Source organism: Furipterus horrens, unplaced genomic scaffold, assembly GCF_987537825.1.
Source record: "Furipterus horrens unplaced genomic scaffold, mFurHor1.1.pri manual_scaffold_8, whole genome shotgun sequence".
NCBI classification, from domain to species: domain Eukaryota; kingdom Metazoa; phylum Chordata; class Mammalia; order Chiroptera; family Furipteridae; genus Furipterus; species Furipterus horrens.
This window is the reverse complement of record NW_028327178.1, coordinates 58879726-58943886: the sequence shown is the minus strand read 5'-3', so window position 1 is coordinate 58943886 and position 64161 is coordinate 58879726. Positions and strand designations below refer to the sequence as shown.

The window sequence follows — 64161 nt, the reverse complement described above, 5'->3', positions numbered from 1 at the left end:
CAAAGACAAAAGAAGGACCCTTGGGGCTTAGAAGAAACAAATAGGCAAGGAAAACATGCCTGGGGAAAGGCCTGGGTGTGCTCCATAGAGAGGGCTGCTAAGGCAGTGTCTCTGACTTTTGTTAAGTATTTTGTCCCTGTGACAACTAAAGTTCATTCATGTGCCACGCACCACTGTAGTGAACAAAACAGTTACACCTCCATCCTCATAGTTTAGTGAAAAAGAAAAAAAAATCAACACCACACATCTGATCACACAATTACAACTGTAGTGAGGTCCGTCAAGAAGAAGAAGGGGCACCCTGGCTGGTGCGGCTCAGTGGATTGAGCTCAGTCCTCTGAACCAAAGGGTCACTGGTTCGGTTCCCAATCAGGGCACATGACTGGGTTGCGGGCAAAGTCCCCAGTTGCGGGTGCATGAGAGGCAACCATACATTGATGTTTCTCTCCCTCTCTCCCTTTCTCTGTCTCTAAAAGTAAATAAATAAAATATTTTTAAAAAGTAAAAAATAAATTAAAATGCTTTTTTAAAAAAAGCAGAAGGGGCAATGAGACAGAATAGAACAGAAGCTTTACACTTGCCTTCCTGGAGACACATTTAAGCAAGCTTTACACTTGCCTTCCTGAAGACACATTTAAGCGGGCACCTGGAAGAGTGAATGGGTAGAATGTTGGGCTGGAGAGAGAACATTACAGGCAGAAAGAAAAGTGCGTGTTTAATTCCTGAGTTAGAAAGGCGCTCAACCTCTTTGAGAAACAGAAAAATTCCAACCATTTTGAAATTACTGCCATTTGAATGTGTCCAGCAGTCAGAATGTTGTGGCATTTTACTTTATATATAGTGTATTCAGGAAACACTTCTTTAAAATAAATTATTACAGTGAGTCTGTTTTTTCAAATGCAGTCTTCACCCCTCTATCACTAGACATTGGATATCAAAGAACTCTTCTAGGACTAAATATTTAGGAGAAATAGGTGTTAGGGTGGAGGGTGTGTTAGAGTAAACAGGGAGCACTCAGGAGTCTCCCCCATTGGCCAAGATGATGCAGGAGGGGAGGTTCTTACACTGAATGGGCCAAAAACTAGAAAGATAAATGTGTAAGGCTCCAAAGTGCCAAAAGCTAGAAAGATGACTGGGCAGGACCCAAGAGCTCCAATATCTAGCAAGATAATTGGACAGAAAATAAAAAGCCCTCCCCTCTACCCCTATAAGAACTGAAGGCTTGAACAGGAAGGGCAGGATGGTCTTTGAAATAATGGTCCACCATTCTCCCAAGTCATGGCACCTGAATAAACTTCTTTCTTTTTTTACCAGCACCTGTCTCATGAGTTTGGCTTTTGTTGAAGCAGGCAGCCAAATCCACATTTCAGTTATAGGTAATAAGTGGAAATGAGTCCTAATCAAAGGAAAGAACATGAGCAAAATGTAGCTTAGTATGATATAAATTGCCATATCAAATTTAGGAGATGATAGTTTCATGATTAGGATGGGGCAGAAGACAAGGTTAAAAGATAGATGACTTTCTAGCTAAATACCTTACTGAATTTTTAGTTAATTCATACAAAGTAGTAGGCCCTTGTATTATAAACAAGTCAGTGAGACCTGACTGGTGTGGCTCAGTGGGTTGGGCATCATCCTGTAAACAGAAGGGTCACCAGTTTCATTCGCAGTCAGGGCACATGCCTGGGTTACGGTCTGGGTCCCCGGTTGGGGGCATGTGAGAGGCATCCAATGGATGTTTCTCTCACACATCAATGTTTCTCTTCCTTTCTTTCTTCCTCCTGTCTCCTCTCTCTAAGAAATAAATAAAATCTTTTTTTTTTTTAATGAGGCAGTAAAACACAAGGGAAAAGTGACAAGTCTAAGAATATAATGAAAAGTAGTACAGAAAATTAGAATTTTTAGGTAAAGCTATTATTAATTGATAGAACTATATCATTTCATTTAACCTGTGGTCAGATTAAACTCCACAGCCCATTTTATTTAATGGACATTGTGGGTTCTAGAAGGTAGGTGAGGATCTGGTGATGAACAGTTTTGACTTTATTCTCCAGAAATCCATTTTTTATATAAGAATCATGTCATGGTTAGGTCTTTATTTTAGACAGACAATTCTGAGGGCAACAGGAAGGCAGGACTAGAGGTAGAAAAAACAGCAAAATGGCCAGTGGCAGATGGTAGAAGTCTGACCGAGGGCTAGCACAGCAGACTTGAGAAGACACCCCAGAGACAGCACTAATATGACTCAAAGAATGACTGAATTGAGTCCTGTTGGCTGTCGTTTTTACTGTTATTCTCTGTGCAACTACAAATTAGACAAGACCTAGTTTATAACAGTTTACACAAAAAGCCCACAAATAAGAAATGACTACAAAGTATAAAGCAATTTTGGACTTAAAATGAGTACAGTGTCTAGAACAAGGAAGTTAATGGTCCTGCTATTCTGAACTGTTTGAACTTTGTCAAAATTATGTGTTTATAGTAAACATTTTTGTTTGTTTAATGAAGGACCATGTAACAGAGGAGAAATCCAGGAAGATATCAGAAAAAGTAACTGTTAAAGCTGGCAGTAATCTGGCTTGAAAAAGAGAAAACTGGTGTGCATCTAGAGCCATCATCTATCTCCTTCCTTCCTCTGTTGCAATGAAATAAGTGTCCTTTATTACAAGCCAGTTTCCTCCACTTGGACTGATCATTGCATTATTTGTCTCCTTTTCAAGGACTTCCATTTAAAAGTATCTCTCTTCTGACAGTGTCAGTTTCTCTCTCTTCTGGACCATTCTTATTAGGTATAAACATGCTCCAGAATCTCTTATCTTAAAAAATATACTGGGAAGGATGAGATCATGCTGCCTGTACAGTGAGTACAAGTGCCTGCTTTCATCTCCTGCTCTTGACCCTAGAAATCATAGGAAACAAACATGCATACACCTCAGTCCAAAACAGCACTGGAATACAAAATGGGATCAATTGGTGGGTCTAAAATGATGAGGAAGCACTTGAAAAATAAAAAGCAAATGATATTAAATTGATGGAGAAAACCACAGTGCAAAATGCATGCCCCTCGGCGCAGGCATGTAGGCAGGGAGGCGAGCGAAGGCTGTGGCTCGGGAGTGGAGATGGTTTGGGGGCAGGTAGAAGGGCCCACGGAAAGGCCACTGCGGAGCTCCAGACTAGAGGAGAGCTCCTGGGCAGGAGAGCGTTGCTGGGCCCGGCACATTGACCAATCACGCTAGAGTCCTGCAGGACAAAGGGAGGGTGTTGGGGTTGATGCTGGAAATCAAGACTTCTGATTTGAGGTATGTTTACATGCCTCTCGGTCCAGGTGTTTAATGATCTGAGTAGCGAGCTGGACTCCCTGGTGCCGACAGTCTCTTGACTGCTCAGGCCTCAGGATCTTAAAGACATCCTGTGACTTAAAAAGAATCTTGCTGAGTACTCCATCTTCCCTGATGTTGATAAGGAAATCAAACAAAACTAAGCACAATTGGTGTTTAACCTTGATTGCTTTCTGTTAGTGTTTAAGGAACAGTGCATCTATTCCATAGTCTTAAAAAAATAGATGATTGGATTTCTGTTTTTCTGTTTTTGAATCTATAGATGCTATATAGACTTGTTTATCAGGAAGAGGTTCTCTTCAGTTAATCCTTTAAGCTTCCTCTGTTGTAAGTTTCAAGTACATTGTAATCATTCCTGGAATGTGCCTGTGAACTCATTCCTGGACCCTCCCTGTTGGTTAGCATATCTTCAAAATCCAATAAAAGGAAGGTGCTTGCCCTGCTTAGTGATGACCTGCCTGAGCGTGTGGCAGCCCTCCGTCCATCCCATTCTGTCTGCTGGAATTACTTGCGTGCCCTCGACCACAAAGTACTACAACATGGGGTGGGAAGGGAGGTAGCACACGCAGTCATATAGATGGGGAAGTGAGCGCAAGCTGTAGCTCGGGAATAGAGACAGTTTTGGGGCAAGGAGAAAAGCCCACGCGGGAAAGCTGCTGCAGAGGTTCAGACTGGGGGAGAGCTCCTGGGCAGGAGAGCACCGCTGGACCCAGCGCTTTGACCAGTCACACCAGAGTCCTGTAGAACAAAGGGACAGTCTTGGGGCAGGGAGAGAGGTAGCGTGCGCAGGCATATAGACAGCGAAGCGAGCAGAAGCAGAAGCTGTAGCTCGGGAATAGAGACACAACTGGAGGCAGGGCGGAGATTGCTGGCAGGCGCAGGCTGGCCCAAAGGTGGGAAGGCGTAGCTGGAAAAGCCTGAGGAGGGCGGAGGGTGCTGCAGGAGGGGACAACTAAATGCAGCTCACAGCAGAGCGGCAGCAGGCCCACGAATAAAAGACTAGCAACCCCAGAATCAAGCAGGATCTTCCCACAGCCAGCTAACCAACCAGAAAAGATTTGAAACCCATGGAATATTGAATAGGGGCAGACCCAGGAAGGAAGGAAAAACAAAAAACAAAAAAACAGAGACTGTGCCTAAAAGTTGAATTGAGTTAAAATCCTTTCATTCTTTTATTTCTTACTCATTCTTACTGCCCCTCCCTTCCTTTCTTATTCTCTCTTCTTTTCTCCCCTCCTCTTCCCTCCTTTCTCTCTCTTTAGCATCTCTCCTTCATCCTATTCTTTGTTAATTTTTCCCTTTCCTTCCTATTCTTTTCTTCTTATTTCCTTCCCTTCCCCTAATCCTCGTCCTCCCTCCCTTTCCTTTCTCTCTCTTTCCTTCTTTTGAGCTAAGTACTTTCAATTTTATTAAATTTCTTTCTTTATTTCGTCCCCCTTCGCTCTCCATTCGTTTTTTTCTTCCCTTTCCCTTCTCTCTCTCTCTATTCTCAATTTCTTTCTTTCTCTCTATTCTACTTTATTTTCTAATCTTTTAATTTTTAAATTTTAATTTTAATCTATTCCCCTCCTTCTCCCTCCCCTTCTTGCCCTTTTTCTCTTCCCTCCCCATCCCTTCTCTTCTTTCTCTCTCTCTTGCATTTCTCTCCTTCATCCTCTCTTTTGTCAATTCTTTAATTTCAATTTTTCTCCCTCTCTACTCTCTCCTCTTCCTTGCTATTTCCTTCCCCCTTATTCTCTTCCTCCCTCCCTCCTCTTCTCTTTCCTTCTTTCCTTCTAAGTACTTTTAATTTTATGAATTTTTTTCTTTATTTTTCCCTGCTCTCCCTCTCCATTCATTTCTTTTTTCTTCCCTTTTCCATCTCTTATTCCTCTCTCTATTCTCTCTTAATTTCTATCTCTCTATTTTATATAATTTTTTAATCTTTTAATTTTTTTATTTTAATTTCAATTTATTCCCCTCTCTCTCCTCCCTCCCCATCTTTCTTTCTCTTTCCTACCTTCCTCTTCTCTACGTTCTCTCTCTCTTTCCTCTCTCCCTTCCTTTCTTGCTATTTTCTATTCTGTATTTTATTCTTGAAAAATTCTTTCTCTAATCTGTTTCCTACATTCTAACCCCCATATCCCTCTGCTTCAATTTTTGGCCGTCTGCTGCATGGATATCTGTTGTGTCTATCCTTCCTTCCACACTAAATATATAGCATATACCTACTATATAAACCTAATACTATACACTTCCACTTTCTCACTCCATACTGCAACCCTCCCCTCCTTTTCAAACATACAGTGTAAATGTTAATTGCTGTCTTGCATAGCCTTGACCCCAATTGCTAATATTATTACTCTATCACCTTCCCTCTCAAAAATCACCCTTCCTTCATTTAAAACAACTCCTATCTGCTAATCCTATGAAATAAGAGTCATAATATCTCTACAAGTATATTAATACTGGCTCATTTGCAGCTGATTGTGAGATTGCAGCTGGGGGAGATATTGGAGGGTGCGGGTTTCTTACCTGGGTTGTGTGATTACGTTTTAACAGCACCTCCACAAAAGAACTCAAGACAAGGTGGGTAGAGTGACTCTCAATCAACTAACCAGAGGAAAAGACCCACCAAAGAGTAGCTGAAACACAACGAGACAGATTAAACAAACAACATAAAGGACAACACAAGAGCATCAGGCTCAGAAGATCAAAGAAAGTGCACCACTGACTCCCCCAGATCTCCTATAAAGAATCTCATACCACGAAAGTGAGAAACCAAAGCAGACAAATCTAATAAACAAAAACAAACAAGAATTCAAGACGGGGAGATGCAGAAACAACCTTCCAATGAAAGGAAAAGAGGAATCCCCAGAAAGAGAGATAGAACAGACATAAGCCAACTATCAGACACGGAATTAAAATAAATAACCATTTTATTTCATAATAAATGGTTATTATGAAACTTAATGACCTTGACAACCTCAAAGAAAACTACAACAAACTTCAGGAAAATTACCAACAACTCCAAGGAAACTACAAAGACCTACAGGGAAACTACAAGGAACTTACAGAGAACTACACCAGCATAGAAAAGGAAATAGAAAATATTAATAAGAACCAGGAAGAAATGAAAAATGCAATCTCTGAATTAAAGAAGATAGTAGAATCAACAAAAACCAGGCTAAATGAAGCAGAAGATCGGATCAGTGAATTAGAGGACAATGTAGAAAAAAATTCCCAGACAATACAACAAAACGATAAAGATTAAAAAAGAAAGAGTTTAAGAGAACTGCAGGACAACATGAGACAAAACAACATTAGAATCATAGGGATACAAGAGGGAGAAGAGGAAGAAAAAGGGATAGAAAACCTGATTGAAAAAAGTAATGATAGAAAATTTTCCTAACTTGATGAGAGAAAAAGTCATGCAAATCCAGGAAGCACAGAGGGTCCCAAGGAAGATAAACCCAAACAGGCCCACCACAAGACACATCATAATTAAAATGGCAACATTCAAAAACAAAGTGAGAATCCTAAAAGCAGCAAGAGAAAAACAGCAAATAACATACAACAGAGCTCCGAAAAGGATAGCAACTGACTTCTCAACAGAAACACTAAAAGCCAGACAGGAATGGCAAAAAATATTTCAAGCAATGAAAAACAAAGGCCTACAACCAAGAACACTATATCCAGCAAGGCTCTCATTTAAAATGGAAGGTGAAATAAGGAGTTTCTCAGAAAAAGGAAGACTAAAACAATACATCTCCACCAAACCAGCACTGCAAGAGACGCTAAAGGGAATGCTGTAAGAAAAAGAAGAAAACAAGAGAAGGAGAGGAACACAAGTACAAAGGGAAATGAATAAATACCTGTCAATAATAACCTTAAATGTATATGGATTAAATGCTCCAATTAAAAGACATAGGGTAGCAGAATGGATACGAAAACAGGACCCACATATCTGCTGTCTACAGGAGACACACCTCAAAACAAAAGATTTACACAGACTGAAAGTGAAGGGATGGAAAAAAGTTTATCAAGCAAATGGACATGAAAAAAAAGCTGGGGAAGCAATACTTGTAGCAGACAAAACAGACTTCAAACCAAAGGCCATAAAAAGAGACAAAGAAGGACATTACATAATACTTAAAGGAAATATCAATCAACAAGATATAATACTTATAAACATATATGCACCCATCATAGGAGCACCCAAATATGTAAAGACAATTTTGAAAACTTCAGGAAGGATATAGACAACAACACATTCATAGTAGGAGACGTTAACACACCATATTCAACAAGACAGATCTTCGAAGTAAAGAAACACCAAAGATATTGAGGCATTAAACAACACCCTGGACCAAATGGACTTAGTAGATATATACAGAACATTTCACCCCAAGGAAGCAAAATATACATTCTTTTCAAGCGCACATGGAACACTTTCAAAGATAGACCACATTATAGGACACAAAACAAGCCTCAAAAAAATCAAGAAAATCGAAATTATATCAAGCATCTTTTTAGACCACAACGGCTTAAAATTGGAAATCAACTTTAAGGAAAAAACTGAAAAACATTCAAACTCATGGAGAATGAATAACATGCTATTAAATAATGAGTGGGTTAACAACGACATCAAGGAAAAAATCAAAAAGTTTCTGGAAACAAATGATAACGAACACACAACAACCCCAAAACCTATGGGATACAGAGAAAGCAGTCATGAGAGGAAAGTTCATAGCAATACAGGCCTACCTAAAAAGGATAGAAAAATCTCTAATAAAATATCTAACCCTACGGCTTCGAGAGCTAGAGAAAGAACAACAAGCAAAGCCCAGAGCAAATAGAAGGAAGGAAATCATCAAGATTAGAGAAGAATTAAATGACATAGAGACTAAACAAACAATTCAAAAGATCAATAAAACTAGAAGCTGGTTCTTTGAAAAGATAAAATTGACAAGCCTTTAACCAGGCTCATCAAGAAAAAAAGAGAGAGGACTCAAATAAAATTAGAAACAAAAGAGGAGAAATCACAACTGATACCATAGAAATACAAACAATTGTAAGAAACTATTATGAACAACTGTACCACAAGAAATATGACAACCTAGATGAAATGGACAAATATCTGGAAACATAATCTGCCAAAACTGAACCAAAAAGAAGCAGAAAGCCTGAATAGACAAAAAACAACCAGCGAAATTGAAACAGTAATCAAAAAACACCCGGCACACAAAAACCCTGGACCAGATGGCTTCACAGGTGAATTTTACAAAACATTTAGGAAAGAAATAACTCCTATCCTTCTCAGACTATTCCATAAAATCCAAAAAGAGGGAAAACTCCCAAACTCTTTCTATGAAGCCAGTATTACCCTAATTCCAAAACCAGGTCAAGACACAACAAAGAAAGAAAACTACCAGCCAATATCGCTGATGAACATAGATGCTAAAAATTCTCAACAAAATATTGGCAAACCAGACCCAACAACACATTAAAAAGATTATATACCACGATCAAGTGGGATTCATCCCAGAGATGCAAGGATGGTTTAATATTTGCAAATCAATAAATGTAATACACCACATAAACAAAATTAAAGAAAAAAACCACATGGTAATATCAATAGATGCAGAAAAAGCATTTGACAAAGTACAACACCCATTTATGATAAAAAAAATTCAGCAAAATGGGAATAGAGGGAGCACACCTCAACATAATGAAGGCCATATATGAGAAACCCGAAGGCAACATCATACTCAATGGCCAAAAACTGAAAGCATTCCCCCTGAGATCAGGAACAAGACAAGGATGTCCACTCTCTCCACTCCTATTCAACATAGTCTTAGAAGTTCTAGCCACAGCAATCAGACAAGAAAGAGAAATAAAAGGCATCCAAATTGGAAAAGAGGAAGTAAAACTGTCATTATTTTCAGACGACATGATAGTATACATAGAAAACCCTATAGACTCCACAAAATAACTACTCGACCTAATAAGTGAATTGGGCAAAATAGCAGGGTTCATTCGTTCGGCAGCCGTCCGTCTCGAGAGACGGTGGTGTAGCTTCTTAAGAGTCTATCTGCACCGCCGAGAATGGCTGTGCAATCCGACTCGGGAGTGACACGGTATCTGTCTCCTCCCGTGTTGAATCGACATCTGGAGTGTCCTCTCCAGTGAAGCTGAAGCTACAGAGCCTGGGCAGGGTGATATGGAGGGTCTGCTGTTGCACATGCAGCAGACCCCCCCCTCTCTTCGCAGCTGAAGGGTCCAAGGGAAAGACGGAGTCAATACAGCTTGGCTTCAGGTGCGCCGCAGGAGTTGCCGGTGTTGACTACAATGTCAAACCGCCTTAGGGACTCCGGCTCTGGATTTTCTGTCGGGGTTTACTCCCTTAGCCTTTCCCCTGAAGAGGTATGCCGCAAGGCAGCGGAGGTTTTTTGGAGTCAGAGTTTTTCTTCTCTGATGTGCCCTGACTGGAAGATCGAACCGGCGACACTTAGCTCGCAGGCCGACACTCAATCCACTGAGCCAAACCAGCCAGGGTTAAAATAGCAGGGTATAAAGTCAATATTCAGAAATCAAAGGCATTTCTGTACACCAACAATAAAATATCAGAGAGAGAAATTAAAAGAAAAATCCCATTTACCACAGCAACAAGAAAAATAAAGTACCTAGGAATAAACTTAACCAAGGAGGTAAAAGACCTTTACCCACAAAACTACATAACACTGAAGAAAGGTATAAATAAATGGAAACATATACCATGTTCATGGATGGGAAGAATCAACATCATTAAAATGTCCATACTACCCTATTTATAGATTCAATGCAATCCCTATTAAAATACCAATGACATATTTCTCAGACCTAGAACAAATACTTCAAAAATTTATTTGGAACCAAAAAAGAGCCTGAATAGCCACAGCAATCTTGAGGAAGAAGAACACAGTAGGAGGAATCACAATACCTGATATTAAACTATACTACAAGGCCAGGGTAATCAAAACAGTGTGGTACTGGCATAAGAACAGATATATATATCAATGGAACAGGAGAGAGAGCCCAGAAATAAACTCAGGTCTATATGGTCAACTAATATTCGACAAAGGGGGTAGGAACATAAAATGGAATGAGAAGAGCCTCTTCAACAAATGCTGTTGGGAAAACTGGACAGGGACATGCAAAAAAAATGAAACTAGACCACCAACTTACACCGTATACCAGAATAAACTCAAGATGGATCAAAGACTTAAATGTAAGTCGTGGCACCATAAAAGTCCTAGAAGAAAACATAGGAAGGAAAATTTCAGATATCCCATGTAGCAACATTTTCACTGAAATATCTCCTAAGGCAAGGGAAATAAAGGAAAGAATAAACTAATGGGACTACATCAAACTAAAAAGTTTCTGGTCAGCTAAATAAAACATCAGCAAGATGAAAAGGGAACCAACCATATGGGAAAATATATTTGCCAATGATACCTCAGAGAAGGGATTGATCTCCAAAATATATAAAGAACTTATATGACTCAATGCCAAGAAGACAGACAACCCAGTAAAAAAATATGGTCAAAGGACCTGAACAAACAATTCTCCAAAGAGGACATACAAAAGGTTCATAGACATATGAAAGAATGCTCAACATCACTAGCCATCAGAGAGATGCAAATAAAAACCACAATGAGATACCACCTCACACCAGTCAGAATGGCTATCATCAACAAATCAACAATGTGTGCTGATGAGGATGCGGAGAGAAGGGAACCCTGGTGCACTGCTGGTGGGAATGTAGACTGGTGCAGCCACTATGGAAAACAGTTTGGAACTTCCTCAAAAAACTGAAAATGGAACTGCCTTTCGAACCAACAATTCCATGGCTAGCACTATATTTGAAAAATCCTGAAACACCAATCCAAAAGAGTCTATGCACTCCTATGTTCATAGCAGCACAATTCACAATAGCCAAGTGCTGGAAGCAACCTAAGTGCCCATCTGGAGATGAGTGGATCAAAAAACTGTGGTACATTTACATAATGGAGTACTATGTAGCAGAAAGAAAGAAGGAACTTCTACCATTTGCAACAACATGAATGGAACTGGAGAGAATTATGCTTAGCAAAATAAACCAGGCAACGAAAGAAATATAACTTATGCTGTCACCTATCACAGGACACTAATGAACAACACGAACAAATGAGCAAAATTGAACCAGAGGTATGTGAACAAGGTATAGACTAACAGTGACAAGGGGGAAGAGGGGAGGGAGAGAAGGGAAAAGAAGGGGAAGGGTCTAGTCAAAGAACAGGTATGTGTGACCCATGGATATGGACAACTGGGTAGGGACTGACTGTGGGGGAAAGGGTGGGCAGGGAGTGGGGAAGCAATAGGGAAAAAAAATGTGGGACAAATGTAATAGATAAGCAAACAAACAATTCTTTTTCTTTTTTCTCTTTCCCTCTCTAGTGGGGGAAAGAGAGAAAATATATATATATAAAGAATGGAAACGCAATTCCAGTGAATATTAGAAGGACAAAAATTTTCCTTCACGCTGTATATTTTTCTCCCTACCTGATCCCTCCAGAAATTGGCACCCTGAAGAAATAAGTAATGACATAAGGTTCTTTGCATGAAAATAATAAGACAAGTTGTTAATAGAGGTCTTGTTGACCAAGACTTTGACTGGAATGTCATGCCTAAAAAAGACATGCTTGGGCTCTGGTTGCTACCAAAAACCCTAAGAAACCAAGGGTGACCTTAGACTGTAATAAAAGCCCACGAGGAAAAAGGCCTGGTACCTAGGTTGGATGTGCAGTCCATGGCAATCTTTCCAGGGAAGGAATGAAGGTTGCTTTCCTTAGAGATGGCTAAAAGGGACCTTAAAGCACAACGAAAAACCTGAAGGACTTGGAAAAGACAGGTGTCTACAGAGAAGGCTGAATGGCAGGTACGTGGCTGCTGAAGGGCAGACTGAAGGTCACCCTAAATGTTCCGTGTGTAATTTCCAGCAAAGCAGACTTAAAGATTAGAAGTGATCATTGGCTGCTCTTGTTGAATTCATGCAAAGGAACAGGATAAATTAAAAATGGACCTAATTCAGTCCTTTCAATGACGGGGGTGGTAAACTTAGGGAGAAAAATTGTGACCCAAGGAAAATCACAATGCCCATTGGTAGACTATAAAGTAATACAGCTAACTGTTGTTAAAGTCTCTTCATTTTAAGTTACCTTGTATTTGTAAATTAAACTAGATCTGTGACATCATCAAAGATGCTTAATTTACAGGCAAGAAGAATGTCAAATGCCTTGCAACTGGATGTCTTCCCATTAAGACAGGCTTACAGAACTAGAGAATGGTTTGTGGGTTATACTACATAAATTAACATGTGTTTTCTGTTTTCAAATGGTATAAGCCTAGGATCTCACTACCTGAGTGATTGTCTGTACATATAGGCCCCACTTAATCCTGTCTGCATCGCTGCCTCCTGAGACTGAATGGTTTGGCTGTACCAAGTAGCTGGGTTGGTGAAGAATGGGGTGGTCTGTGGGCTTCACCTTAAAACAAGTTTCTCTTTTCTATTCTAAAGGCTTGGACAGAAAAGACCCAGAGGTCTAAGAGGGGGGAAACCTAAAATATTTCCCTCAGCCCAAGCTAAATATGGTGGACAAAAGGGTTCTGGACTGATATGATGTGCCTGGCACACCTAACTCCGAAGAAGCCCCTCTTCCTTTCCCTAATTGGGGACATTGAAAAATTAATACCTGCCTTTTGTCATTTAGTGGTTATGGATTGAATGATGCCTTCTAACCCTGTTGCCAAATCTGTTGCCCCCAGAATACAACAAGGATGCCAGCCTGTTAAACCAAGCACGCCATTATCTGGGGACAGCCAGCTGACCTGGAGTCTGCAAGATCCTTCCCCATGTGGGAAGGACACCCATCCCTCCACACCCCCACTCTTATTAGGGATTTCTGGACCCAAGGATAGGTAGGACAACAACCACGCCCAGCTTGAAGCAGCTAGAAGAGCAGGAGACCATCGCCCACTGTCCTCTATAAGATTACAAAGGGTCTAAAGTCTGGGGGGGTGGGGGCGGGGAATGTTACTTTTTTATTGTTATAAAAAATCAATTAATGAAGTAATTCTAAAATAATGGTAACATAGGAAAGGGAGAAACTGGAGAGATTGCATGCAGGAACCATGGACATGGACTGGGGAAGGGAGGGATTGCTGGGGGAGGGGGTGCTGGGCGGGGGTGAGCAAAGGGGAAAAAAATGGAAGTATTGTGACAATATAATCTATAAAATTAATAAAAACAAAAAAATTTTAAAAATTGCATGCCCTTCTTAGGTTAAAGAGTAAATCACAATATAAATTTTAATCTGTTTAGAAATTAATGACAACATGAGAGCATTGAATATCAAAATCCATGGAATGTAGCCAACAATTCACAGAGGATATTTTATAGCCACAAATACATTTACCAAGGAAAAAAGACATAAAAAGTAAATGAACCAAGCATTCAATTCAAGAAGTTTTAAAACACACATACACAAAGCCCAATAAATTTCTATTGCTGTTAAAATAACAATAAAATCCAGTGAAACTAATTGCTAAAAGCCTATTATTTGAAAAGCTGAATAAAGCCATCAAACCTTTAGTATCAAGATAAAAAAGAGAAGACATAAGAAAATACCATTAGGAATGAAAATGGGAACAAAACTACAAATAAGATTTTTAAATTATGAGCAAAACTTGACACATGATTTACTAACACAATTTAAATTCTAATTGAAATAAAAACTTTTAAAGAAAGCACAAAATACTGAAATTGACTCAAGCAGAAGAAAAGCTAAATAAACCAATAATAATGGGGAAAATAAAAAAGGCATTAAAAAAAGTTACCCTTTGGAATGAGTGTATTCTATCAAACCTTGAACATAAAAACTTTCAGAAAAAAAAGTTAGAAAGTGTCCCAATTTACATTATGAGGCTAGAATAACCCTGATACAAAACAAATAACAAAAACAAAACAAAACAAAAAAATCCCTGAGGGTAATATAAATAGAAAAACCCTAAGTCAACCTTACTGAACACAGAGACAACTTTTACAGAGAAAATTTGAGCAAGTTGATTGCAGCAATCTGTTAAGTAGGGTTTATCCTAGGGATTCAAGATTGGTTCAGAGTTAGAAGAAGCCATTCATTTAGTTATCTGCATTAACCAGTCAATTAAAAAAAAAAAAAAAACTTTTGAAGGAAATATCCACCCCCTGCCTTTCCCCGAAGGAATGTGGTTCCCTAAAGAGACATAGTGATACAGAGAGATCTGATTAAGATCACTGGGGAGAAGTAGGAAAGGCCATAGGAGGAGTGTCCTGAGGCAATGGAAAGAAGTTTCAGATGGGATTGGCTGAGAAGCTGAATGCTTCCAGAGCCAATGGAAATAAAAAGAGTTATTCTGGCTCCTGAGCTGGCTGTCTCTCAGGCTCTGGCTTGGAATCTGTCTGGCTCTCGGTCTCTTCTTCCTTAAGGGTGTTTGCATTTCCCAACAGAGAGTATTTTGGATGGGAAGGAACTCCAGGCACAGCCTAGGATTAGGCTGGCCTGACAGAGTGGCAGGTTTCTCTGGCTGTTGTAGAGGGAACAGATGCTGAGGCAGAAGACCGCCATTCTTCCAAAATTGTGTTGCTTTTGTATCTTATGTTGTTTTGGTTTGTAAATTAACCTTATAGAAATAAAAGAACTGAAAACTAACAGGGGAAAAGCTAGGAGACTCCAGGTGTTAGAGTTTAGTATTAATTGATATACTTAAGTAGTTAAAGCTGTGACTTGGTAGGCTTAAGTGACTGCTTTGGAATAAAGACTCCTTTCCTTTGTCACTAAACCTTTGCCTCTGGAATTTTGCCTAGAGGGTAGTGGCGGGCAATAGACTCCAACTTGCTGTTCGGTAACAATGGCACTGAAGGCTCAGGTTCTTTTCCCTCTGCCATTAAAACCTATTTCCCAAATTGGGGCTGTTCCTACAGCCTGGGTACTAGAATGGAAAAATACATGGAGCAGAGCTGAAGCAGCTGGCCTGTGGCCACTCATTGTAACATGAATGACAGATAAGTGTTTGTTGTAGAAAAAAAAAATTAGCCCTGGCCTGTGTGGCTCAGTTGTGAGTCCATCAGTAAATCAAAAGGTCACAGTTTAATTCCAAATCAGGGCACATGCCTTGGTTGCAGTTTGGTCCCAGTCGGAGCATGTGGGAGAGGCAACCAATGGATGTTTTCCTCTCTTACATCGATATTTCTGTCCCCCTGTCTTTTCCTCCCTCCCTCCCCCTCTCAGTAAGCTCTCCCTTCCTCTCTCTAAAAAAAAGAAATGAAAAAAAAAAAAGTCCTCAGGTGAGGATTAAAAAAATTTTTAAACTTTTGTGCTTTGAAGTGTTACCAGAGGGAACCAAGTTTAATTACTCAGTAGTTGCCAGCCAAAAGAAAACTCCAAGATGATTGAATGAGAAGGAATGAATTTTACTGCTGAGCCAGGAAGCAAGAATACATCAGAGGTCACTTTCCAAAAACTGTGTACTTGAACAAAAGATCGAATTCATCTTCCTTCAGGGAAATCATGCATAAACATCATGGTGAGCTATGTCATCATGTATTGGTGGGAATATTCCTAAGCATGCACAGTTAGAAAACAAGCAATATATCTGGAAAAAGTCCAGCCATTGTTAATATAACAAGAATGGTTTGCACGACACTGATGTAACCCAGCAGCCAAGGGAAGTGGACTGGAATGCGCATGTATGAACAATGGCAACTTCACTGCACTGGTCAGTGGGGGCGGTAGACACCATTGAGTGAGGTTGTGTACTGTGTGGCCAACCCATTAAAAATGGCTGAGTGAGTAGAGCAACAAATCTGCATTAAATTTTGCATTAAACTTGAACATTACTATGTGAAAACTATTCAGATGCTTCGGAAGGCTTTCTGGTACAATGCAATGAGTGCAGCAAAAATAAAAGTGTGGCACAAACACTTCAAAGTTAAAGCAAGGTCAAGACTATGTTAATTGTGTTCTTTGATTGGGAAGGTGTTGTCCATAACGAATACTCCCTTCTAGGTCAAACAATTAATAAGGAGTACTGCCTCAACATTCTCCATTGGTGAGAGATGCAATATGATGAAAATGGCCATAGATATGGGCAACTGGTGATTGGCAGCTTCATCACAACAATGCACCCACCATGCATCACTTCTCATGCAGAGTTTTTTGGCAAGACATCAAATCACCCAGGTGACTCAGCCCCCCTACAGCCCAGATTTGGGACCCTGCAACTTCTGGCTTTTCCTAAAACTAAACTCACCTTTGAAAGGGAAGAGATTTCAGAGCATCACTGAGATTCAGGAAAATACGATGGGGCAGCTGATGACGATTCCAGCAAAGGATTTTTTTCCACTCTATTGTTTATTTACTGCATTTTCTTTCTGTTTCTTGCTGTTCATTTTTGTATTATTTATTCTATTACAGTTGTCCCAATTATTTTTCCTTTTTGCCTCGCTCCACGAAGTCCACCCCTCTGACCCACGATCACCAACAAGTGATTTTGCAGTGTTTTGAACAGTGAAAGAGAGACACTGGGAGAACTGTGTGAAGTCCCAACGTGCCTACTTTTAAGGGGATGTACAATGTTTCTTGTATCATGTGTTTTCTTCAATAAATGTCTCTATTTTCCATACACGGCCAGATATATTCTGGACAGGCCTCGTATATTGCGTGTTCAAAAATAGTGGAAAACCTCTGTCCCTGGCAGGAGAGTTTAGTATTATATTAAGAGTATAATAAGAAAAATTTGAGGAGGTCACTAGAGGGTCTTCCAAGTCACTTAATCTGGCTTCAGACGATTTCAGCCAGATCAGTCCTTGGCCCTGTAAAACATCCCGGACTTGTTTCTGAAAAACAACTCTAGAAATCACCAATGTCAGGGATGGCATCAGCATTAAAGTTAAGTTTAATCAAGTTTCAGCCTTCCTGCTAAACACTTAGCAAATTACAGGATATGGTTACATACACCTTATAAAATCTAGGATGATTTAAGAGGGTTTACAGGTTAATCTAAGCAAAGTTATGAATTCTCAATAAAAGTCTATGCTAGATTACCTACTAGGAAGGATGGATACACACACACACACACACACACAAAATGACACCACCAAGGAAGTGAAGACAATCCATAGAATGGGAAACAATATTTGGAAACCATAAATATGATAAAAGACTGTGTCTAGAATATATAAAGAACTCTTAATAACTTAATAATAAAAAGATGACCAAATTTAAAAGTGGGCAAAAATCTGAATAGCTATTTCTCCAAGAAGATACACAAATGATCAATACACAAATGAAAAAAACCCTTAACTTCATTAGCCATCAAGGAAATGCAAATTAAAATCACAGTGAGAAACTACTTCACACACAAAGATCGGTAAAATTAAAAAGAAAAATAATGTGTTACAAAGGATCTGAAGAAATCAGAGCCCTCGTGCATTGATGATGGGAATGCAAGATGATGCAGCTACTTTGGAAAAGTCTGCTGGATCCATAAAAGATTCAACATAGAGTTGCCATATGACTCAGTAATTCAACTCTTAGGTACACATCCAAGAGAACAGGAAACACATGTCCACACAATTTGTTACAGGAATAAACAGCAGCATTATTCATTATAGTCAAAAGGTAAAAGCAGCCTAAATGCTCATCCAACTGATGAGTGGACAAATAAAATGTGACATATCCATACAATGGAATGTTATTCAGCAATAAAAAGAAATAAAGTTCTACCTCTTGATACAACATGGATGAACCTTTAAAAATATCATGCTAAGTGAAAGGAGCCCATCACAAGACATCATATATTATATAATTCTATTATATACAATTACTAGAATAGGCAAATCCATAGAGACAGAAAGTATATTTGTGGTTCCCTAAAACTCGGGGTGGAAAGGTGGAAGAAGGAAGGGAAGTGATTTTTGATGGGTATTGGCTTTAGGGGGATGGATGAAAATGTTCTAAAATTGATTGTGAGGATGGTTGCACAACACTGATAGCGCTAAAGCCATTGAATGGTACACTTAAAATCATATAGCATGTAACTTATAGCTCAATAAACCTGATATTAAAAAATAAGAACACACAAGCATATATTTTATATTATTTTCAACGTACTTAACATATACATAAACAGTATGTGATATTATTATATTTAAAATGTTTATGTACAGTATATGATACTACATCTTTGGCACCTTATTTTTTCACTCAAAATTATCTGATAAACCCATTAATAAGCTTTAATGTTATGAATAAAATCTTAATTATTCAATCCTAAAATAAATACTAAAGGAAAAGCCTTCACTTGATCCCAGTACCTTGCCAGCTGTCCCATTTCACTGCTGCCCTTCAGAACCAAACTTCTTAAGAGATTTTACATATACAATTTCTACTTCCTTACCTGCCCTTTATTCTACCCCCATTGCATTGAAATTGCTCATCAAAGTCACCACCAACCTCTGTAGTACCACAAATAACATATTTCATCTTAAGATGCACATTTAAAAGAATTTTCCAACATCTCTAAACTGAAATTGGTGCCAGTGGAAATGGAGTTCTTTCAGCATCACAAGAAAATCATTCCAGGAGATCCACATATGGGAGATTGTGGCATGGTAGGATTTATTTGTGGTGCTGTTACTGGACAGGGACTGGCTCAGGACAGGTCTGCCTGAGGCCAGCCTGTAGTGTGTGGGTTCTTGACTTAATGTAGTAAAGATTTCACAACAGGAGTCCAGGTGATTTTGAGAGTACATTTATTAAGGCTGGGGACAGTGAAACAAAGGACTTAGGGTAGAAGCAACAGAAGAGAGCCTAGACAGGGCTCTGCTTTGGCTCCCTAGAAATGTTATAGGAAATGAGTGAGCCAAGGTGGGGCTGCTTTTACCTCGCTGAGAAGTCAGAGAAAAGGTGGGCTTTGGGGATAGAATCAAAGGGTAAGCCCAGGACAAGCTGCTGCTGCCCACTGCTGCCTCGGTTGCAAGTCCATAGGAACCTTTAGAGTTTAGGAGGAAGTAAAAAGTTTAAACCCAGGAAGGGGCATGGGTATGCTCTAGAATGAGCCTGCACGCAGTCTTCATATTGAGGGTTTTTATCTCTGTTCTGTGGGTGAGAATCTTAAGGGAAAATGTCAGCAGAATAGAATAGTCATCAGTTTTCTAGATGCATTTTTAATATACTGATTCATCAGAATGAGTGTATAGGGGAGTCTGGGATTATTCTTTAGTCTGCTTTACTGTTTTACTTTTATCTTGTGTCTGTCTGGCTCTAATGGGGTTTTTGTTATTTATTCCCCTGATTCATCTGTCCTTGGGTTTAGCTTGCACAAATGGCACTTATTGGGTCTCTGTTTTCTATTTCCCAGATAAGGGTGATTTAAGCTATTGTGTAGTCCCAGGTTAGCCCTGGCTGGTTTGGCTCAGTGGATTGAGCATCGGCCTGCGAGCTAAGTGTCGCCGGTTCGATCTTCCAGTCAGGGCACATCAGAGAAGGAAAACTCTGACTCCAAAAAACCTCCGCTGCCTTGCGGCATACCTCTTCAGGGGAAAGGCTAAGGGAGTAAACCCTGACAGAAAATCTGGAGCCAGAGTCCCTAAGGCGGTTTGACATTGTAGTCAACACCGGCAACTCCTGCGGCGCACCTGAAGCCAAGCTGTATTGACTCCGTCTTTCCCTTGGACCCTTCAGCTGCGAAGAGAGGGGGGGTCTGCTGCATGTGCAACAGCAGACCCTCCATATCACCCTGCCCAGGCTCTGTAGCTTCAGCTTCACTGGAGAGGACACTCCAGCGTCATCGCAAGATGTCGATTCAACACGGGAGGAGACAGATACCGTGTCACTTCCGAGTCAGACTGCACAGCCATTCTCGGCGGTGCAGATAGACTCTTAAGAAGCTACACCATCGTCTCTCGAGACGGACGGCTGCCGCCGCCGCCGCCGCCGACGTAGTCCCAGGTTAAGGAAGAGAGGTATAAACCATTTGCTCTCAAGTGTCCTTGGTTAGGGAAGATAAGGTCTTGTAATTCATTAGCTGGCTGTAAGTTGTTCAAATTATTTGGCCTTGTTTAATTTTGTCTCAGTTTCCTTATTCTACTTGGTAGGAATTTTCCTAGCTTTTTACTATGCTGCCACAGTGCCAGATGCAAAATCAAATGAGTGTCTCTCCAGGTTTCCCAGTATCCCATTTCTGTCCCACTGTTACAGAACCCCTGGGCTACTCCAGTTGAAAACAAACCCACGGGCTCTTTAGTTAGGGGCCCGTTTGCCCGCCGCCAAAATTATAACTCTCAATACCAGAGTTTAGTGAAAAGAAAAAGAATAGTTTATTTAACAGTTACATAGATTTAATTATTTGCGGATTTCTGTTGTTAAGTCTTATGTTCTTTAAAACACCCACAAACACATATCCTTGCCTCCCCACTACCAAACCAGGCTAGTTTTAGGAAAGTCAGAGAAACCGTTTCCCTACTTTCCAAACACAGTTCAGCTTTACCAGCAGCTGCCAATCATTCAATCTGATTGGGGAGGTCCTTTCTGTGCTGTGGTGCCCTCCAGCTCTCAATGCAGGACCGCCTGGATTCTCAGCCTCCTTGCAAACTGCCTTCTTCCTGCAAACCGCATGGATCTTCTCTCCTTCTCAAAACCGCATGGCGAGAGCCTCTTAAAGAAGCCTGGAGACCCCTTCTCCAAGCCACATGGAGAAGGCCCCTTCACCAAGCCACGTGGAGGGAGCACACGAGAGCGAGAGAGCGAGACCCCGAGAGTGAGCGCGCGAGCGAGAGCGAGAGAGCTAAAATGTCCGCAGCTGCTTATATATCCCTGACTATGTCCTCTTGTTACAGAACCCCTGGGCTGCTCCAGTTGAAAACAAACCCACGGGCTCTTTGGTTAGGGGCCTGATTGCCCGCCGCCAAAATTATAACTCTCAATACCAGAGTTTGGTGAAAAGAAAAAGAATTGTTTATTTAACAGTTATATAGATTTAGTTATTTGTGGATTTCTGTTATTAAGTCTTATGCTCTTTAAAATACCCACAAACACATATCCTTGCCTCCCCCCCCCTTCCAAACCAGGCTAGTTTTAGGGAAGTCACAGAAACCGTTTCCCTACTTTCCAAACACAGTTCAGCTTTACCAGCAGCTGCCAATCATTCAATCTGATTGGGGAGGTCCTTTCTGTGCTGTGGTGCCCTCCAGCTCTCAATGCAGAACCACCTGGATTCTCAGCCTCCTTGCAAAACTGCCTTCTTCTTGCAAACCGTGTGGATCTTCTCTCCTTCTCAAAACTGCATGGCGAGAGCCTCTTAAAGCAGCCTGGAGACCCCTTCTCCAAGCCACATGGAGAAGGCCCCTTCACCAAGCCATGTGGAGGGAGCACACACGAGAGAGCGAGAGCGAGAGAGCCCGAGAGCTAGAGTGAGAGCCCGAGTCAGAGCGCGAGAGTCTCAGAGTGAGAGCACGAGCGAGAGCCAGAGAGAGTCCGAGTCAGAGCGCCAGAGCGAGAGCCAGAGTGCCAGTGAGAGCCAGAGCCCGAACGAGAGCTTGAGAGACTCTCAGAGCCAGAGCCAGAGAGAGTCTGAGAGCGAGAGTCCCAGAGTGAGAGCATGAGCGAGAGCCAGAGAGAGTCTCAGAGTCCGAGCGCCAGAGCGAGAGCCAGAGTGCCAGTGAGAGTCTGAGAGCGAGCATCTGAGAGAGTCTCTGAGTGAGAGCCCGAGCCTGCCAGAGAGTCTCAGAGTGAGAGCACGAAAGAAAACCAGAGAGAGTCTGAGCGCCAGAGCCAGAGCGCGAGAGCGAGAGCCACAGCGCCAGTGAGAGCCAGAGCCTGAACGAGAGCTTGAGAGAGTCTCAGAGCCAGAGCCAGAGAGAGTCTGAGAGCGAGAGTCCCAGAGTGAGAGCATGAGCGAGAGCCAGAGAGAGTCTCAGAGTCCGAGCTAAAATGTCTGCAGCTGCTTATATATCCCTGACTGCGTCATCTGACGCAGTGGGCGTTGCAAACAGTTCTGACCATTCACAGAACCTTACGTAGGCTCTGTGTGCTTTCCATACCGTCCCCTGGTTCAAGACTCCTCCCATCTGCCTGAGGCTTTGGATGCATTAAAGCCATTTGCATAAGAAAGACAGTAGCCACCAGCCTCAGGCATGTGGAAGCATTTGAAAAGCTGCTTACTTCTCCCCATCCCCCAGCAGCAAACTCTGGGGATTTTTGGACTCCCCTGTTTCTGTAACACTCTGATGCAGTGGGCGTTGCAAACAGTTCTGACCATTCACAGAACCCCACGTAGGCTCTGTGTGCCTTTTCCATACCGTCCCCTGGTTCAAGACTCCTCCCATTGTTAGAAACAAGGTCATAGTGACTCCCAAACCAGAAGCAAAGTCATTGGTAACAAAAGGCAAATGTAATTAAAGGGTCTTAAGGGCAAATGTAATTAAAGGATCTCTGAGAAGGGAGTGGATAACATTAGCATATTCACAAATCACAATAGGGGCATTTAGATGAACGCGTTAGATTGTACCTCCGGAGTATCCAGTCATGGAGAAACGGGGAAGGAGGAGAGGGGAGGGGAAACTAGTTGCGCTAGGGTGGGGAAGCTAAGACTATAAAACCAGGTTCCTTTGTCTACTTGGGGCGCACATTCTCCTGGCTATGAGGGTGCGCCCGGCTCTGCTCAAGTCCTGTGTCCCGGTTTTTATTGTGAGCGTTTCTCACACCATCTACCTGAGGCTTTGGATGCATTAAAGCCATTTTGCATAAGAAAGACATTGGCCACCAGCCTCAGGCATGTGGAGGCATTCTAAAAGCTGCTTCCTTCTCCCCATCCCCCAGCTGCAAACTCTGGGGTTTTTTTGGACTCCCCTGTTTCTGTAACACCACAATGGAAAAAAAAAAAAAAAATCCAGTCTTGTCTTCATCAAGGCCAAAACAAAGGCCAGCATTCAGAATTTCCATGTCATATTAAGGCTTAGTCCTTTGGTGCCTGTGCAGTCTGCCATGGGCCCCAGGTGGCTGCTAGACCCACATGGTTGCTACAGATGTGTGAATGAAGAGACGAGAGTGTGTTACTGGGCAAGAGAGGGAAGGGCTTGTGCTGGGATTATATTATCTCTGGCTTGGGCTGGACCAGGCACTTTTTCAGACCAACCAATTTCCCTAGCTTTCAGGGGCTTCGCCTCCTAACCTCCTGTATTCCCATCCCAGGACAGACTGACAGGCCTCTCTATTTGCCACCTTGGCTCCCATTACGCCTGTGCTTACCTCTCCCTGTCGTTTGAGTGAGTGGACCCATGAGACTGAAAAAATGGTCCTTTCTCCCTGTAAGAGGGAGGGAGGGGCATTAATCGCCCTTTGTGAAGGAAATGCTGTGATCCCGTGGGGAGAGTGTGAAGTTATACCTACCTGATTAAATAGGCTTATGCTTCCTAGTTGCTTATGCTTATTAAGGCTGATTCCCTTTGCTTCTTTCCTTTATTAATATCTAACTACCTATGCTAACAGGATGTCTTATGGTTAAAGGCATCTAATCATTCCAAATGCTAGCATTTTTGCCTTAGTTGTACATAAAATAATGTGATTCTTATAATAAATGGCATCTTATATTCAGTAAAACATAGAACAGTGGACAAATTTGTCATTTTACCAGTCTTTCACCTATGGTGACCCAAACTAGCCTCAACCTCCTTGAATTTTTTTTCTTCTGGCTCCCATAAACACCTTCTCCCCTAATTTTCCTTCCACCTTTTGCCCATTCCTAAGTGTCCTTTACTGGTTCAAATGGTGGGCACTCAAGTCTCCTTCAGTAATTAATTCTCTCTGTGATAGCTACGTTGATTACAGCTTGTGCTCAAACCTCTCCTCAGCAGTCCAAACTTAAATCTGCCTTCAAAGTTCACATTCCTACTTGAATGTCTAAAAGGCATTTCTAGCCAACATGTCTAAAATGAAACTCCTGGTCCTCCCCACTAAACTTCAATCTGTTTCTCAAGTTAGAAATCTGATAATCATCCATGATTTCTTTTCTCCCATTTCTTATTCATCACGAAATCTTATCTAATCTACCTGCAGTATATATCTAAAGTATGTCTGTTACAGAAACAGGGGAGTCCAAAAATCCCCAGAGTTTGCTGCTGGGGGATGGGGAGAAGTAAGCAGCTTTTCAAATGCTTCCACATGCCTGAGGCTGGTGGCTACTGTCTTTCTTATGCAAATGGCTTTAATGCATCCAAAGCCTCAGGCAGATGGGAGGAGTCTTGAACCAGGGAACGGTATGGAGAAAGCACACAGAGCCTACGTAAGGTTCTGTGAATGGTCAGAACTGTTTGCAACGCCCACTGCGTCAGATGACGCAGTCAGGGATATATAAGCAGCTGCAGCCATTTTAGCTCAGACTCTCTCAGACTCTCGCTCTGACTCTGTCTGGCGCTCGGACTTTCTCTGGCTCGTGCTCTCACTCTGAGACTCTCTCAGACTCTCGCTCTCGCTCTGGCACTCTGGGACTCTCTCTGGCTCTCACTCGTGCTCTCACTCTGACTCTGACTCTCTCAAGCTCTCGTTCAGGCTCTGGCTCTCACTGGCGCTCTGGCTCTGGCTCGCGCGCTCTCTCGCACGCTCGCTCTCGGGGTCTCGCTCTCGCTCTCGAGTGCTCCCTCCACGTGGCTTGGTGAAGGGGCCTTCTCCATGTGGCTTGGAGAAGGGGTCTCCAGGCTGCTTTAAGAGGCTCTCGCCATGCGGTTTTGAGGAGGAGAGGAGATCTGCGCAGTTTGCAGGAAGAAGACAGTTTTGCAAGGAGGCTGAGAATCCAGGTGGTTCTGCATTGAGAGCTGGAGGGCACCACAGCACAGAAAGGACCTCCCCAATCAGATTGAATGATTGGCAGCTGCTGGTAAAACTGAACTGTGTTTGGAAAGTAGGGAAACGGTTTCTGTGACTTCCCTAAAACTAGCCTGGTTTGGAAGGGGGGAGGCAAGGATATGTGTTTGTGGGTATTTTAAAGAGCATAAGACTTAACAACAGAAATCCGCAAATAATCTAAATCTATATAACTGTTAAATAAACAATTCTTTTTCTTTTCACCGAACTCTGGTATTGAGAGTTATAATTTTGGCGGCGGGCAATCGGGCCCCTAACTAAAGAGCCCGTGGGTTTGTTTTCAACTGGAGCAGCCCAGGGGTTCTGTAACATGTCCACTTTCCCCATCCCCTGAATCCAGACCACCACCATCTCTAGGCTACACCACAGGCTCCCCACTCAACACTTCCTCTTTTCTCTCTTTAGTATAATTTACAGTGGCCAGACGGGATCATCCTATAAAATACATGGGACCACGTTCCTCTCCTGCTTACAATCTTAAGGGCTGTCTACTACAGTCAGGCCTTATTAGGCCTGTGTGATATGATAGAATCAGAAATATATATTTTGGTCTTTGTCTTAGCTCCAGGTCAGAACTTCTAACACCCTTGTAAGTTCCTAAGTGATAAGAACCACAGAAACATCTTTTGTTGTAATATTGGCTTTTATCATGGTTCCTGAACCAGCTCTGAGCACACCTCTTGAGTAGTAAAGGTGATATCTTTTGTTATTTAAAACAAGCCCTTTTCAACCACACCTGAGTTTGTTAAGGAGGTGACTTTAGGAAAACCCCTAAGGATGGGGCCTGGATGTCAGGGGAACCAACCCTGTACTGTAATTAGAGGATTGGAACTTTTAGACCCAGCCCCTGACCTCTGGGGAGAGGAGAGAGGCTAGAGGTTGAGCTCATCACTAATGGCAAATGATTTAATCATCATGTTAACCTACTGAAACCTCTAAAAAAGCCCTAACTGAAGGGCTTTGGAGAGATTCTGGGTTAGTGAACAAGAACACATTCATGTTCAGGGTGGTGGTACATCTCAAACTCCCTAGGTGAGGCAGGATAGTAAGAAGTTAGGAAAATTCCTTGGCAAGTGGAATGGGGAAATTGAGATAGCTGATTTAAACTGGCCTCACTTAGCACTCTGACTCACCTGCCTCCTTCTCCCTTGTATGACCACTCCCTTAAGCTTAAGCCCTGAGGGTAATGAGGTTCTGATCCACATCAAATAATCTTAGGAACAAAGCCTTGGGTCTGTTCACCAGAGTTTTGGTTAAACTAGAGATAAAATCTAGGCCTCAGTTGTTTCAGTACCAGGCCCAGAAAATAGCAAAACCAGATGAAGTGATGCCAAGGCTGACATCATGACCAGATGCAATGGCCAATAACATCCTAACCCTAGCGCCAACCAATAAGTAGAGATCAATACCCTGACCCTATACACGCATTTTGATAGATCAGCATATTAAATACACCTGGAAAGCTGACAAATAATCTCCTGAGGTCCTCCCCTAAAATTCCCTTCAGAAAACAGAAAAACCCTTAAGATAAAGGACCCAGTGCATGTGTGTGCACTCTCTCTCTAGCATGCCCAATTTCCCATCTTCCTTCCTAGGGCGCTTCTCCAAAGGCCCTTCTTTTGCCTCCATAACTTATTTCCCGGGTTCATGCAGCTCAGCTGGTTCACTTCTCTCTGTGACTTTCTAAAGGGCCAAGGCAGACACACTTAAGCTTGACTCTTCCTCATGTTTCCAAAGGGCCAAGACAGCTCCACCTAGGCTCGCTCCTGTTGCTATGATTTTGCCTCTTCTATCTTAAGCTCTTCCTCTTTTCCACCGACCCCCAGCTTTAATAAATGTACTCTCAAAAACACCTGAATTCATATTGTGAAAGCTTTCCTGCACGAAGTCGAGAACCAAGAGCCTCAAAGCATCACTAACACGGGCAGAAGCTCCTATGCTGGGACCTCACCCTGTGTATCTCGTCATCTGATTGTTCATCTGTATTCTTTAATATATCCCTTGAAGTAAATCAATAATAGTAAGTCCTCTGTTTCCCTGGGTTCTGTGAGCCTTTATAGCAAATTATTAAACCGGAGGAGAGGGTCACGGAAACCTCTGATTTGTAGCTAAATCTGATAGATGTTGTGGGTGACCTGGGAACCCACTATGACTTGTGTCTGAAATGGGAGCAGTCATGTAGGATTGAGCCCTTAACCTGTGGGGTCTGTGCTGACTCCTGCTATTGTCAAACCCAAGTTAAACTGTACGACATGTGGTCTGTGACTGTATAATTATTTGATTGGTAAGGAAAATCCACACAACTGTTGGAAGTGTTCTGAATGTAGAAAAAGCTTTCCATTCAACCTGCAAACTGAGCATGGTCTGGTTTCGCCCAGCTCTGCCATCACCTCTTGCTCCTGCTCTGCTTCAGCCACATCGACTCTTTCCTTGTGACTGGCTCTTTCCCAGTCTTCCTCATGGAGATTCCACCTCCATAAAGGCAACTTCCTGAGTCATCCCTGCTTGGTTCAGTCCCATAGTACTGGATTGCTTCCTCAGTCTCCCTTCCCTTCACTGACTGAAGTCTACCCCAGCTGCCAACCAAGCAGAGACCACGTCTGATTTGTCCCCATCAAGGCCTGGGACTCTCAAGATGGATTTGTGCAAATGAATGAGGGAATCAGACATATTCATCAAATATCTGCACAGCTTTCATAGGAAGGGCTCATCTTGGAAGGTTCCAGAAGGGAAATCTTGGACGAGATCTTTCAAACAGATGTTTCTGCTAAATCACAGGTATTGAGTTGGCCAAAGTTTGGTGTTTTCCCCATAAGATGGTTCTAGTAGTGCTTAGTTGTCTTTAACTTCATTCAAAATAATTTTGTTAGATTGTATTGTGACAGCTCTCATATCAGCATGTATTAAAAAATAAACTTATCTTCTGGTCAAGATGGCAGTGTAGGCAGACATGGCTTGCCTCTTCATACAACCATATCAAAACTACAACTAAAATGTAGAACAACCATCTCTCAGAACCATCAGAAATCGAGTTGACTGGAAGTCTGACAACCATGGAATTAAAGAAACCACATATATCCAGACTGGCAGGAGAGGTGCAGATGTGGAATGGGCTGATCCCATACACATGTATGGTGGATAAAAAATTCTGAAGGGGAATCTTGGGAGTGAGGAGTGTCAGCCCCACACCAGGCCCCACAGCCCAGGGTTCCAATGCGAGGAAGATAAGTCCCCATAACTTCTGGCTACAGAAACCAGCAGGGATAGAGTCGGTGGAAGAAACTTCTGGAGCCCCAAGTAGTTCCTCTTAAAGAACCCACATACAATCACCTACTCAGGCTCACTCCCTTTGAGCTCCAGCACTGGGGTAGCAGCTTGAAAGGCACCAGTGGTATACAGGGAGAGAGTGGTGTTTGGCATTAAGGTGGGCAGTGGTCATTGTCCCTTTTCTAAACCCTCCCTCCATGAAGCCAGCAAGTTGGTGCCATACCTGAGACTCCATCAACCTGGATAACACTATTTGACCTGCCTCGGAGATCCCCAGAGACTCTGTACCACCCAACTTACACAAGCCCACACAAGCTGCGTTTTCATATGAATGGCTGGTCTTGGCTCATGCTTCACAACTTCCTAAATTCTATGAAACAAACAACAGCTGGCCTCAGTGAGTCCCAGGTCTAGCACCAACTAGCAGCAGGCAGCCTCGATTCACAATTTGGCTTCACCCGAGAATCTCCAAGCCCAGCAGAAGTAGCAGTCATCTCAGATTGCTTTATAACTAAGGCAGGGTGGCCCCAGGCAAAACACAAGTGGGGGCTGACCTTAGCCTGCACCACTTGAGAAACCCAGGGCCAGCACATCCGGTGGACAGCTACGGACCCACATCAGAGCACCACAACCCTGCCTCTGCACAGCTGATCCTCCAGAAGGTGGAGAATGGTGGTAAGTGGTCACAGCCAATCCTTGCAACTGACAGGCCTGGGTAAATCCCTCCAATTGACCTGCCAAAATCAACCAAGGCTCACCTATAAGAGAAAGTGTACTCAGCTCATACAAAGAGCACACCTTGAGTATCCAGATGGGGTGACAGGGGAGGCTGTGCCACTGGACCCTGCAGAGTACCTACTACATTAGTCATGCTACCAAGACAAGGAGTCATAGCCACTCTACCTAATACATAGAAACAAGCATAGGCAGGTGGCCAAAATGAGACAAAGAAACATGGCCCAAACGAAAGTACAGATCAAAACTCCAGAAAAAGAGCTACATGAAATGGAGATAAGCAATCTATCAGATGCAAAGTTCAAAACACTGGCTATAAGAATGCTCAAAGAACTTAGTTAGGACCTCAGCAGCATAGAAAAGGTCCAGTCAGAAACAAAGGATACACTAACTGAAATAAAGAACAGTTTACAGGGCAACAAGTTGAGAGACTGAAGCCAAGAATCAAATCAATGATATGGAACATAAGGAAGCAAAAAATAACCAATCAGAACAAGAAGAAAAAAGAATCCAAAAAATGAGGATAGTATAAGCTACCTCTGGGATAACTTCAAGAGATCCAACAATCGCATCATAAAAGTGCCAGAAGGTGAAGAGAAAGAGCAAGAAATTGGAAACCTTTGCAGGCTAGAAGGGATTGGCAAGAAATATTCAGTTATGAAAAGCCAAGATTGCTGTACCCAGCAAATCTATCATTTAGAATCGAAGGGCAGATAGAACTTCCCAGACAAGAAAAAACTAAAGGAGTTCATCATCACCAAACCATTATTATATGAAATGTTAAAGGGACTTAAGAAAAAGATCAATACTATGAACAATAAAATGGCAAAAAATACAAATCTATCAACAGTTGAATCTAAAAAACAAACTAAGTGAACAAGAACAGACAGAATCATAGTTTTGTTGGTTGCCAGATGGAAGGAGCGTGGGAGAATTGGGTGAAGAGGTGAGGGGATTAAGAAGTATGAATAGGTAGTTACAGAATAGCCATGGGGATGTAAAGTACAATATAGGAAATGGAATAGCCAAAGAACTTACATAAATGACCCATGGACATGAACAATGGTCAGGAGATTGCTTGAAGGACTGGGAGGTACTGGATGGAGGGGTGCCAAAGGGGGAAAAATTGGGACAACTGTAATAGTATAATAAAATATAACTTTAAAAACAAAAAAAAGACTTATTAAATTGCATTTTTGTATAGCCATTTTAATATTGAAGGTGGAAGAAAATACACAACATTTTCAGCGTATTATGCTTTATTATTTCAAGAAGGGTAAAAATGCAACTGACATGCAAAAAAAGGTTTATGCAGTATATGCAGGTGCTGTGACTGATCTAATGAGTCAAAAGTGATTTAAAAGTTTCATGCAGAAGATTTCTTGCTTGAACGATTCTCCCCAGTCAGGTAGACCAGCTGAAGTTGACGGTGATAAAATTCAGACACTAATTGAGAACAATCAACGTTTTGCCACAGGCAATAGCCAACATACTCAAAATATCCAAATCAATAGTTATTGTTTAAAATGAAAAATGTCTATTATTTTATGGGAAAAACCATATGGACTTTTTGGCCGAAACAATAAAACAAAAACAAAAAAACCCTTTAAAACTGTGTCCCCAGCCATTCACAGAGAAGCTGATCAAAAAGCTTGGCATTTCTAGGATGGCCATCCTGACAAGATGAACAGTGTGGACAAAAAAAAGGGTCACATACTAAACCTGACCAACTCAGGGAATGCATGGTGGATGTTACAAACTGAGACCTAAAGTAACTACATAGGACGGTCTAAAATTAAAACTGCCTAACTAAAAGCAAGTCATGGGGGGTAGGGGGCGGGGCAGTGGAGAACAACTGGCGAAAAATTGGGCCAACTGTGATAGAACAGCAATAAAAAAACTTAAAACAAAGTCATGGAGTAGTCATGTCTTAGGCCTGTCTTGACAAAGGTCTATCTTTACCTTCACTGAGCCTACTGTCTTTCTGCATCTACAACATAACTTTGGAATCAAACCACAGAATCCCCTTTTATCCAGACCGCTCAGGGCAGTTTTCCACCAGAGCATCCAAACCAGGAACCTCTCATTGTTAAACTGTTGCCCAATATACCATCTTTGTGTTGTAAATATTAACTATCCTATACTCACCAATGTAAAAGAATTGTCTCATTTTACTTTTCACCCAATATCAACAATTTCCTGGCTTTGCTTTTTCCTGCCTCCTTCATTTCACTCTTCACCCAATTTCAAAAAATTCCCAGCTTTGCTTTTTCCTGTCTCCCTAACCTACCTCCAATGAATTTCATGCAACCCTCCTTATGCTTCCTCTTTTGATTATAATGTATAAAATAAACTGCAAAACTGCCTTTCTCCACATTTTCTCAATTTGTTGAGATTTTGCTTTCTGGCAATCGTCATCAGTTCAGTTCACATAAACTCATAAAAATTCTCTGCAGATTTGGATATTTCTGACATCAACAAGAATGTTGCTCAAATCAGAAATAAGGCCAGGTTATCTCCAATCCTTCTTGGTATACAAGTATGTTCCATGCTTCCCATGGATTCCAGAGGGATCATACAGATAGCAACTGGCAACTGAATTCCCAAGGGAGATCCACAGCATTCTGGCTTTATTCACATCCATAAACAAAACAGCTCTTCTAGCCCCATCTACCTCTTTCACAACACCAAAGGAAGAAGATGAAAGGGCCTACGAGGGAAGTCCAGGAAAGCCTACATTATGATATTAAGACAGAATTGAGACCAACAGGTCTAATAATCAGATTTTAATTTTATTAAAAATTTAAACCACAGAAACAGAATGTACAGTGAGAAAATGGGGAAATGATTAGGTTAGGAGAAAAAAAGACTAACAGCCAGGGTGGGCAGTAGTCCCCATTAACATATCAACCACCCTGACCCTTCCTCCCAAAGGAAACCAAGCTGTATCATTAAGAGAGTAGAGGGGTTGTACTCTTTTTCTGCCCACACAATTTCTCCAATCACAGAAACCAAGATATACCTGCAGGACACAGTTCAGAAAAAACTACCAATACCTTGAACTTGCTCTTCAGTCATAGTGGCTGAAACAGTAAGGACACAGAATTCAAGCCGACAGCAATAGTTCTTATTAAAACCCTTATATCTCAGTCACTTAAGACAGTGGGTATCTTTAACACACCAGACTTGATCCAGGATGAAGTGGAAGCAGACCTCAAATGATGGGTTACTGAAGAGTTGAAAAAGAAAAACTGGCAAAGCATGCCTACCCAAGATGGTGAGAGAAGCAGAAAGGGAGAAATAAATAGCAACATTCCCAGCCATAGCCCAAGCATGGCAGACTTGGAGAAGCCAGATGGTTCAGCTGCCAGCCCTGGCCCCACCACACTGTGTTCCCAACAGTTTGGTTTTGTGTCCTTGAAGCACAAAGTAAAGTGAGCATTGGAATGACGTCTCAGCTAGAATGAGGAGACTGCTGTGGAGGTTCAGAACTGCTGGATGATCATCATCTGCTTCAGGTCACGGCTAAACTTGTTCATCCGGAAGAGCTCACTGTCATAAAAGGCAGAGAGGTTGTGGATGTTGATCTGACGGGCCTAAAAAGAGGAGAGGTCAAGCAAGCTGTGGGAATGAATTCTAGAATGCCCAAGTACACATAACCTCGGGTTTAGTTCATTTTCTAAGGCCCATTCACCGTAAGCTAGGCAGTGCTCCCATCTTCATCATAGAGAAGTCAACCAGGGCAGAGACTGGCTGTGTCAGGGTCCACAGGTGACACAGGCTTGCCATCTCAGCTCTGTCAACTGTCTGTGAACTCAGATGAGCTACTTAGTTGCCCTGTGCTGTCTTCCTCTATAAGATGGAGTGACAGTAACAGAACTTACTTCTTTTGGCTGCTGTCAAGATTATGAGTGCATGGAACATTGCTCAGTGCATTATAAACACTCAGTAAAGGCTCTCATTCAAGACCTGCACACTCAGTGACAGAACAAGAATTGTTTGGCCTCAAAGATGACTGATGGCTCCCCAGGTCACCAGCCCGGTCCTGCTCTGCCATCTGGGCCCATACCTTGTCCACCAAATCCTTCTCAGGCACTTCAATAGTGTCCTGCTGGGCCCCAAAGCGGTTGCGTTGATAAGCCACCTGCTCTGCCACTAACTGCTTCAGTATGAAGAGCAACAGCTCGTTGTTATCACGTCGGAATGAAAGATAGCGGGCGAAGGTCTGCGTAAGAGAAGAGCAAAAATCACCATCCCTCCCTACTAAGATACTCAAAAGACATTATAGGATGTGGTCATCCCACTCTTGCCATGCTCCCTTCACCACCAGCAAGAGGAGCCAGATCAGGGAGCTTCTGCTGCCAGGCAGCACAGCAAGGACCAACGTCCAGGCCAACATCTCAGGATGCCCATGCGCAGCCTCCTGTGCCAAGCTGACCCTTAACTCTAAAGGGGCTTTGCCTCAGCTCACTCCCACCTTCCGCATGCTGCGCATGACACTGAACTTCTGTGTGTCGATGAAGCTCTCCAGCATCACACGGATAGCCATGTTGACATCGTCTTCTATCACATAGTCCCGCAGGTGGATGCGCGCGTGGGCCTCTGCCATGCGGATCATAGACTCGATGTGCCGCACTGTGATGGGGATGCTGCCTGTCGCCTGGAGAGAACAGTATCAGATTTTCCTCAGGCAAGAGAGAAGGAAAATGAGTGGCAATGCGAGCAAACGAAACCCAGAGGGCACATCTAACCACCACCCTATGGCAGAAATGCTCAACAGAGCCACTAGGTGAGCCCACATTTTCTATTCCTTCTTGGAGCGTGGTAATGCCCAGTGGCTGCCTATGCTATGTACGGCCTGCCACTATCACACCTGCACATTCTGCTCCCACCAGTACACTTATATGCATCTGAGTCCATTATACTTGTGGCCAATTGTCCTTGCTACTGTCAAGTACCAAGTACTATAAAGTCCAATGCAGCATAAGTGAGAAACTGAGCTGTTGTTTCTATGAAAACTAAGTTGAATGTTCTAGAAGACTTGAAGTTAAAAAGCTTAAAAAAAAAAAAAAAAAAAGAAAAAGAAAAAGTTGCTCTCGTACTTAGGTGGGTGCAACTGTACCGATCTACAAAAACTCTGCATCCCAACTGCTTGCGAGCTGCCTGTATGTCCTCACCCCACCGTGGGAGAACCAGTACCAGTTCCATGTGAGATTCGTGCACAGTCCAACATGGAACTTTACCAGTGGCCACCGGAAGACCTTCCCTAGACCCACAGAGGCACACACACACACACATTTAAGTGCCATCTAAAACAAAGCACTTCTGGCGTAAACTATGTAAGTTTACTTTATAAGACCCTCCTGCTTTAGCAATTTTTAGATTAACTGGCTACAAGGATGAGAAAGCTACCGCCTGGCTCTCCAGCTCCCAGGGCCTGTACCATGGATTCTTTCCTCAGGTCGCTGTACATCTTGGCCACCTTGTCCTGGTCCATCTGATTGAGCTTCGGGTGGACCTTCTCCTTGGCATAGATGATATACTTCTTTAGGACCTCCTGAGGCAGGGGCTCCACGCCATACGTGTTGGGCATGGTGGGCTCTGGGGCACTGCCCAGCCTCTCCTCCTCCTTATTGCTAGGATGGTGCCTCACATGGCTGCCAACCACAAAGCGAGCCAGCATCTCATCCTAAGACAAGATGGAAAAGGGCAGGTCACAGGGGAAGTCTTGTGGCCTAGCTGGAAGTCAGCTGGCTGAAAGAAGTGCTAGCTTATGTTATTTCGGAAGAATATTCTCTCAGCCCTTATATCCCTTGCCTACTATGTATGTGCCAGGCAGCTCCGGGTCCATGGGTCCATTGGTAAATGTGGCTGAAGCGAGGGAGGGAAGGACACACGAGTGCAGAGAAGATCTGATAGGGACACCAGCCATAGCAAGGATGGTGGATCCTATCCTTTGAGAGTTACAGAAAAAGCTGCTAGCAGGTTCTTAGGAAGGAAAGGTATGACCTGACTTATGCTTTGAAAAGAGAGGCTGGCTTCTAACTGGTAGTCTAAATGTGCATGAGAGTAGAAACCAGGAGATTAACCACCACACTCCTCAGTACTTCAGTCAGAGCAAGAGGAGCTAGGACTCAGGTTATAGCAGAGAAGCAGCAAGAAGTCGGTGACCTCAGGCAGTAGGACCACCAGAACCTGGTGGCAGAGTGTGCACTGTGCTGACTGCATTGGGTGGGTGGCTAGGAAAAGGGGAGCCAATGAAGGACAGAGAAACCAAGGATGACTTCTGAACACAAAAACAAGAACGGAAAACTCACCATGGTCCATGAGGTAGCCCCTTTGCTCGTGCCTGGCACACCATAGGCCCCAAGCTGCACTAGAGGTCCCCAGAATTTACTGCATGCAACCTGGGACATGGGGTTGAGTACCTGGACTGGGTCCACTGTGTCCCTCACCACACACAGGATGTCAAAGCGGGAAATGATAGGCTCCGTGAGGTCCACGTTTTCTGAGAAGGTCAGTGAGGGGTCATAGCGGCCCCCTGTAACACAAAAGAACCTCTCTATCAGGGTTTATGCTCCCACAGATCCTTTCTTCTTGAACTACATAAAATTCTAACCCCAAGTTGCTTCAGTGACAGAAGGGGAAGAGAACTTGGGCAGAGGAACTAGAGATAGATTCAGTGCCTGTTGTCTGTGAGGCACTCCAGACAGAAAAGGACTGTCCCCGAGTAATGGCCTGAAATAACCTCGAGACAGAAAGCATACTTGTTCTCCTGGCAGGAACAGCCCAACATACAGGTGAGGGTGCTGGGTTGGGATCAACAACCAACTCCACCCCCAACAATAACTAGATTCTTCTCTTGGGTCTTCAGAGAATGGCCATGGGTGGTTCTGAGAAAAGGGCTCAATAAAAACCCAAGGGTGCCACCTCCCGCTCTGGCAGGACACAGAGGAAAGAATCATCTTCTGTCGCTTCATTCCTAATTCAGATCTGTGACTGGATGAAGGGTGCTGCACGTTCCCGATTCTCAAAGGCAGGGCCTCTTTGGGTCTTGTCCCCTTTGACAGGCCCGAGCCCTGCCAGCTATCATGCCTGGTATACCTATGGGGTTGGCAGCGGCAATGACGGTGCAGCGAGCCTGCAGGGAGGTAACGATGCCAGCCTTTGAGATGGAAATACTCTGCTGCTCCATGGCTTCATGGATGCTGGTTCTGTCCTGGTCATTCATCTGCAAGAGTCAAATACATGATTCTCCCCGATGTGCCACAGTAACACTTATCCCCCTTTGAGGGCTAAGCCAATACACTTTAAATCCCCAACACTTACAAGGTCCAGGACCCACCTTGTCAAATTCATCGATGAGACATACTCCTCGGTCAGCCAGAACCAGGGCTCCAGCTTCTAAGGTCCACTCCCGGCTGACGGGGTGCCGTTGGACATATGCCGTGAGGCCCACCGCTGAAGCTCCCTGGCCGGTGGTGAAGATGGCGCGGCTAGATACTTTCTCAACGTATTTGAGGAACTGAGACTTAGCTGTGCCAGGATCTCCACACAAGAGCACATTGATGTCACCGCGCACCCTGTGCTTGCCCCCTGGAGGAAGTAAGGATGGCGAGAGAAGGAAGGAGGATAAAAGGAAGGTGAGGGATATAGGGTTTAGCTCCAATTTCTCAGCCTATTATGAATGACAAAGGAATATGCTCTCCAGAAAGGTATGCAACACCCTAGGACCAGCAATCCTACTTCTGAGCAATAAACCCAGAAAAATGGGTGCACAAGGAGGTGTGTATAAATATATTCTTTATAAATGTAAAAAACTGAAAGTAATTTAAATGTTCTCCAACTAGAAGGGTAACCAAATACATTATGCTATATGGACCATGAACAGTTAACTTAAACTTGCTCTGTATGCACTAATGCCAAAAGATGTGTTACTTGAATGATAAAAAGTAACCAGGATATTTTATGCATAGTCACATATGCACAGGAACTGTAAACAGCAATGTGTAATTTATGAAATACTGTGTTTTCTAAGTATGCGTATAAATCTATGGACAGCCACACAAAGGTCTGGGGGTGCAAACAACACTAACCAGAGAGAGGGGTGACCTACAGGGAGGGGACTAAAATTAAAAAGGGTGGTCAACAGTGACTTTGGCTTTTCTGTGACTTCTAAATATTTAAGAAGAGGATATAACATAAACACAAATTCATGTATTATTTCTAAGTTAGAACAATTTTTTAAAAGATAAAATTTTTTTAAACGAGAAAGGCAAAGATGAATTTGCTCATGCCACAGGAAGGCAGTGGCAGAGCTAGGGACATGGTAACGCCCAAGATGCCAAGCCCGTGGGCTATGTTCTCCCTATGATGACTGAGCTGCACACGGTCTGGCCACCTCTTAACATGCTTTTTTAAAAAGAGTCCTTCCTTGTCTGACATGTACAACCCGGCTCCTATTAAATTCCCTGTAGAGGCTGCTCACCTGGGTTTTTGGGCTCCCCACCAAACAAAGCAAGTGCCAGTCCTCTCTTGATGTCTTCATGCCCATAGATGGAGGGAGCAATACTGGCAAAGATCTGTGGAAGAAAGGGAGAGAGGCATGGGAACAGTCTGGGCAGATACCCACCTGTTCTGATCTCAGGGGATGGGGAAGTCTCCATCCCCAGAGCACCCAATCCACAGCTGCTTAAATTCCACCAGGCCCTAGCACTAAGCCCTGCCCTCTGACTATAGGCCTTGCCATTAGCTGGCTCTCTCTGAGGCTCATAGAACTTTAAAAACTTAGACCTTTGGTCAGACCCCTTTACGTTATCCCTGTCTAGTAAGGACTACCCCAAGGTTGCAGACCAAGAGCAGAAAGGAGACAAAACCCACATTCTGACAACAGGAAGACTCCTTACAGGGCTCTGTAGCCTGCCTGAGCCTGTTTCTACAAATGGAAAAGAAGTAACACTACCCAATTCACAGATGTTTGTGAGCTCTAAGTGAGGTGTTTATACAAGTGTCTGGCTCCTGGGTAGGCTGTGATGGAGAAATACAATACAAAGCGAAGTCTGGCATGGGAAAAACCGAATTGTCCTTCGATGGATGGATGGATGAATGAACTAAGATGTGGTATACATAAACAATGGAATACTAGTCAGCCATGAGAAAGAAGGAAATACTGCAATTTGCGATAACACGGGTAGATCTTGAGACTATCACACTAAACAAAGTCAGAAAAAGCAAAGAATCATAGGATTTCACTCATATGTGGGGAATAAAACAGAAAGCAACAAATGAGCAAACAAAATGATCAAACAAATCTCAATGACACAGACAACAGTATGGTGGTTATCAGAGGGGAGAGGAACAGGGGGCCAATATATATGGTGACAGAAGGAGGTTACATTTTGGGTGATGAGTACACAATGCAATATACAGATGTGTACTATAGTTCTATACACTTGAAACATAAACACAGTGTCTGGGAGACACAGTCACCAGGAATTCAGGTCATTTCAACTGGCGAGCCAACGGAATATTCTCCACTTCTCTGTGTGCGTGAGAGAGGTGAGAGGTAGAAGACTTGCAAAATCTGCTGTTATGTTAAACACGAAACTAGAGATATCAGAGACATGTCTTGCAGACAGGAGTCAGCTTCCACCTCCACCTGCGGCACGGTTGTGCCTTCACTATTCTCTACCTTTCCACCCTCTGCAAAGCACTATATCCTCACAGGTCAGACTGAGTGACTTGGGAAGCACTAGGCCCGGGGGGAGGGGAGCTCTGTTGGAAAGTCAGCACTGAAGTGCTGAGGGAGAACCATCCGCAAAGCACTGGATCCAGCTGTCTTGCCTCTGCTGCTGGCCAAGTAGAAGAGTTTCTCTCTCAGGCTTCCCTGGAAGCATGAAGATGGGGGAAACCGAATTCTGAGCATTGGAGCTGGGGTTAAGGGTTAGCAGTCTCTCCAGCACAGCCGGGACAGTGTGACTGGCAGATCCTTCTGGAAACAGGACCTACTGTGGTACTGTGTCAGAAATGTTTCCTGCCATTATTTTATGTAATAAGTTAGGAGTGGAGGTCTATTTCCACAACATTATACCTTTCCTGGTTCTTTCTCTGCTCTTAAAATTTACTGTAAAACCTAGTCCAAGCAGAGGCTGTTAGTACTGTTAACATTAGTGGCTCACAGTGATCCAGGCCTAGTGCATCTAGAGGCTAACGTTTCTAAATACTGTTTCCCACTGAAAGGAAAGAATACGTTCCATGGGGCTATTTGGAGAAATAGCTGATTTCCAGGTCTGGAACAGGAAATAGGCAAGAGGAGCCTGCAAAAACCACAGCGCCAAAAACTCAATGACATTAAACCCTACTTCATAATGATACACAGTGTCATCTCACAAAGTAAACGATTCATCATTTCAAACCAATTCATTATTTTGAAAACTGGTAAATAAATGGAAATCAAGCATCCTGCTTTTCCTATAGGAGTTGCACCTAGGGGTAGTCAATATAGTTAAGAAGAGCAGTTTCTCTATGTAGAATTATTCCAGCAAATAAATGAAGAAAGATTTCAAATTAGAGCCTGTCATTCTGCACCCCTCCTGAACGGACAGGTTTAGCCAAGGACCAGTGGCTGCTAACATCACAGCCGTATGTGCTGTGCCTCTGCAGGAGTCCTGCTATGGCCCCGCCCAAAAAGGAAAAACTTCCAGCACAAGTCTAATGAAGCCTCTGCATCTGACTGCCAATTTACAGAAAACAACAAGCATATGCTCAACAAAGACACAAATCAGCAACATCTAAACAATGGAAAATGAGACAGGACAAATGTCCCAGTGTCTTCTGTTTTTTAATAATTACAAGAGAAGAGATGAAAAGGAGATAAAAATGTAATCCCAATGTGTGGACTTGACTGGGATACTAACTCCAGGAAACTATTAAAAAACAAACAGTAAGATAATTAGGAAAATGTAAACACCAACTAAGTAATTGATAGAAAGGAATTGCTAATTATTTTTTTAAAGTGCAATGGCAGTATTGTGATTAGGTTTTAGTAAAAAGTCTTTTAGAGATACATACTAACATAGTTACAGATATAATGCTGGCATTTGCTTGGAAATAGTTGAGGGGGAGTGGGTTCAAGTACAGAGGAAACAAGCCTGGACAGACTGAGACAACTGGTGAAGTTGAGTGAGCAATGTATAGGGGTTCACTATACCACTTCACATAAACATGAAAATTTTTGTAATAAAGTTTAAAAATATGGGTCAGGACTTGTGCTAGGGTGTCACAGAGAACTCACAACAACCAAATACTCACACATGCACCCTCCTAAGAGTACAGTCACTGGGAGACTCTGAAGCTAGACTGTCTGGGTAGAAATCCTGGCTCTGCCACTATTAGCTATGTGATGTGGGCAACTTATTTAACCCTCGCGCCTCATTTTATTCATCAATAAAATGGACACAGGTGACGCCTAGATTACAGGATCATTGCTACTACCTAAAAATTACCTAGACAGATGCTCAGTGCCCAATACATCTTACAATTTGTTTATTAAGCCCTAATCTGCATTGGGAATATTGGGAGACGGTCTGCCCCAGATCTCCTATCCTCCTACACATTGTGTGGGTGTGCTGAAACTGTCAGACCCTTAACTCTTTACCCAGATCACTTCTTAGAGCTGTTTTCGTAGTGGGCACCCTTGCAGGGTGAACTCATGTCTCCCTCTAGGATCACAAGCAGCAGCCTGAGTCCTGTTTGCTGTGTATGGCAGGTTCCCAGGTTGTTACCCTCCTGCAAAGCACCCATGTGTATAGGTGGGCCCCCCCCTGTAGAGGAGAGCAAGGGGCAACCGTGTTAATATTTACACTGTTTAATGTGCCCTGTGGCTGATCCAGTTACTCTTAGAAGGTATCAGGCCAACTTAATGGCTGGTAAGAAGGGTAAATTCAAACCCAGACCTTCCAGGAAATAACACAGTACTTCCCATAAATTATTTCACTTAATAAAAGCTCATGCTTTTACTTTTCTGTGTGCACTACCCATCACCCCTCAGAATGCCTACTGACCCACTTGTATGGCAGCTGTGAGCTGGAAACAATGTGCAGGAAAGTCTCAGGTACTAGGCCCCAGGCTATATTTTTCCTCCCACTGGTCCTTTCTGTTATTTGCACACACTACCCTGGCACTGCCATCCAGTTTTTGTACAAATGATTTAACTTATTTAAACAACTGTAATAGTAACAGCTAGCTGTTGAGCACTCCACACACGCCACTGTGTTCATCTGTTTAACCTTTTGTAACAACTCTGTGAGGTGATACTATTATCTCGTTCTTAGATAGGGACCGTTCATCTGATCATACTAAAGATTATGCCAAAATTCAAATCCTGATGAAAATATGAGCTCCATTAGGGCAAGGAGCTTGTCTGACATCCCATCAAAATCCTAGAATGTGGCCCTAAAAGGTTTTCCAAGACTGAGTATGTTGGCAGAATTGAAGTTCTTGTCCTCCCAAGGCTGGAGGAACATCTGTGATTCCTGTGAGAGTCCCAGATCTTGGCAGACTTAGAAAGGCTGACTAGACAAAGGTGAATCCATCAGACATGGCCCTGCCCACTGGGATTTTACAATGGAAAGGATCCCATTCATTAAAGAAGCCACTAGAACTTGAACTGATTCACCTAAACTAAGGACCTGGCTCTTTAGGAGCAGAAGAACAGAGGCCAAAGAGACAGCCAAACTGTTCTGCATTAAAAACTGAATAGGAAGTAGAGAGATGAAGCAGAGAAAAAAAGGAAGCAAAAAAAAAATTAAGAGAACGGTGAGCTTAGAACAGTTATATCCTTGGCAGATGGTGGCGTCTGAGCAGGTAAAATGGCAGACAACTTGTATGAACAGAAATTTAACATTCTATTTGTTATTTATGTGTCTGCAATGTCAACCCCCTTCTTCCCAACCTTCAGTAAAAATGTCTACATAAAAAATAAACAAACAAAAAACCCCCAAACCATATTGCGGTAGTGCTCTTCCTGGAGAAGACTGTGGGTAGGAGCCTGACACCAGGGTACACCCACATGAGATGATGAATCCTTGCAACCATGTCCTAACTGGATGGGGACACAAGCTCAGACCAATACCTGATGCAAACACTGAGTGTGATGAACCCCATCAAAGCAAGTTTACTGAGCTGCCACTGGGAGTGAAATAAAAGAAAACCTCAGTTTCCAATACCCAGGAATTAAGACTGAGGCTTCAGGGCAGGCTGTAGTGGTAGCCAAGCCTTGGGCACCCACAATACCCCCAGTAAGCCCCTGCGTTCCTCGTAGAGCACTGTAGCCCCAAGGACTTCCACTTGCCTTCTCCCCGATCTGCTGGTCCTTGGAGAGGCTAGTGATCATCTTCACATCTTCGTCAGTCAGTTCCCCCACAGCAACCTTGTTGTCCTTCTTAGCCACATGGTTTGCTAAGATGACTGTGGCAAAGACAGGGAAGCCATTGGTAGTGTTGAGGGAACCATCGTAGTTATTGTGGTAGATACCAGTCAGTTCCTATGGGAGAGGGGATATACTTGATCAGGAGGGGACAGCCCCAGGGTCAAAGTGAGAGCTGGGCCTACCTCGACTCCACACCTGGCTTTATCCAGTCGCTTCTCTTCCACATTCTCCATGCTACAGACACCAAGATGAGAAACTCAACAAAACCAAAGCACAACTAGTCCTCAACTTTGTGTTCCAGATGCACATCCAGTACAAGGGTCACTCAAGAACTCAGCCCATTCCCCAACTGCCATCGACCCCTCCTTGGCCCACCACAAACACACAAATCTTCTTAGCAACTCAGTTCCCTCCCAGCCTGCTCCCGGCCATGTACTATCTCGTCTCCTGGCTTGCAGCTGTCCACCAGATCTGCGAGGAGAATAGCATCTTTGGAGCGGGGCAGCCGGCCAGCTGCCACTTTGCCGGGACTTTCCTGAATGCGGATGCGCTGGTAGTTCTGATAGATGGTCTAGAGGAACAAAAAAAAAAAAAAAAAAGTCACGGGACCTGTCCCTGTGAGGAAGACTTCGTACTTCTCCAAGCACTGAATTATGTTACCTGACCTTGACTGTGGCTCCATGAGGAAGAGTCAGGAGTGTTGTTACCCCCAGCTAGACTAGGAGAACCAAAGACAGCAGGGAGTGATCCCACTGTGACCAATACATCAATGGAAGGTTCCTGTTCCTGACACCACTCCTCAGATGCCTCCTGACTGCTGGACAGTCCACCACCTGTTACATGACACAGAGTCGAACCCTTATGTATATGAAGCTAGGCTACCTAGCTTCTGAAGATCCTGGCTCTGTGGTTTACTCTGTGTGATCTTGGGCAATTGACTGCTTCTCTGTGCCTTCTCGGCAGAATGGGGATCCTAATACAGTATTCCCTCACTTATTGCAGGTATTATGTTCTAGACACCCCCCCACCCCCGGACAGGTGAAAATCCGCGAAGTAGGAACCTTACATTTATTTTAGTATTTATATATATTTTAAGGCTTTATAAACCCTTCCTCTCACACACTTATAAACCATTTCCAGTCCCTTATTAACCTTTTCCACTTTTATAAACACTAATATTCTTAAAACATATTCTACACTCTTAAACCTATGTAACTTTTAACAACATACATATACAGTACCACAAAATCCCGCGATATAGCAGAAAATCCGTGATAAGTAATTAAATATAATACTTTAAAAAACCCCGCGATATAATGAGGCCATGATAAATGAATCGTGATATAGAGAGGGACTACTGCATTGCCAAATGCAACCTCCCAGTGAGGATTAAATCAAGTCATGCATACAAAGCACTTAAACCAATGCCCAAGTAACAAATTGCATTAGTGTGGGCGATGATTATCAAGTATGTGTCAGCATTGTGCCATGCAATTTTATGTCCCATATTGCACTTACTGTCTAGAAAAGAGATCACATAATAGAGCAGTTTGCTCTGGGTCAAAATGACTGACTTTTAATCCTTTGAGTCACTTGTTGTCTGCATGACCCCAGCCAATTTCCTTATTGGCAAAACAGGGCAACAGTACCTGCCTTATAGGGTATAATGAAGACTACATATGTTTCACTGGGCACCCGAAAGGTCCTCTAGAAATGTCAGGTATAATTATCAATCCTCTAGTAGTTACTGTCTCAAATTCCCTAGAAGTGAAGCTCAATCTGTGCTCCTGTGCAAGAGATTTTTGTGAAGGTGGAATCTGTGAAGGAGGAAAGCTAGACAGGGCAGGGAAGCCTCAGTAGCGGCATGGGCTCAGGTGGAGTCCCAGCTGGCAGATGTCTCTCACCAGGCAAGGTACACATGCACTTTTAAACAGGCCAGTTTTTGGCTGTGGGCTGCCACAAACACAGCTTCCCAGGCACTTCCTAGCAAGGCGGCTCTGGAAAGGGTGCTTCTCAGAAGAGTAAAAACAGTAGAGGTCAGCAGTCGGCACTGAGGGCCACAAGGCACAAAGGAGGTCTGCACATTCACTGTAGGTACTGTGACTTTATAGATGAAGCTGTTCAGGGACAAAGGCCTATGTAACGTGCCTGGGGCCCTAAGACCCGGAGGCTTTCAGCAGCATCTCTTGAATATGACACAGTAGTGTCTAAGGCTGTTACAATCCAGAGGTCCCCAGCCAAAGACCCAGAGGCAGGGACCAGAAATATCAAGAGGAAGTCTTGATGGAACTACAGGGGCCCCCTGTGAGTGATGGACTCAGTTTAGCCACATCTTCCCATTTTTCAAGAGAATCCATAAACATTTATGTTTTAAACAAAAATCATCCACTTTTTAAATACTGGCTTAAAATTTTGAAAATACCACGTAGGCAAAACTAAACAAGCTGGCCAGACAAATGTGGTTTGCCCTATGGTGTGGCCAATACACAATGCCCTCTTCCTTCCCTCTGCCTACAAGGCCAGGCAGGCCCTGTGTACAAAGGACTACTGAGAATGGGACAGCCAGCAGCCAGTGCTGTGTGCTTGCTCACCTCTTCCATGTTGACTTCAAAGGGGCCAGCTGACTGGCACTCAGGACAGGAGCCGGGCTTCACTTCTTGGTTCTGGGACTGAGAGAAAGGCCCCAGCACAAAGCTACATTTGTTGCAGTTGTACTTGACCATGCTGAGTTGGGGTAGAACACCTGTGCAGCTGGTCACCACCCCACTTGTACGGATCAGCTGGTTAAGGTGTAGCTGCCTGTGGAGATGAGAGGGTATATCAGAGGCCCGGAGCCCTGATGCCTGACACATGCATGCCCTCCGGAGGTGAGGACTATATGTGAAGGAGTTCCAACATGAGATCCCCAAAATGTGGGGCCTGGCGCTACCAGGTCAGATCCACCACACCACACCCTGTGCAAGCCAAAACTCATGGCTGAGGACTCTCCTTGGTTGCAGCCACCCGCCTGCACCATGCCCTGTCAAAGTTCTCTCAAACGACGCCCGAGCCAGAAGGTGCCAAGGATTGGACTCTCAACCCCCACCCTGCCTCAGCTCACCTCAGCGAGCGCAGCTCCTCCACCAGAGGCAAGTGGGAGATGCGCACGTGGATGCGGCTGGTGATGCGGTCATACTTCGGATACATGGCCAGCACGACTTCTAGAGCAGCCTCATCGAAGATCTGTAGCATCTCTGCTGGCGCCTCTGGCAGGAAGTATGCCAGGACGTGCTCCTTGGCCGCCAGGTCCTCATAGTTCACCACCAGGCTCTCGCGGTTCTCTAGAGGTGGGAACAAAACAGCATCAAGCCAGAGGAGGCGATTTCCATGTCACTGTACAAGGAGAGAGCCTGTCCCACCCAAGTCCTTGACTTGAAGCTGTAAAGTCCAGCTCTCACTTCTAAGTCTACCTTGCCTTAGCTATGTGACTTACATTAAATGACACATCCTGAGCCTTCTACTTCCCAATCTGTAAAATGAGGATGTCACACAGATTACGAAGTCACTGGGGGGATTAAGTAAAATACACATAAAGTGCCTAATACAGCAGGGCTGCAACCTGAAATGCCTGTAAGGGCCAGGAATAAATTGTGTCAAAGTGGAGGGAACAGCAGGAAACCAAGAATCGCATGCCTCCTTTTAAAACAATTTCTGTCACAAAAAAAGTATATCGATACTTTCTGATTAAAGTAGTAATCCAGATTTTTACATAAAACCTGCCAAATTTTAAACATGTTAAATAAAATACAGTTCTGTGGGACAACTGTAACAGAACAATTAAAAAAACAAAACACTTCTGTGGTACAGATGTGCTCTCCAGACAGTTGGCTGGAGTGTCCTAGCGCAGACTCATAATACTTTCTGTATTTGTCTGAAAGATGGACATTGTGGGCACCAGGTCTTAGCTCTTGTCCAGCAAAATGTTCCCAGCACTCATGTCTCTATTTAATGTGCTGTTACAGGGCTAAAGTGATAACTTTCTACAGAAGAGTTTTGCAAGGTGGAATGTGGTGAGCAGAAGCCGAGTACAGAGGCCAAACCTTTGCACATATCACTTATTCGCTCCTTGAAGACATTGTGGCCATGGCCGTCCACATGGGTGCGCAGGAAGTTCTTGAAGCGGTGGTGGATCTCCAGTTGGGGGCCTGCCATGCTCACCCACTCACGCACAGAGTGGCCCTTAAGGTCCTCCAGATTCTCAATGCTCTCAATCATCTCCTCATCCTCCTCGCCATCCTCTGTGGCCCGTTCCACCTGGCGGCGCTTCCGAACAGGGTGATCCTCATCCTCATCGCTGTCTGGGGATAAAAGGGCCATCCTGGAGAAAAGTCTTTCCCAGCACTCCTTCCAGCCCCTGGAGGCTCTGGAAGCAAGACTAGTCCCGTCGAGGTTGCAGACATCTCAACTTACCATACAAGAGCCCACGTCGCATGCGACCCAGGCCCCGGCCAGCCTCACGATCGCGCAGTCGCATGGCCCGCTCTGCCGCCTCCCTCTGACTGGCTGTCAGCTCCTCTACATCCTCGTCATCCAACGCCAGTCCGTCAGCCTCATAGGTGTCTATTTCCGGGATGGCACGGTAGTCCCTGAGAGACCCCCAAATGGACCCTGTTAATTTCGAAAACAACACAACCAAAATGCTGCCCATGAACCAAGCCTGCTCCAGAAAGCCTGAGACCTGGACTGGGTAGGGCCGACGAGTCTACAGGCTAGAAACACAGAAGGCTCAAAAGAATCTTCCAGGAAGACTGATGCTTACTACAACGTGGATGAACCTCAAGGACATTATGCTCAGTGAAATAAGCCAGGTACAAAAAGACAAATAATGTATGAATTCAGTCTGGTAAGACGAGAAAATTCTGGAAATGGTGATAATGGTCATACAACAATGTGAGTGTACTTAATGTCACTGGATAACACTTAAAGCTGCTCAAGATGAGAAATTTTACATTATGTGTATTTTTCCACAATAAAAAGGGGGAGGGTCTCCCCAGACAGCTTTAAGCACCCAATAAGGAGGAATTGGAGAACCACAAAACCTACACATAGAAAGGCCTTTCAGAGAGCCAATCCAAGCTTCCCCACAGAGAAGGAATTCTCCCTCTCAGACAATGTTGCCTCAAACTCCTTCAAGTCTTGGGGAAGGGCTTTTATTCACACCAGCCAAACCAGCCTCTCTGATATGCCTTCCCAATGGCTCAAGCCTCTTAGCTTCTCTAAGACAATCAAGTACTCCTTTTCCACAATGTCATCTATCAGCTATTTGAAAGGGAATGTCTTAATAAGGAATCCCCAGAAAGCAAGCCCTACTCTCCTCCCTGAAATTCTGCTAAGTACAATAGGTATCATTGCTCCACCCAGAAGATGAGGAAACTGAGCATTAGAGAATGATATGACTTGCCAATGGGTATCAAAACAAAGTCCAACCACAAAATGCAAAGTTTACTCCTTGATTCTATACTGCCTTCCCAAGATAATCCTCTTGAATTCTCCCTTTTTTCAGGTAAGTGGTAATTAGGGAAACCGCTACTATTTGGAGTTTTCTTATTGGTTTTTCCTCTGTCAAACTACATTTCAGAACAAGTAATCCTATACTGCTAATGCCAAAAACAGAAGCCAGAGACAAGTAAATTTCTAAGCTCATCTGTTTCTGATTTCCTAAATTCTCAGGGAAAAGGTACCTGATGCTTCAAGAATTTTAAATCACATAAAATGTTCTCAGCAAAATTCTAATTACTTCATTAAAAAATCTATAGATTGGACTTGATCGAAATTAAAAACTTCTGTGCTTCAAAATACATCTTAAAAAAACAAAAAATGATAAGCCACGGATTGAGAAAATATTTGCAAATCACTTATCTGATAAAAGACGTGTGTCCAGAATAAAAATTCTTAAAACTCAAAAGAAGTAAAGGCTCTGAAGACATACAAACGTCCAATAAGCCCATGAAAAGATGATCCACATCACTAAGCATCAGAGAAATGTAAATCAAAATCCCAATGAGACACTATCTCGCACACATTAGGATGGCTATTATCAAAAATCAGAAAATAACAGGTATTGGCAAGAATGTGGAGAAATGAGAACACTCATACACCATGTATGGGAATGTAAAATGCTGCAGCTGCTTTGGAAAACAGCCTGGTAGCTCCTCAAAAGATTAACTATAGTTACCATATGACCCAGTAATTCCATCCTTCGGTATTTGCTGAGAATTGAAAACACATGTTCACACAAAAACTTCACACCAGCATTACTCATAAGCAACAAAAAGTGCAAAGAACCCAAAGGTCCATCAAATAATCATGAATTTAAAAATGTGGTCTGTCCGTACAATGGAATATTATTCAGTCACAAAAAGGAATGAAGTACTGACACACTACACAGGATGGACCTTGAAAACAACACAAGTAAAAGAAGCCTGTCACAAATGCCAGTCATGTATTATTTCATTTGTGTGAAATGGCCAGAATCTGCAAACCTAGAAATGGATTATTGGCTACCTAGGGGTGGGGGTGGGAACCAGGATTAATTGTAAGCAGGCACAAGGGGTCTTACTGAGATAAACATTCCCAAAAAGGAAATGCTCTAAAACTGGGCTGTGCTAATGGTTGACAGACTCAGGAAATTGACTAACTGACTAAAAAAACACTAAATTGTATTCTTACAGAGGTAAATTTTAGAATATATAAATTTTAGCTCAGGAAATGTGCATGTTAAAAAGTCACAACAACAAAGTCTAACTGGGCCCAGGTGGCTCTCAGATACCTCTATCCAGAGGCCCCTGCAAAGGGCCTCTCCTTGTGTTTTCTGAAGGGAAAGAGAGGTGGAAACAGAGAGTAGAGGATGACAGTAGGGATGTACTACCTGAACAACTTCACAGCACACAAGGAACTGCCCAGGACTGATCTCTCCCTAGACCCCTCATTCCTTCCACAGGATAGAATGCACTGCACACCCAGTCTGACTGGCAAGGATTACAGCGCTTAAAGCAAAGATCCCAATGGTCTAGAGTACACTTGACAGTCCCTGGGATGGCTCACAAAGGGCACTCCCTGTGGACTGTGGGATAGCCTGTACAGTCCTCAGACATACCAATCTTGGAACCCTGAGTTCCAAGAAACGGCCTCCAAAAGGAGTCTCTTCATGAGGTTTCTGGGCATTCACATAATTCTACTACTAGTGCATTTACCAAATCCCAGTTGTAAATACGGTGTCAGCAGAAATTCAATCTTGCTTCCTTGCAAAGCTTACTCCACTATTTTAACATTAAGCCTCAATAACCTTTGATATATGTTTACTAATAAGTGTGAAAGTAACTAACACAGTGCCTGGTACAGATTAAGCACAATAAATGTTTGCTGAATTTAATCTAAATCTTGGTTAATCAGCAACCCCGCCACCCCTCAGCAACACACTGTTTCTTTGAAGTCTCAGAAAAACACTCAGTTGCCTGCTTCCTGTCCTTCCCAGTTGACATCTCTGACATGGTCTACCAAGTTACAGATCCCTTGTAGCCCCTGGGCACACATCTCATGGAGCTGGGGCTCACCCTGGCCTTAGGGTGGTCTTGGATACAGCAAGTTACATGGACCTACACCGTGGCCCCGGGAACCTGTCTCCCCCCAGACCCAGAACCAAGACGCTATCGAAGGCCAGATACTCTGATTTGTCTGTTTTCCTACCACCCAAAGCAAGGTTGCTGACACACACTGGGTTCTCTACAAAACTATTTGTTGATTGCAGGGCCTTGAATCAAAGTACCTCTCCATGCCATCTCCAATAAGATCCTCTCCATCCTCTTCCTCCTCCTCCAGGGGCCCCTCTGTGCCTAGTAGCCCCTCAGACTCATCCTCAAAGGGGGGAAGGTCACGGCCAGGGCTGGAGGTTAGGGCATCTGCCCGCCGGGAGCTTCGTCCAGGGCTGGAGGTAAGAGGATTATTGTTTTGCCGATGGTGGGCAGGGCTGGAGGCTGTGGTGAAGGACTCAGATGATTCCTGCAAGGAAAGACCAAGAAGGTGAGGGCTGATTTAGTTTTCTATAAGGTGGCCCTCCCCACCAGTTATGCTGTCCTCCACCACACCAAACCCCTTCCAGCCTTAAGACTTTGCACTTGTTTCCTCTACAAGGAATGTTCTCCTCTGAGCTGAGCCAATGGCTTAACACATAGGAACCAGCTCAAATACCAGTTCCTCAAACATCTGGTCACTCACCATACCCTGTGTTTTCTCCATGACAAGTCACTGAGGATACCTCATTTGTTCATATACCTGTGCATTGTCTATTCCCCCTCGTAAGCAGGCATTCCTACCCCTTTGAGCACCCACATTTGCCAGGCACTATGATACAAGAGCAACCAAGATATAAGCAGTCTTGATGCTTACAGATTGGTGGAAGGGTCAGACAGTAAACAAGACAAAGAGACAAATAATATTACAATAACAAATACACAAAGATGTGTATTTACACCTAGAGCCAGGCATAGAGAGGGGGCCCAGCCAGCATGTGAGTAGTGAATAAATCATAGTGGTAGTTCTTAGACATAAGAATTGGGTCCTGGGAATCCAGGTCTGGTTTTAGCAAGCCTCCACAGTAACTACTGGTGTCAAGAACTGCCTAACCCCCAATAAATCTGCTATCCCTGGCGCCAGTGACTGCCTATGTCCTTCATAGTTATCCTTATCTGCAGGCAGGAATTTAGGAACTTCTCTGTTCTCAGAATCAACTCCCGCTCCCCTCCTCCATCTGAGCCATCTGCAGAAAGCCCCTTCAACTCCGCTTGCCCCTAGCTGCCCTAGACTTAGGTGACTATGAGGAGATGGCAACTGTCCAGCCGCCAACCTACTGGCTGTACAAAGGGGCAACTTAGCCTGTCCTGTACTGCTTACACATTCCAAGTCTCAGGACTCCTTAAAAAACTCACCCGACCCTGACCCTATCTGCTAGTTGATAGAGGGTTCCCACGCCATGCCCCGACCCCCGTAACTGTCTGGGAGTTTCCCGTGATAGTGGGGCACATCAACCCGATCTCCGTTTGGCCTTGCTCAGCCCTAGACTCACAGCTGCGAGATAACGACTGAATTCAATAGTTTCTTTTTCCTTCCCCCTATAAAACAGCCCCTCCTTCCCTAGGACCCCGGAGTCGGGCCGTTCGCTGGAGGGCTTCCTCCCCGCTTGCTTAGTCCCTCAAATAAACGTCTTTTCTTCCGCTTGCTGCGTCCTCATGGTTCTCTGAGCGACATCGTCCTTACACTAGGGTCTGCCCCAACCCCAGCCAGCTGTGTGGCATCCTCAATAAACCATTATGTTCAGCATTTGCCTGTTCGCCTTCTCTATCTCCGCCAAGCCCCCGAAACCTCACAGTAATGAGGGCTGAGATAGGCTTTGGGAAGCCAACGCCCCCAGGCTGGAGAGAGAGAGGTAGCATCACCAGAATAGCCTGCTGGCTTTGCAGACCCCGAGAGAAATCAGCTCCAAACCAGAGCCCAGGGGCCCAACCTCATCCAAAGGACCGATTCCGGACGGGCGGGAGCAGGGCATGAGCCCAGCGAGGGTAAGGACTAGAAGCGAGCAACGGCATCCCCCTACGCCGAGAGCTGCCCCAGCCGCTGTTTGCAGAAACGCGCCCCGCATCCCTGTACTCACCGCCATCTTACCGCCGCGTTCCTCTCCACTACTCCAGCGGACAACCAGTTTTCGCGCGAAAAGTGGCTCACGTGACGCTCCAGCCCGCGAAGCGCTAGAAGAAACGCGGCGACATGACGTCAGAGCCTACTTGCGTCCCCCGCCGCAGTGGCGGGCCAAAGGAGAGGTCACGCCCACGACGTCCTGAGGCTCCGCCCACGACGTCCGGAGTGTCAACCATCGGCTGAGGGTTTCGTGGCCAGGTCCTCTGCACTGACGTCGCGACCAACAGTTTGGGAGCCGAAGTTTTGGGTGCGGGCAATGAGGACTAGCCCCAAATGCTGGCTGCGTGACCAAGCCATGTTATAGACGAGGCAACTGAAGTTCAGAGCCTTGTTTTCTAGGTCCTGCTGTTTTATGAGTGGACAATCAATTTCAGCTTCTCCAAAAGCTCTCAGGCTGAATACTTTTAAGCACTGAACCTTTCCGGGACTGTAGGAAGCCACTTCTGATGTTACAATAGGAGTTATCCTCACCGAGGGGAGTTAAAAATAGAGGGATGTTTCAGGTTAAAGAACGACTTTTGTAAAGACGTAGCGAACATGGATGGCACGGTGAGTATCTGCAAGCGTTGCGTAGTTCAGGTTACATAGTTTGTGATGTCCAGGAAGCGACGAGACTTGAGGTTGGAGAGTCCTGATCACGTTAAAAGATCTCCAAGTCTTTCTAGGGAATTGGAGCTTTACCCCGAGGGCTATGGAGAACCACGGAAGTTTTGAGCAGGTGAGACGAGAGCCAGAGTGGGTTTTAGGAGAATCCCTCAGGCTACCCCTGGGTGGCGGTGGATTGAACCAGATTGGAGGCGTTTGCTGTGGTTTTCCTCCAGTTACAGGAAGCTCAGGATAAGGCATGTCCCTTGGTGAGCAGAACATGGGTGGATCTCAGCCCTTGTGGTACTTTTGTGCAGTGAACAAACATCTCTGGATATGGGGTGGGAGAGATGATGAGGACTGAAAATATTCAAGGGATATTTAGGATATGGAGTTTGTCACCCTTGGCGATTGAAGACAGCGGTCTTGGATGACACCAGGATTCTGGTTAGGAGGCTAGGCAGATGATGACACCACCTCTGAGCTGCAGAATGCAGGAGGAAGACAAGTTTTAAGTTTTGGGGCATGAGGTTTTTTTCTGGCTGTGTTAAGTATGAGTCCTGAGTGGATATCTCCAGGAGGCCATTTGATAATTCATTCATGTCTGGGACTCAAGAGGGAGTTTGGCTACAGCCGTAAATAGTCTCTAGAGTGGTTAGATAACCAAATTGTGAGTGCAGTGAAGAGAGAAGAAGGCCCAGGCCTGGGACCCAGGAAACCCTAACAGTTAAGAGGCACCAACAAAGGATCATGGGCAGGAGTTGGGATATGGGGAGGCGCTGAGGGAGATGCCAGAGAAGAGATGGTGGATGGGATTGTATCATTTATCTATTTAAATGTAACAAATTACCTGGGAATCTAGCAGCTTAAAACAATTATTGCATATTTCAATCAATGGCTGTGGTCTGGATGTGAATTCAGCTTGGCTGGTGCCTCTGCCTCGAGGTCTCTCACAGGCTACACTCATGCTGGTCATAGCCCTGGTCTAATCTGAAGGCTCAGCTTAAGGAGGTTCTACTTGCAAACTTCCTCATGTGGCAGTTTAAGTTTCTCCTTGACTGTTTTATGAGGACTCAGTTTCACACTGGCTCTTGGGTCGGGGGGCCTACTCAGTTCCTTGCCATGTGGACCTCCCCATAGCGCACCTCACAACACGGCAGCTGGCTTTGCTCAAAGCAAGTGAACAAGAGGGAGAGAGAGGCTATACAATACAGAAGCCATGTGCCAGAAAAGACATCCCATCACTTTTTCCATATCCTGTTAGAAGTCAGTTAGGTTTAGCTCATTGTCAAGGAGATGGGATCATTGGGGGCCATCTCAGAGGTTGCCAACCAGGGGAGTCAAGATGGTAGATGGGGATAGTAGGTGGCAAGCTGCCAAGAGGTTAACTTTGGTAAGGACCAGGAGCCACTGGTAACCCTGGCAAGAGCGGTTCTATGCCAGGTCAGTGTCAGACACCAAATTGGAATGTGTTGAGGAGTAGGGAAATGAGAAGGGTGAATTTGAACAATTCTTTGAAGAGAGAAATGCCTTAGGGATCTTAACCCAGTGACATGGAAACTAATATGGGCCCATTGGATACTATGGTCAACAATTAGATCCAGTGGCCAAAGGTCTCTCTCCATGTATGAGAGCCATTGTGGCCACTGCCAATTTACTACAAAATATAGAATAGGTAATAAAGGTCTACACTGACTCTTCATGTGTCTCATTCAGTGGAAGCCTTACTTAACTCTTATACTCAACACCTCTCTGCTAGCAGACTAACCTACAAAGTTCTTTCATTGTCTTCATCTAGTGTGACTGTTGTCCTTATAATTCTCTGAATCCTGCTACTCTTCTGCCCTCCAATGAAACCTGTCATGACTGCCTGACATTAAGACCAGCTACTAACTCCGCAAACTGATTTACAGGAAACACCTCTTGAAAATGCTGCATTAGTTTGATTTACTAATGGTTCTTACCTGAGGTATGAAATAGGCCACTAGGGAGCAGGCTATGCACTGTCTCTAACTGAAACCATTGAGATCAGTCCAATGCCTTAGGAAATTTCTGCTCAAAAATCAAAGCTCTGTGCATTAATTTGAGCTTGCAATTGGCCAAAGGTAAAACAGCTAACATATACTGAGAGCAAGTATGCCTTTGGTGTTACCCATGACTTTGGTGTGCTCTGAAAACAGGATTCTTGACTTCTTCCAGACAAAAAGTAAAAAAGAGTTCTTATGTTTTAGAACTCTTAAAATCCCTGAAACATACATTGGCAAACACAGAGGAAAGTAAATGCAATCATTTGGCTGACACTGCTGCTAAGTTAGCAGCATTAAAACAATCTCAGCCCCAATGGAAGCACCAATGCAATTGGAGATTTAAAAGCTATGGAAGCACAGCATTTAGATGTTCGACAAAATAGAAAGTAGTGGTTAGAACAAGGCTGTAAATTTGACCCTAAAAGAAACTTATGGGTAGGTCCAAACAACAACCCCCTCCTGCCTGATTGCATAAAATATCACATATTACAATATGTACATGACTTAACTCACTGGAACCCTTTAAAAATTGGTTTCTTGGGGAAAACAATACTGTTAGAAGTCACCTCCAAAGATAGCTTCCCAGGTATACCAAAAATGCAGTCTTCTCAAAGCACAACCTTGGAAAGCCTATTCATACTTCTGTAGGTTATTTTCTCATGCCTTTAGGCCTCTTTGAGGTCTGGCAAGTGGACTTTATTCAGTTGTCCCCTTGTCAAGTACATGTTAATGATGATTTGTATGTTTTCTCATTGCGTAAAAGCATTCCCATGCCACAGAGCCACAGCCTCAACAGAAGTAAAATATTCCTAGAGATCTTTCCAACTTGGGGAATTCCCACAGAGCCTCATAGTGATCAGGGAACTCATTTTACAGGATAAATTATACAATCTGTAAGATCTGGCTGATTTTGCAGGCATTCCCAGTCGTTCAGTCTTGTAGAATGGACTAACAAGGTAATCTAAACTGGCAAAACTCATGGGAGTCCTTTCATCTGCCTTGGCCTAAGGCTTTTCCCTTGGTATTGCTCAACATAAGATCTACTCCGTTAGGTAAATGTAGATTGTCTCCTTTTGAAATTACTACTGGCAGACCCATGAGATTAGATCGAGGAATATATGAACATTCACTGCAGAGCCATGAGATTAGATCAAAGAATGTATGAACCTAAAATGTTGAAAGGAGACCTCCTGATTTACTGTAAAGAACTATTAAGGGCCCCTAAGACTAGTAGATCGTGGAGCAATCTTTCCATTTATTGTGTGCTCCTGGGAGACAAACATCTACAATGTCAAGATTTCCAGATTTTGCCTATTGTAAACACTATTTCCATAAAGATGCCCTTCAGCTTTGATGGAAAGGGCCATATCAGGTATTGCTAACTAAGCTTTGTGCTGCTTAAAGTAAGGGTACTGACTCGTGGATTCATGTTTCTCATTTAAAAAGGACACTTGCCCTAGCTAGTGTCACATGTTCGATCCCTGGTCAGGGCACATGCCTGGGTTGCAGGTTCAGTTCCCAGTTGGGATGTGTGATCTGTTTCTCTCCCTCTCTTCCTCCCTCTCTTTCCCTCTCTAGAATCAATAGAAGAAAACAGATTTAAAAGAACACTAACACCTGGCTGGTCATCTCAACCTTTTGGAGATCTTAAGCTGAAAATCTCTATAAACAACCCAAGACCACCACTAGAATTCTCATTCTATAGTCAAAGCAGACAGCACAGGATATAAACAGCTCCCCCAAGATCCCTGACCACGCCAGTCATACACAATTCCACCCAGTTTACATTTGGTCTTCCCTTTAATCACCTTTGTTTCATTTACTGATTGTATTGCTATTGTAATTTAATTTTTACCTAACAAACCTCTTGAGAAAATATTCATCCTTTTCCTAGCTCTTTAGTCTAATTTCAAGATATTCATTAAGATTCTTATGTGTGCTTATTGCAATGTATACCCTATTTGCCCTTCAACACTGCTACCAACAAATATCCAATAGTGCCAATTTAACAAACTGTTGGATATGCACTTGAGCTAACCACATCCATGTTGAACTAGAATCAGTGGCTTGGCCCTTAAATCTTGAAAGCTTACACAACCTAACTGGATGTAGCACCAATTTAAAGTCATCCATATTCTCAAACTTGTAAAAATGTTGATGGAAAACATGACCTTCCTGTAGCCAGATTCATCCATAAGTTTCCCCCAACCCACAAGATAATGTCCATACACACAATCTAGACTGTTACGGATAACTTGTTTGTTTTGAAAATATAAACAATTCAGGCAAGATCTTGAATTTGAATGTGCAACTACACTCTTTTGTATGTCTACAACGCCCTTGAGTTCACTCCTCAATGGGACTTAAGTGAATACAATGTAACTTCTTACAATGTCTCTCTAATGTGGGGAAATAGGGAATAATACCACTTGATCCTGGAAAGCAGAAGTCCTTCCACTTCAACTACTACTTGGGGACTAGATAAAAAATCTGGTATTTGATGGAAAACCGATAAAATCTATCTCTTAAGGAATCCCAGCCCCAAAACTTGGAACAATCAAGTCCATGCTAATCTTTCAATTCTAACCCAAATATGTAGAAACCCCAGGTGCTTTTTTCTTTTTTTAAGTATATTTTATTGATTATGTTGTTACAGTAGTTCCATTTTTTCCCCTTTGCTCCCCTCTGCCCAATACCCCCCTTCCCTCCAGCAATCTCACCCCCCTTAGTTCATGTCCATGGGTTGGTTGTGCATGTAAGTCTTTTGGCTTCACCCTTTCCTATATTATTCTTAACTTACCCCCGTCTATTTTGTACCGATCCATTATGCTTCTTAGTCTCTGCACCATTTCCCCATTTCCCCCCCACCCCCTTCCAGCCTCCCAGGTGATAACCCTCCAAATGATCCCCATACTTATGATTCTGTTCCTATTCTGGTTTGCTTAGTTGGATTTTGTTTTTATTTTTTAGATTCAGTTGTTGATAGTTGTGAGTTTGTTGTCATTTTAGTGTTCATAGTTTTAATCTTCTTTTTCTTAAGTCCCTTTGACATTTCATATAATAATGGCTTGGTGATGATGAACTCTGTTAGCTTCACTTTGTCTGGAAAGCACTTCATCTGCCCTTCCATTCCAAATGATAGCTTTGCTGGATAGAGTAGTCTTGGTTGTAGGTTGCTTTTCATCTCATTGAATACTTCTTGCCAGTCCCTTCCTGCCTGCAAAGTGTCCTCTGAGAAATCAGCTGATAGTCCTATAGGCACCTCCCTGTAGGCAATTCTCTGCCTCTCTCTTGCCGCCTCCAGGACTCAGTCTTCATCTTTCACCCTTGGCATCTCAGTCATGATGCGTCCTGGTGTGGTCCCCTCTGGGTCCAGCTCACCCGGGACCATCCGTGCTTCCTGGACCTGTATGTCCATCTCCTTCTCAAAATTTGGGAAGTTTTCCTCATTTTTCTCAATTCTTGCTTCCTCATTCTGCACTGGTTGGCTGTTTTTTTTCTTCCTTATGTTCCAAATCATTGATTTGAACCCTGGTTTCCTTCCCTTCACCATTGGTTTTGTGTGGATTTTCTTTTGTTCCACTTAGCTTAGCCTTCACTTCTTCTCTTATGCCTTTGCCATACTCAAGCATATCTATCAAGCCTGTGAGCATCTTTATCACCAGTGTTTTGAATTCTGCGTCTGTTAGGTTGTCTATCTCCTCGTCGCTTAGTTCTCCCACTGGAACCTTGATCCGTTACCCCTTTTGGGCCATACTTCTCTGTCCCCTCATTCTTATAGGCTCCTGTGTTTGTTTGCCTCAGTGTCCCAGGTAGAGCTGTTGCTCCTGTTACATTGTAAGGGGCAGAGCCTTAGGGATTCGTCAGTACAGGGCAACCTGTTTCACCACGTTGTGGCGCTGTATGAGGGGGAGGTGTCCTAGAGGGAACAATGCTGCCTGCCCAGCACTCTCCCCTTTTCCAGGCACCTCTCTCACTTCCACACTGGTCCAGTGCTCCTCTAGCTGCCGCCTTGGCTGTTACCAGAGTGGGTCGGTCTGTGGATGCTCTATTACTGCGGGGGCCCTTCAAACAATAGGACTCTGCTGAGACCGGCAGTTTCTACCTCCACCCCAACCCCCACCAGTCTGCACAGTCAGAAGCAATGAGGCTTGATTTTCTCCAGTGCTGGGACAGTGAGCTGTGAGGTCTGGTGAGGAGCTGGGAATTCTCCCCAGGTGTCCCTCCTGACATTTTAAAATGTGTGACTCTGTACTTTCTGCCAGCCTGCCACTGCCACCCCACTGCCACCGGTGCTGCCGCTATTACACCGTGTCCTCCCTGCCCTGGCTCCGCCCCTCCTACCTGCCTGGATGAGTATTTCCTCTCCACATCTTTGTTTGCTGGACTTCCATGCAGCTTGATTCTCTGGAACTTCTGGCTGTTTTCAGTCTTGAGGTAGTTGTATTCCCTCTTAGCTGTGGAGACGCAGCATGTCTGTCTACACCTCCATCATGGCCGGAAGTCTCCCCAGGTGCTCTTTTAATCACACTCATAAGTCACATGATGACTTTAATGTCTATGTTGTTGATTATTATGATCATCCAACATATGAAGAACATGAAACCCCTGCCTCAGAAATAGGCTTAATACTTCCCTCAGAATCTGGGTTAAAGGGCCTAATTATGCACTCTCACTTGGGAACATCGGGTGTTTCTTCTTGTGTGGGTCTCCAATATATGTCACTTTGCCAATTCGACAGTGAGGCAGATGTGGTATTCTTATGTTAGTACCTGGTGCTGTCATCAGAAAGACTCTCCTCCCTCTGCCTTTGGCCCCAGTCTAGGCACTTTTGCCTATAAACTTTGACTAAAATGGACCAAATGCCATTGGGATTTTGGGTATGGTCTTTTTGGTTTTTTCTCTCCATGTGAAATGCCATAATAGGTCAGCAAGGCTTTGGGCATGCCTTCACTAGGGTTTTTCTTCTCTGGTATGGAGTAGCTGAATTAGAAAAGTCCATCAGAAATTTTTCTGTTTTTGAAATACAATCATGGAATATTATTGCCACTTCTCTTGAAGAACAAGAACTGACTGATAGTCCTGCTGAGGTAGCACTAAACCATAGGGCTCTAGTTGTGTTAGCTGCCCAGCAACACAGCACTTTGCCCTATTGGGAAAGGAATGTTGTTTTTATGTTAAGAAATCAGGTAAAGTAATGCAATGTCTTGAGGTTCTGAAACAAAATGTTAAAATCCCTTGATCAGACAGAACATTATCCTATAAGTTGAGATTGGACAGATTCATTTAGCTGACTGCCTTCAGAAATAGGAACCTGGCTTTTTTCTATGATACAGGCCTTAACCATACTGGTTTTTGTAATTATACTGTTCACTTACCTTAACCTGGTGTCTTACCATGTGCATCCAGTAATGACTAAGAGCCACTACCAGAATAATGGTAGCTCAACACCTAGAGATGTTACAACAAATAAATCTGAGACCACCTCTACAAAGGAACTTACGATGTGAGGAATACATGACTTAGCCTTGCTTCTGACAAGCCTCCTATTGCTCAAATGTGTCCCTAAGCCCTCTTACTGTATACTCAGGAGACTACTTTCCCTTTACGTGGGACATGACGTACCAGGAATGAGCATTCCTGGAAATGAGGGATCAATGTTGCTTTTTAAATGACAGACCAATGATACATCCTGATGGTTGATCATTGATGTTTTCCAAGGAAAATCTTGATCAAAAGGAGGAAATAAGAAAGGAAAACAGCAAAATGAAGTTGGTATTGTCAAGAGAATATTCTAAAGTGGAGTCTTGCAGCCCTGGTTAGTGTGACTCAGTGAATTGAGTGTTGGCCTGCAAACCAAAGGGTCACTGGTTCGATTCCTAGTCAGGACACATGCCTGGGTTGCTGCCCAGTGCCTGGTTGGGTCTGCACCGGAGGCAACCACGTATTGATGCTTCTCTCCCTCTCTTTCTTCCTCCCTTCCCTTGTCTCTAAAAATAAAATAAATAAAATCTTTAAAAAAATAAAAATAAAATGGAGCCTTGCAGTAGATGTAAGAAATTAATTGTGTATAGTATAATATAAGTCTGCTTGTCTGCACCAATCACAGTTCTTTCAAAGCAACTTTGTGTAACTCCTTTGGGAGCTCCCCCCCAGTCTTGTCCTTATAAACTCTGTCCCTTTATTTCCCCCTAGGAATGCAGTTGGATTTATACCCAAACCTGTGTCTCCAGATTTACAATTCCTAAGAAAACACAGAAAACAAAAAAGAACAAACCCACCCAAATAAAGCCTTTGTTTGCCTTCAGTTCTCAAAGTTAACTGATACACACTAGAGCCTGCAATAAACTTTACACAGCATCTTTTCCCACCACATACACTCTAATATCATAGGTCTGTGAGGCTTGTGGCCTGTGGGATAGCTCTTTCCTGCTTTGAGCCTCACTCCAAGCTGGAAGCCTTTTATGTCACACAGAGATGTATGGGCCAGAGCAGCATTCCCAGGTTTGGAATATACTGCCCCCAACCCAGAGAGTGGGTTCTGGCATTGCACTTCCTTTCCTGTTATGCAATCATGTGTCTTGATTTGGAAGGGATATGCCCCAGATTACTAGACCCCTACAAACCACGGGTGTGGCAAGCCCCCAACACAGGGTTTATCATCTGCCCTTGGGAGCCAAAATGTCTCATTAAGGTCTTCATCTACTTGTTACTTCTTGTTTATCCTGCCAGATCAGCAAGATGTCATGGATAGAATAAACCAATGCAGTATATTACAAAATGTCCAGACAGGGCCCTTCAGACCTGGGCAAGACCCTGCTGTTCCTACCTGTGAATGCCAACAGTTCCCGATAGGGATGGTTAGATCAAAGAACCCACCTGAGGCCATGTTGAGCTGTGCAGCCATTACACTAGCACAGTACTGTAATAAGGGCTACTACTTGGTTGCAATCCACTACCAATCTCTATTTTTTCAAGGCCAGATTGATGATTTAAATAGGGATGTGATGGGGCCCAACCCTTTCCAAATGTTTTAGGTCTTTAAGGGTGGCATTAATTTCTGCCATTTTCCCTGGTATAGGATATTGGGTTTTTTTGTTTGTTTGTTTGTTTTATCTTCATCCAAGGGCATTTTTTCCCCATTGCTTTTAGAGAGAGAGGAAGGGAGAAAAAGAGAGAGAAACATTGATATGAGAAAGATCAGTTTGTTGCCTCCAGTATATGCCCCCACCAGGATCAAACCCACAGGTCAGGTATGTGTCCTGACTGGGGATCAAACTGGCAATTTTGGTTTATGGGCTGACACTCCAACCAACTGAGCCACACCACCAGAGCAGGATATTGTTTTTTATTTATCTTGGCTGAGAAGGGTGAGTGGAAGTGTCAGAGACTTTCACTTTACTTTTATGAAAACTGTCACCACTCAAGCCAAGGAACCAAAGTGGGCATTCTGCCAATTATCCCAATGACCACTTCAGCCTTCTGGCTGCTACTTTGACCTCATTGGTTATATGACAATTGCACCCACTTTGCTCCTAACAGCTGAGTACTACTATCTCATCTATTATTTTGGGACACCCATTGCTATCAGTGAGCCAGTTTTGTAGAAGGATCTCTTTTCTGTCAGCCATAGCTTAGAGAGGATGACCATCCCAGAACCTGGTATAGGGCAAGGGACAGAACCTGGAAGTCAGATCTTTGTTTATTAAACTATCAGTTATTAAAATTTACTGATGCTTTACTCTGTCCTCTTTGTGGGAATACTGCAGTGAAGAAGCCACTGCCTGCCATGAAGGGCGGGGGTGAAATAGAAACCCTCATTTATTCTACAAATAAAGTCTCACAGAGGCCTACATGTGGACCTCAAAACTCAGAGTATAAAATGCAGAATTGTGCATTGTGCTAATAATAGCACACTCCCCCTCCCCGCCCCCCAGGAAGTCTATACTGTCTCAAAAAGCCTTAAAGTAGAGATGGAGGGTGGTCTGGTCGCAGATGCTCCATTTCTACTTTTTCTGGCACATGATAGGAGAGCTTTCCTGCTCTTGAAAGTTAGAAGTGGCCCAGAACTTGCTTTTACCAATTAAATGTGAGTTGGAGAGATGTGTGTAACTTCTTGGCAGACACTCTAGTTGCTGACCTTGACCACAGCCCATTCATGGACATGGAGCACAGCCTCTGCTGACTAATACAGAAACTGTGCACACTGGCCTAGGCTAAACCAAGTCTCAATTGGTCACAATGTGGTGACATCCTAACTCTTTGCTTTATTTACTTATTTGTTTTATTTATTTATTTATTTATTTATTTATTTATTTATAGAGGGGAAGGGAGGGTGAAAGGAAGAGAAACATCAATGTGAGAGAGAAACATTGATCTGTTGCCCCTTGCACAGATCCCATCCAGGGATTGAACCTGCAACCCAGGCATATGACCCCACTGGGAATCGAAAGTGACCTTTTGCTTTGCAGGATGATGGCTAACCAGCTGTACCACACTGGTTAGGGCAGCCCTTCCCCTCTTGTAGAGTAGGAGCTAGGTGAAGAACAGGGTCCAATTTCATTCTAGCCCAACTGTGAAGCAACTTTGTTATCATGGGATGTGTATCTTGTGTTTACTGTAGTAAGTGGGTGTCTACAATTTGCATGAGGTCCTGAGTCAGCCTCAGGACGATACAGGGAGAGTGATAAGCACAGTTCTGTCATCCTGACGCTGACAGTGATGGGGGGAGGCTGATGACTAACTAAAAAGCAAAAAAAGGAATATAATAATGTTACTGAAATGATGCTCAGAAAGAAATAAAAGAGAATTATGTGACAAAGACTAAACAGCTACCTTAGCTAGAATGTTGAGGATGTTAGGTGACAGACAGCCAGGGACCGGCAAGCAGGAACAAGTTTGGTATAGTCAAGGAAGAGAAACAACCAATTATGGCTTGAATGCAGAGGAGGTGTGTGGGAGATGAGGACTGGGGGTTGATGGTAAAGGCAGGCCATTAGGGGTCAGCGTGAGAAGAGCCGGGAGAAAACAGCATAGATGTCAGGAAGGCATGGACAGGGAAGGCTTCATACGGGAAGTTGACTGAAGAATTGTTT

General features: G+C 43.6%; 1 protein-coding gene across 1 annotated transcript; it reads right to left on the bottom strand.

Moving 5' to 3' along the window:
* Positions 1-32067: 32067 nt before the first annotated feature.
* On the bottom strand, positions 32068-52497 carry MCM2 (minichromosome maintenance complex component 2). Its single transcript, XM_090285900.1, has 16 exons — positions 52411-52497; positions 50530-50762; positions 47175-47350; positions 46805-47062; positions 45826-46045; positions 45317-45524; positions 43162-43296; positions 42648-42839; positions 37785-37878; positions 36642-36892; positions 36401-36527; positions 35725-35837; positions 34740-34985; positions 33774-33956; positions 33366-33521; positions 32068-32892 (listed from the first exon to the last, which is right to left on the bottom strand). The coding sequence occupies exons 1-16, from the start codon at positions 52414-52416 to the stop codon at positions 32782-32784; spliced, it is 2709 nt and encodes a 902-aa protein (XP_090142026.1). The 5' UTR covers positions 52417-52497; the 3' UTR covers positions 32068-32781.
* Positions 52498-64161: the final 11664 nt, after the last annotated feature.

Excerpts from the sequence above, each read along its gene's own strand:
- MCM2 (XM_090285900.1), bottom strand. Across the intron at positions 46,046-46,804 it reads AATAAGTGATATGTGCAAAG|AGAACCGCGAGAGCCTGGTG; the intron begins GTTTGGCCTCTG and ends TCCCACCTCTAG. Across the intron at positions 35,838-36,400 it reads TGCCGCTGCCAACCCCATAG|GGGGCCGCTATGACCCCTCA; the intron begins GTATACCAGGCA and ends TTTGTGTTACAG.